This window comes from Tachypleus tridentatus, unplaced genomic scaffold, assembly GCF_004210375.1.
Source record: "Tachypleus tridentatus isolate NWPU-2018 unplaced genomic scaffold, ASM421037v1 Hic_cluster_2, whole genome shotgun sequence".
Lineage (NCBI taxonomy): Eukaryota > Metazoa > Arthropoda > Merostomata > Xiphosura > Limulidae > Tachypleus > Tachypleus tridentatus.
Window position 1 is genome coordinate 56443856 of NW_027467782.1, and position 72089 is coordinate 56515944.

Genomic DNA, 72089 nt, shown 5'->3' on the forward strand with positions numbered 1-72089 from the left:
TGATTTATAGCAATATACAAAACTATATAGTTTTAGTAACACCAGTTAACAGTATCTGAGTTACAGCATTATACAAAACTAAATAGTTTCAGTAACAACAGTTAACAGTATCTGAGTTACAGCATTATACAAAACTAAATAGTTTCAGTAACAACAGTTAACAGTATCTGACTTACAGCAATGTACAAAACTAAATAGTTTCAGTGACAACAGTTAACAGAGTCTGACTTACAGCAATATATAAAACTAAATAGTTTCAGTAACAGCAGTTAACAATATCTGATTTATAGCAATATACAAAACTATATAGTTTTAGTAACACCAGTTAACAGTATCTGAGTTACAGCATTATACAAAACTAAATAGTTTCAGTAACAACAGTTAACAGTATCTGAGTTACAGCATTATACAAAACTAAATAGTTTCAGTAACAACAGTTAACAGTATCTGACTTACAGCAATGTACAAAACTAAATAGTTTCAGTAACAACAGTTAACAGTATCTGACTTACAGCAATATATAAAACTAAATAGTTTCAGTAACAGCAGTTAACAATATCTGATTTATAGCAATATACAAAACTATATAGTTTTAGTAACACCAGTTAACAGTATCTGAGTTACAGCATTATACAAAACTAAATAGTTTCAGTAACAACAGTTAACAGTATCTGAGTTACAGCATTATACAAAACTAAATAGTTTCAGTAACAACAGTTAACAATATCTGATTTACAGCAATATACAAAACTATATAGTCAGTAACAACAGTTAACATTATCTGACCTACAGGAATATACAAAACTAAATAGTTTTAGTAACACCAGTTAACAGTATCTGAGTTTGAGCAATATACAAAACTAAATAGTTTAAGTAACACCAGTTTACAGTATCTGACTTACAGCAATATACAAAACTAAATAGTTTCAGTAACACCAGTTAACAATATCTGACTTACAGCAATATACAAAACTAAACAGTTTCAGTGACAACAGTTTCTAACCTTTAGAACTGTTAAACATATAATCCTCAATCATTTCTAAGGTAACTGTTGATAGAAGTAAATGAAGTATCCAAGATAATTTACCCTGTCATTGTAGAAGTCCCTCAAGATAAACATTCGCTTGTGTAATGTCTCTTTTCACGCAGAGTTTACCCTACAAGATATTTGAACTGAAAGGAATTTTAATGTATTAATACTTTAGGGATTACCGACTGACTGTGTGTTTATTTCTCTGTTAAAATGGTATGTGTGTGAACTTACAACACTAGATTCCGGGTTCCAATATCCGTGGTGGGCAGAGCACAGATAGCTTTATGTAGGTATATGGTCAGATTTCAACATACATACAAACAAAATAAATTTTTTCCAGTTTTATAATTTTTGGTCGTTGGATTTCGTGAGTGCATGAAATATATCTCCCACCCACAGTTAGTGGGATACTCTTGTCATAACACAAAGTGGCATATAACTTTCACTTGTATAACGGACTCATACGTCCAAAATGTTCTGAGCGCGATTTTTTTGTTGATTTTGTGTGGTGGTAACAAAACGCGAAATGTGATGATTCGGGTCCGTAGCCCGGCATGTTAACCACGCCCGAGCGAAGAAAATAACAGATGAACTCGTATAATGTATGTAAATATATGTATAGATAAAATCGTAATATCTGTATCAAGCTATTTGAAAATCACGCGCTGCTTACGAGCTCATTTCAAAGCTTGGTGGCCTGGCATGGCCAAGTGTGTTAAGGCGTTCGACTCGTAATCCGAGGGTCTAGGGTTCGAATCCCGGTCGCACCATACATGCTCGCCCTTTCAGCCGTGATAGCGTTATAATGCAACAGTCAATCCCACTATTCCTTGGTAAAAGAGTAGACCTAGAGTTGGCGGTGGGTGGTGATGACAAGCTGCCTTCCCTCTTGTCTTATACTGATAAATTAGGGACGGCTAGCGCAGATAGCCCTCGAGTAGCTTTGTGCGAAAATTCAAAACAAACTAACAAAGCTTGGTACTTAGAGGTAACCATAGCGTTATATCACCAGTACTTAGAGGTAACCATAGCGTTATATCACCAGTACTTAGAGGTAACCATGGTGTTATATCACCAGTAGTTAGAGGTAACCATGGCGTTATATCACCAGTACTTAGAGGTAACCATGGCATTATATCACTAGTACTTAGAGGTAACCATGGTGTTATATCACCACTCTGGAGAAACTAATTGCAAACTAAATTGGTTTCAACCATTAATTGAGTCAAAATGCTTTGGAGCAAAATATGTTTAGAGACTTCTTGTACCTTTGTACATTATGTACCAGTACCATGCTGGTACAGCGGTAAGTCTTCAGATTTACAACCCTAAAATAAGGTGTTCGATTCCCGATCTGGCTTTGCAATAAGAAAACTCGTTATGTACCATACAAATCGTAACTGAAGAAAAAATTTACTTTTCAGTTGGAAAAAGGAAACACATGGGAATACAATTCATCGTATCTACTTTGTTTTGTATTTTTAAATAAAATGTAAATTGAAACGAGAAAGAATAAGCCGGAAAAGTATCAGCGCGAGACTCACGTGATTAATTGCTCAACCTATGAGGAATCAACAACAGAAATTGATTAAAGATGAACGATAGATAGGTTTGAGTTTGGCTAATTGTTTGTCGGGGTATAAACGCGAGTGTAGCTTTGTTGTATAATATGTAAATTCTATAAAACAAGATAGAACGAAAAATGTGCTTCAAACTTCATATTTTGTCGATTTGTTATGTCGATGCTGAACGAATTATTACAATTACTTATTTAATCACGTTAAAAGGATTGATATGAGATAGCGAGATGTCCCAGACCGGCGACTTTTCTATAGTTCCAGACGAACCTTCTAAGTGGTATAATATACAAATGCTTGTTTAATTATGTTCATTGTAAATGAGTTAACGTCATGGACTGAAAAGGTCTCTCAAGAGAGAATTTTTTTTTATATTGTTGTTGGGTTTTTTTGTTTTTTTTTACGACAGTGATTCTTTCCCTCTCATAAATTTCGAACAAACAAAAAATCGCGTCATTAAGTTCTGAAAGTTAACTAACAACCAAAAACCCGGCATCAGAAAAACGGAAACAAAATTTTTTCACGTAATTTAGTGAAAAACAAGTCACATTTTTTCTCATTAGTGACACAAGTCACATCTCATTAACACTGGAAAGTCGGACGAGAAATTTAAAGGTCGCCTGTTTTAAGAAGGACATAAAAAACATCACTTTCCATCAAGACAAAAGGCTGGAAATAATCAACGCTCGTTCACCACGCCACTGCTCATGCGCAGTAAAACCAATGTCCTCTCGCGTCACAACAATCCAAGTTAGAAAAGGCACGTCGTTTTGTATCGGCGTTTCCATATCATACTATATGTTGTTGTTAAATAACTGGTAGGATAGGCAGGAATTGATGTCAGGGAGGGGCACGTAACATGGGGGTGTAATGGCTGCCATCAGGGGTGAGGGTATATTATTTTACGTCTTAATATCTTCTGTTCATACATTCACCTCTTTATATCATTCCGTTAAAAGCTACATTATTCGGACAATTAGACGAAGATATCTCACGTGTACCGCACCAATGCGCACGCGCACCATTTAACTTGGTGATGTTGGTTATAACTGAAAAGAGTGGTTAATATTTGTGGTTCTTACATAACCGAGGTTTAAACTAAATCCGCCTGTTGTGCTTCGTAATCTAACTAGACGAATATGAAACCGCGAAACGTTCGAATGATCGAAGCAAGAGGTTACATTTGTATTAAAGTTAACTGAAATAAATAAAAGCATAGAAGGACATAAATTCATTAATCTCACAGTCCATTTACAAATAATTTCTTTTCGTACATTGTTGTCTACAGAACGACGATTCTTCTCTCTTTTCCTTCACATAAATAAACATTCCAGTTTTGTTTTGTTTGTTTTTTGCTGCGTAAATATATGTTTCCTGGTTTATCTTCTCATCTTTATTTATTTATAAGTAAATACATATTTTAAAAATAATTTCCTAACTCCAAATATAAAACATGTTTTGTTTTTTTTAAATTTAAGATATATTTATTTGTTCTTTTAAATTTTGCGCAAAGCTACACGAAGACTATTTGCACTAGCCGTCCTACATAGCAGTGTAACTCTAGAGGGAAGGCAGCTAGTCATCACCACCCACCGCCAACTCTGGGGCTATTTTTTTACCAACGAATAGTGGGAATGATCGTGACTTTATAACGTCCCCACGGATGAACGGTGCGACCGGGATTCAAACCCGTGACTCTCGGATAACGAATCGAACGCCTTAACCCACCTGACCATGCCGGGCCTTGTTTTATAATGATTATATTATAGATTAAAACATGTGTTTCTAAATTTTTAATTCACCACATCATGTTGTTTGAACAACAACAAAAGGAATTTCCTCATTAATAAAATTATAAGAATAACAACATTATTTATTATACGGCCTCTAGTGGTTTACAGTATGATCGATTCCCACAGAACAAATAATTCATTGTGTAGTGGGAGGTTTTAAAATATTATATTTAAAAATTGTTAAATGTGTAAAGTAAACTTTTACTAATATTGTGTAGAACATTATGTAAAGTAAACTATTACTAATATTGTGTAGAACATTGTGTAAAGTAAACTATTACTAATATTGTGTAGAACATTGTGTAAAGTAAACTATTACTGATATTGTGTACAGCATTGTGTAAAGTAAACTATTACTAATATTGTGTAGAATATTGTGTAAAGTAAACTATTACTAATATTGTGTAGAACATTGTGTAAAGTAAACTATTACTAATATTGTGTAGAACATTGTGTAAAGTAAACTATTACTAATATTGTGTAGAACATTGTGTAAAGTAAACTATTAATAATATTGTGTAGAACATTGTGTAAAGTAAACTATTATTAATATTGTGTAGAACATTGTGTAAAGTAAACTATTACTAATATTGTGTAGAACATTGTGTAAAGTAAACTATTATTAATATTGTGTAGAACATTGTGTAAAGTAAACTATTACTATTATTGTGTAGAACATTGTGTAAAGTAAACTATTACTAATATTGTGTACAACATTGTGTAAAGTAAACTATTACTAATATTGTGTACAGCATTGTGTAAAGTAAACTATTACTAATATTGTGTAGAACATTGTGTAAAGTAAACTATTACTAATATTGTGTACAGCATTGTGTAAAGTAAACTATTACTAATATTGTGTAGAACATTGTGTAAAGTAAACTATTACTAATATTGGGTACAACATTGTGTAAAGTAAACTATTACTAATATTGTGTACAACATTGTGTAAAGTAAACTATTACTAATATTGTGTACAGCATTGTGTAAAGTATAATATTACTAATATTGTGTAGAACAATGTGTAAAGTAAACTATTACTAATATTGTGTAGAGCATTGTGTAAAGTAAACTATTATTAATATTGTGTAGAACATTGTGTAAAGTAAACTATTACTAATATTGTGTACAGCACTGTGTAAAGTAAACTATTACTAATATTGTGTAGAACATTGTGTAAAGTAAACTATTACTAATATTGTGTACAGCATTGTGTAAAGTATAATATTACTAATATTGTGTAGAACATTGTGTAAAGTAAACTATTACTAATATTGTGTAGAACATTGTGTAAAGTAAACTATTACTAATATTGTGTAGAACATTGTGTAAAGTAAACTATTACTAATATTGTGTAGAACATTGTGTAAAGTAAACTATTACTAATATTGTGTAGAACATTGTGTAAAGTAAACTATCACTGATATTGTGTACAGCATTGTGTAAAGTAAACTATTACTAATATTGTGTAGAACATTGTGTAAAGTAAACTATTACTAATATTGTGTAGAACATTGTGTAAAGTAAACTATTACTAATATTGTGTAGAACATTGTGTAAAGTAAACTATTAATAATATTGTGTAGAACATTGTGTAAAGTAAACTATTATTAATATTGTGTAGAACATTGTGTAAAGTAAACTATTACTATTATTGTGTAGAACATTGTATAAAGTAAACTATTACTAATATTGTGTACAGCATTGTGTAAAGTAAACTATTACTAATATTGTGTAGAACATTGTGTAAAGTAAACTATTACTAATATTGTGTACAACATTGTGTAAAGTAAACTATTACTAATATTGTGTACAGCATTGTGTAAAGTAAACTATTACTAATATTGTGTAGAACATTGTGTAAAGTAAACTATTACTAATATTGTGTACAGCATTGTGTAAAGAAAACTATTACTAATATTGTGTACAGCATTGTGTAAAGTAAACTATTACTAATATTGTGTACAACATTGTGTAAAGTAAACTATTACTAATATTGTGCACAGCATTGTGTAAAGTAAACTATTACTAATATTGTATACAACATTGTGTAAAGTAAACTATTACTAATATTGTGTACAGCATTGTGTAAAGTAAACTATCACTAATATTGTGTACAGCATTGTGTAAAGAAAACTATTACTAATACTGTGTACAGCATTGTGTAAAATAAACTATTACAAATATTGTGTACAACATTGTGTAAAGTAAACTATTACTAATATTGTGTACAACATTGTGTAAAGTAAACTATTACTAATATTGTGTACAACATTGTGTAAAGTAAACTATTACTAATATTGTGTACAGCATTGTGTTAAGTATAATATTACTAATATTGTGTAGAACATTGTGTAAAGTAAACTATTACTAATATTGTGTACAGCATTGTATAAAGTAAACTATTACTAATATTGTGTAGAACATTGTGTAAAGTAAACTATTACTAATATTGTGTACAGCATTGTGTAAAGTAAACTATTACTAATATTGTGTAGAACATTGTGTAAAGTAAACTATTACTAATATTGTGTAGAACATTGTGTAAAGTAAACAATTACTAATATTGTGTAGAACATTGTGTAAAGTAAACTATTACTAATATTGTGTAGAACATTGTGTAAAGTAAACTATTACTAATATTGTGTAGAACATTGTGTAAAGTAAACTATTACTAATATTGTGTAGAACATTGTGTAAAGAAAACTATTACTAATATTGTGTACAGCATTGTGTAAAGTAAACTATTACTAATATTGTGTAGAACATTGTGTAAAGTAAACTATTACTAATATTGTGTAGAACATTGTGTAAAGTAAACTATTACTAATATTGTGTACAGCATTGTGTAAAATAAACTATTACTAATATTGTGTAGAACATTGTGTAAAGTAAACTATTACTAATATTGTGTAGAACATTGTGTAAAGTAAACTATTACTAATATTGTGTAGAACATTGTGTAAAGTAAACTATTACTAATATTGTGTAGAACATTGTGTAAAGTAAACTATTAATAATATTGTGTAGAACATTGTGTAAAGTAAACTATTACTAATATTGTGTAGAACATTGTGTAAAGTAAACTATTACTAATATTGTGTAGAACATTGTGTAAAGAAAACTATTACTAATATTGTGTACAGCATTGTGTAAAGTAAACTATTACTAATATTGTGTAGAACATTGTGTAAAGTAAACTATCACTAATATTGTGTACAGCATTGTGTAAAGAAAACTATTACTAATATTGTGTGCAGCATTGTGTAAAGTAAACTATTACTAATATTGTGTAGAACATTGTGTAGAGTAAACTGTTACTAATATTGTGGAGAACATTGTGTAAAGTAAACTATTACTAATATTGTGTACAGCATTGTGTAAAGTAAACTATTACTAATATTGTGTAGAACATTGTGTAAAGTAAACTATTAATAATATTGTGTACAGCATTGTGTAAAGTAAACTATTACTAATATTGTGTAGAACATTGTGTAAAGTAAACTATTACTAATATTGTGTAGAACATTGTGTAAAGTAAACTATTACTAATATTGCGTACAGCATTGTGTAAAGTAAACTATTACTAATATTGTGTACAACATTGTGTAAAGTAAACTAATACTAATAATGTGTACAATATTGTGTAAAGTAAACTATTAATAATATTGTGTAGAACAATGTGTAAAGTAAACTATTACTAATATTGTGTACAGCATTGTGTAAAATAAACTATTAATAATATTGTGTAGAACAATGTGTAAAGTAAACTATTACTGATATTGTGTAGAACATTGTGTAAAGTAAACTATTACTAATATTGTGTACAGCATTGTGTAAAGTAAACTATTACTAATAATGTGTACAACATTGTGTAAAGTAAACTATTACTAATATTGTGTAGAACATTGTATAAAGTAAACTATTACTAAGATTGTGTACAGCATTGTGTAAAGTAAACTATTACTAATATTGTGTAGAACATTGTGTAAAGTAAACTATTACTAATATTGTGTAGAACGTTCTGTAAAGTAAACTATTACTAATATTGTGTAGAATATTGTGTAAAGTAAACTATTACTAATATTGTGTACAGCATTGTATAAAGTAAACTATTACTAATATTGTGTAGAACATTGTGTAAAGTAAACTATTACTAATATTGTGTACAGCATTGTGTAAAGTAAACTATTACTAATATTGTGTAGAACATTGTGTAAAGTAAACTATTACTAATATTGTGTAGAACATTGTGTAAAGTAAACAATTACTAATATTGTGTAGAACATTGTGTAAAGTAAACAATTACTAATATTGTGTAGAACATTGTGTAAAGTAAACTATTACTAATATTGTGTAGAACATTGTGTAAAGTAAACTATTACTAATATTGTGTAGAACATTGTGTAAAGTAAACTATTACTAATATTGTGTAGAACATTGTGTAAAGAAAACTATTACTAATATTGTGTACAGCATTGTGTAAAGTAAACTATTACTAATATTGTGTAGAACATTGTGTAAAGTAAACTATTACTAATATTGTGTAGAACATTGTGTAAAGTAAACTATTACTAATATTGTGTACAGCATTGTGTAAAATAAACTATTACTAATATTGTGTAGAACATTGTGTAAAGTAAACTATTACTAATATTGTGTAGAACATTGTGTAAAGTAAACTATTACTAATATTGTGTAGAACATTGTGTAAAGTAAACTATTACTAATATTGTGTAGAACATTGTGTAAAGTAAACTATTAATAATATTGTGTAGAACATTGTGTAAAGTAAACTATTACTAATATTGTGTAGAACATTGTGTAAAGTAAACTATTACTAATATTGTGTTGAACATTGTGTAAAGAAAACTATTACTAATATTGTGTACAGCATTGTGTAAAGTAAACTATTACTAATATTGTGTAGAACATTGTGTAAAGTAAACTATCACTAATATTGTGTACAGCATTGTGTAAAGAAAACTATTACTAATATTGTGTGCAGCATTGTGTAAAGTAAACTATTACTAATATTGTGTAGAACATTGTGTAGAGTAAACTGTTACTAATATTGTGGAGAACATTGTGTAAAGTAAACTATTACTAATATTGTGTACAGCATTGTGTAAAGTAAACTATTACTAATATTGTGTAGAACATTGTGTAAAGTAAACTATTAATAATATTGTGTACAGCATTGTGTAAAGTAAACTATTACTAATATTGTGTAGAACATTGTGTAAAGTGAACTATTACTAATATTGTGTAGAACATTGTGTAAAGTAAACTATTACTAATATTGCGTACAGCATTGTGTAAAGTAAACTATTACTAATATTGTGTACAACATTGTGTAAAGTAAACTATTACTAATAATGTGTACAATATTGTGTAAAGTAAACTATTAATAATATTGTGTAGAACAATGTGTAAAGTAAACTATTACTAATATTGTGTACAGCATTGTGTAAAATAAACTATTAATAATATTGTGTAGAACAATGTGTAAAGTAAACTATTACTGATATTGTGTAGAACATTGTGTAAAGTAAACTATTACTAATATTGTGTACAGCATTGTGTAAAGTAAACTATTACTAATAATGTGTACAACATTGTGTAAAGTAAACTATTACTAATATTGTGTAGAACATTGTATAAAGTAAACTATTACTAAGATTGTGTACAGCATTGTGTAAAGTAAACTATTACTAATATTGTGTAGAACATTGTGTAAAGTAAACTATTACTAATATTGTGTAGAACGTTCTGTAAAGTAAACTATTACTAATATTGTGTAGAATATTGTGTAAAGTAAACTATTACTAATATTGTGTACAGCATTGTGTAAAGTAAACTATTACTAATATTGTGTAGAACATTGTGTAAAGTAATCTATTACTAATATTGTGTAGAACATTGTGTAAAGTAAACTATTACTAATATTGTGTACAACATTGTGTAAAGTAAACTGTTACTAATTTTGTGTAGAACATTGTGTAAAGTAAACTATTAATAATATTGTGTAGAACATTGTGTAAAGTAAACTATTACTAATATTGTGTAGAACATTGTGTAAAGTAAACTATTAATAATATTGTGTAGAACATTGTGTGAAGTAAACTATTACTAATATTGTGTACAGCATTCTGTAAAGTAAAATATTACTAATATTGTGTAGAACATTGTGTAAAGTAAACTATTACTAATATTGTGTAGAACATTGTGTAAAGTAAACTATTACTAATATTGTGTAGAACATTGTATAAAGTAAACTATTAATAATATTATGTAGAACATTGTGTAAAGAAAACTATTACTAATATTGTGTACAGCATTGTGTAAAGTAAACTATTACTAATATTGTGTACAGCATTGTGTAAAGTAAACTATTACTAATATTGTGTACAGCATTGTGTAAAGTAAACTATTAATAATATTATGTACAACATTGTGTAAAGTAAACTATTACTGATATTGTGTAGAACATTGTGTAAAGTAAACTATTACTAATATTTTGTACAGCATTGTGTAAAGTAAACTATTTCTAATATTGTGTAGAACATTGTGTAAAGTAAACTATTACTAATATTGTGTAGAACATTGTGTAAAGTAAACTATTACTAATATTGTGTAGAACATTATAAAGTAAACTATTAATAATATTCTGTAGAAAGTTGTGTAAAGTAAACTATTACTAATATTGTGTACAGCATTGTTGAAGTAAACTATTAATAATATTCTGTAGAAAGTTGTGTAAAGTAAACTATTACTAATATTGTGTACAGCATTGTGTAAAGTAAACTATTACTAATATTGTGTAGAACATTGTGTAAAGTAAACTATTACTAATATTGTGTAGAACGTTGTGTAAAGTAAACTATTACAAATATTGTGTACAGCATTGTGTGAAGTAAACTATTACTAATATTGTGTACAGCATTGTGTAAAGTAAACTATTACTAAAATTGTGTAGAACATTGTGTAAAGTAAACTATTACTAATATTGTGTACAACATTGTGTAAAGTGAACTATTACTAATATTGTGTAGAACATTGTGTAAAGTAAACTATTAATAATATTGTGTAGAACATTGTGTAAAGTAAACTATTAATAATATTGTGTAGAACATTGTGTAAAGTAAACTATTACTAATATTGTGTACAACATTGTGTAAAGTAAACTATTACTAAGATTGTGTACAGCATTGTGTAAAGTAAACTATTACTAATATTGTGTAGAACATTGTGTAAAGTAAACTATTACTAATATTGTGTAGAACGTTCTGTAAAGTAAACTATTACTAATATTTTGTACAGCATTGTGTAAAGTAAACTATTACTAATATTGTGTAGAACATTGTGTAAAGTAAACTATTACTAATATTGTGTAGAACATTATGTAAAGTAAACTATTAATAATATTGTGTAGAACATTGTGTAATGTAGACTATTACTAATATTGTGTAGAATATTGTGTAAAGTAAACTATTACTAATATTGTGTAGAACGTTGTGTAAAGTAATCTATTAATAATATTGTGTAGAACATTGTGTAAAGTAAACTATTACTAATATTGTGTAGAACATTGTGTAAATTAAACTATTACTAATATTGTGTACAGCATTGTGTAAAGTAAACTATTACTAATATTATGTACAACATTGTGTAAAGTAAACTATTACTAATATTGTATACAACATTGTGTAAAGAAAACTGTTACTAATATTGTGTAGAACATTGTGTAAAGTAAACTATTACTAATATTGTATACAACATTGTGTAAAGTGAACTATTACTAATATTGTGTAGAACATTGTGTAAAGTAAACTATTACTAATATTGTGTAGAACATTGTGTAAAGTAAACTTTTACTAATATTGTGTTCAACATTGTGTAAAGTAAACTATTACTAATAGTGTGTAGAACATTGTATAAAGTAAACTATTACTAAGATTGTGTAGAACATTGTGTAAAGTAAACTATTACTAATATTGTGTACAGCATTGTGTAAAGTAAACTATTACTAATATTGTATACAACATTGTATAAAGTGAACTATTACTAATATTGTGTAGAACTTTGTGTAAAGTAAACTATTACTAATATTGTGTAGAACATTGTGTAAAGTAAACTATTAATAATATTGTAGAACATTGTGTAAAGTAAACTATTACTAATATTGTGTAAAACATTGTGTAAAGTAAACTATTAATAATATTGTGTAGAACATTGTGTAAAGTAAACTATTACTAATATTGTGTAGAACATTGTGTAAAGTAAACTATTACTAATATTGTGTAGAACATTGTGTAAAGTAAACTATTACTAATATTGTGTAGAACATTGTGTAAAGTAAACTATTAATAATATTGTGTAGAACATTGTGTAAAGTAAACTATTACTAATATTGTGTAGAACATTGTGTAAAGTAAACTATTAATAATATTGTGTAGAACATTGTGTAAGATAAACTATTACTAATATTGTGTAGAACATTGTGTAAAGTAAACTATTACTAATATTGTGTAAAGTAAACTATTACTAATATTGTGTAAAGTAAACTATTACTAATATTGTGTAAAGTAAACTACTACTTATATTATGTACAACATTGTGTAAAGTAAACTATTACTAATATTGTATACAACATTGTGTAAAAAAACTGTTACTAATATTGTGAAGAACATTGTGTAAAGTAAACTATTACTAATATTGTATACAACATTGTGTAAAGTAAACTATTACTAATATTGTGTAGAACATTGTGTAAAGTAAACTATTGATAATATTGTGTAGAACATTGTGTAAAGTAAACTATTACTAATATTGTGTACAGCACTGTGTAAAGTAAACTATTACTAATATTGTGTAGAACATTGTGTAAAGTAAACTATTACTAATATTGTGTAGAACATTGTGTAAAATAAACTATTACTAATATTGTGTACAGCATTGTGTAAAGTAAACTATTACTAATATTGTGTAGAACATTGTGTAAAGTAAACTATTACTAATATTGTGTACAGCATTGTGTAAAGAAAACTATTACTATTATTGTGTACAGCATTGTGTAAAGTAAACTATTACTAATATTGTGTAGAACATTGTGTAAAGTAAACTATTACTAATATTGTGTACAGCATTGTGTAAAGAAAACTATTAATAATATTGTGTGCAGCATTGTGTAAAGTCAACTATTACTAATATTGTGTACAGCATTGTGTAAAGTAAACTATTACTAATATTGTGTACAAAATATTGTAAAGTAAACTATTACTAATATTGTGTACAACATTGTGTGAAGTAAACTATTACTAATATTGTGTACAGCATTGTGAAAAGTATACTATTACTAATATTGTGTAGAACATTGTGTAAAGTAAACTATTACTAATATTGTGTACAGCATTGTGTAAAGTAAACTATTACTAATATTGTGTAGAACATTGTGTAAAGTAAACTATTACTAATATTGTGTACAGCATTGTGTAAAGTAAATTATTACTATTATTGTGTACAGCATTGTGTAAAGTAAACTATTACTAATATTGTTTACAACATTGTGTAAAGTAAACTATTACTAATATTTTGTACAGCATTGTGTAAAGTAAACTATTACTAATATTGTTTACAACATTGTGTAAAGTAAACTATTACTAATATTTTGTACAGCATTGTGTAAAGTAAACTATTACTAATATTGTGTAGAACATTGTGTAAAGTAAACTATTACTAATATTGTGTAGAACATTGTGTAAAGTAAACTATTACTAATATTGTGTAGAATATTGTGTAAAGTAAACTATTACTAATATTGTGTACAGCATTGTGTAAAGTAAACTATTTCTAATATTGTGTAGAACATTGTGTAATGTAAACTATTACTAATATTGTGTACAGCATTCTGTAAAGTAAAATATTGCTAATATTGTGTAGAACATTGTGTAAAGTAAACTATTACTAATATTGTGTAGAACATTGTGTAAAGTAAACTATTACTGATATTGTGTAGAACATTGTATAAAGTAAACTATTAATAATATTATGTAGAACATTGTGTAAAGAAAACTATTACTAATATTGTGTACAGCATTGTGTAAAGTAAACTATTACTAATATTGTGTACAGCATTGTGTAAAGTAAACTATTACTAATATTGTGTACAGCATTGTGTAAAGTAAACTATTAATAATATTATGTACAACATTGTGTAAAGTAAACTATTACTTATATTGTGTAGAACATTGTGTAAATTAAACTATTACTAATATTTTGTACAGCATTGTGTAAAGTAAACTATTTCTAATATTGTGTAGAACATTGTGTAAAGTAAACTATTACTAATATTGTGTAGAACATTGTGTAAAGTAAACTATTACTAATATTGTGTAGAACATTGTATAAAGTAAACTATTAATAATATTCTGTAGAAAGTTGTGTAAAGTAAACTATTACTAATATTGTGTAGAACATTGTGTAAAGTAAACTATTACTAATATTGTGTAGAACGTTCTGTAAAGTAAACTATTACTAATATTGTGTAGAATATTGTGTAAAGTAAACTATTACTAATATTGTGTACAGCATTGTGTAAAGTAAACTATTACTAATATTGTGTAGAACATTGTGTAAAGTAAACTATTACTAATATTGTGTAGAACATTGTGTAAAGTAAACTATTACTAATATTGTGTACAACATTGTATAAAGTAAACTATTACTAATATTGTGTAGAACATTGTGTAAAGTAAACTATTACTAATATTGTGTAGAACATTGTGTAAAGTAAACTATTACTAATATTGTGTAGAACATTGTGTAAAGTAAACTATTACTAATATTGTGTAGAACATTGTGTAAAGTAAACTATTACTAATATTGTGTACAACATTGTGTAAAGTAAACTATTACTAATAGTGTGTAGAACATTGTATAAAGTAAACTATTACTAATATTGTGTACAGTATTGTGTAAAGTAAACTATTACTAATATTGTTTACAACATTGTGTAAAGTAAATTATTACTAATATTTTGTACAGCATTGTGTAAAGTAAACTATTACTTATATTGTGTAGAACATTGTGTAAAGTAAACTATTACTAATATTGTGTAAAACACTGTGTAAAGTAAACTATTACAAATATTGTGTATAGCATTGTGTAAAGTAAACTATTACTAATATTGTGTAGAACATTGTGTAAAGTAAACTATTACTAATATTGTGTAGAACATTGTGTAAAGTAAACTATTACTAATATTGTGAAGAACATTGTTTAAGGTAAACTATTACTAATATTGTGTAGAACATTGTGTAAAGTAAACTATTACTAATATTGTGTAGAACATTGTGTAAAGTAAACTATTACTAATATTGTGTACAGCATTGTGTAAAGTAAACTATTACTAATATTGTGTAGAACGTTGTGTAAAGTAAACTATTAATAATATTGTATAGAACATTGTGTAAAGTAAACTATTTCTAATATTGTGTAGAACATTTTGTAAATTAAACTATTACTAATATTGTGTACAGCATTGTGTAAAGTAAACTATTACTAATATTATGTACAACATTGTGTAAAGTAAACTATTACTAATATTGTATACAACATTCTGTAAAGAAAACTGTTACTAATATTGTGTAGAACATTGTGTAAAGTAAACTATTACTAATATTGTGTACAACATTGTGTAAAGTAAACTATTACTAATAGTGTGTAGAACATTGTATAAAGTAAACTATTACTAAGATTGTGTAGAACATTGTGTAAAGTAAACTATTACTAATATTGTGTACAGCATTGTGTAAAGTAAACTATTACTAATATTGTATACAACATTGTGTAAAGTGAACTATTACTAATATTGTGTAGAACATTGTGTAAAGTAAACTATTACTAATATTGTGTAGAACATTGTGTAAAGTAAACTATTAATAATATTGTGTAGAACATTGTGTAAAGTAAACTATTACTAATATTGTGTAGAACATTGTGTAAAGTAAACGATTACTAATATTATGTACAACATTGTGTATAGTAAACTATTACTAATATTGTGTAGAACATTGTGTAAAGTAAACTATTACTAATATTGTGTAGAACATTGTGTAAAGTAAACTATTACTAATATTGTGTAGAACATTGTGTAAAGTAAACTATTACTAATATTGTGTAGAACATTGTGTAAAGTAAACTATTAATAATATTGTGTACAGCATTGTGTAAAGTAAACTATTACTAATATTGTGTAGAACATTGTGTAAAGTAAACTATTACTAATATTGTGTACATTATTGTGTAAAGTGAACTATTACTAATATTGTGTACAACATTGTGTAAAGTAAACTATTACTAATATTGTGTAGAACATTGTGTAAAGTAAACTATTACTAATATTGTGTACAGCATTGTGTAAAGTAAACTATTACTAATATTGTGTAGAACATTGTGTAAAGTAAACTATTACTAATATTGTGTACAACATTGTGTAAAGTGAACTATTACTAATATTGTGTAGAGCATTGTGTAAAGTAAACTATTACTAATATTGTGTAGAACATTGTGTAAAGTAAACTATTACTAATATTGTGTAGAACATTGTGTGAAGTAAACTATTACTAATATTGTGTACAGCATTGTGTAAAGTAAACTATTACTAATATTGTGTACAACATTGTGTAAAGTAAACTATTAATAATATTGTGTAGAACATTGTGTAAAGTAAACTATTACTAATATTGTGTAGAATATTGTGTAAAGTAAACTATTACTAATATTGTGTACAGCATTGTGTAAAGTAAACTATTTCTAATATTGTGTAGAACATTGTGTAAAGTAAACTATTACTAATATTGTGTACAGCATTGTGTAAAGTAAACTATTACTAATATTGTGTAGAACATTGTGTAAAGTAAACTATTACTAATATTGTGTACAGCATTGTGTAAAGAAAACTATTACTAATATTGTGTACAGCATTGTGTAAAGTAAACTATTACTAATATTGTGTAGAACATTGTGTAAAGTAAACTATCACTAATATTGTGTACAGCATTGTGTAAAGAAAACTATTAATAATATTGTGTGCAGCATTGTGTAAAGTCAACTATTACTAATATAGTGTACAACATTGTGTAAAGTAAACTATTACTAATATTGTGTACAACATATTGTAAAGTAAACTATTACTAATATTGTGTACAACATTGTGTAAAGTAAACTATTACTAATATTGTGTACAGCATTGTGTAAAGTAAACTATTACTAATATTGTGTAGAACATTGTGTAAAGTAAACTATTACTAATATTGTGTACAACATTGTGTAAAGTAAACTATTACTAATATTGTGTACAGCATTGTGTAAAGTAAACTATTACTAATATTGTGTAGAACATTGTGTAAAGTAAACTATTAATAATATTGTGTACAGCATTGTGTAAAGTAAACTATTACTAATATTGTGTACAACATTTTGTAAAGTGAACTATTACTAATATTGTGTAGAACATTGTGTAAAGTAAACTATTACAAATATTGTGTAGAACATTGTGTAAAGTAAACTATTAATAATATTGTGTAGAACATTGTGTAAAGTAAACTATTACTAATATTGTGTACAACATTGTGTAATGTAAACTATTACTAATATTGTGTAGAAAAATGTGTAAAGTAAACTATTACTAATATTGTGTATAGCATTGTGTAAAGTAAACTATTACTAATATTGTCCAGAACATTGTGTAAAGTGAAGTGTTACTAATATTGTGTAGAACATTGTGTAAAGTAAACTATTACTAATATTGTGAAGAACATTGTTTAAGGTAAACTATTACTAATATTGTGTAGAACATTGTGTAAAGTAAACTATTACTAATATTGTGTAGAACATTGTGTAAAGTAAACTATTACTAATATTGTGTAGAACATTGTGTAAAGTAAACTATTAATAATATTGTGTAGAACATTGTGTAAAATAAACTATTACTAATATTGTGTACAGCATTGTGTAAAGTAAACTATTTCTAATATTGTGTAGAACATTGTGTAAAGTAAACTGTTACTAATATTGTGTACAGCATTCTGTAAAGTAAAATATTACTAATATTGTGTACAGCATTGTGTAAAGTAAACTATTACTAATATTGTGTACAGCATTGTGTAAAGTAAACTATTAATAATATTATGTACAACATTGTGTAAAGTAAACTATTACTAATATTGTGTACAGCATTGTGTAAAGTAAACTATTACTAATATTGTGTACAGCATTGTGTAAAGTAAACTATTAATAATATTATGTACAACATTGTGTAAAGTAAACTATTACTGATATTGTGTAGAACATTGTGTAAAGTAAACTATTACTAATATTTTGTACAGCATTGTGTAAAGTAAACTATTTCTAATATTGTGTAGAACATTGTGTAAAGTAAACTATTACTAATATTGTGTAGAACATTGTGTAAAGTAAACTATTACTAATATTGTGTAGAACATTGTATAAAGTAAACTATTAATAATATTCTGTAGAAAGTTGTGTAAAGTAAACTATTACTAATATTGTGTACAGCATTGTGTAAAGTAAACTATTAATAATATTCTGTAGAAAGTTGTGTAAAGTAAACTATTACTAATATTGTGTACAGCATTGTGTAAAGTAAACTATTACTAATATTGTGTAGAACATTGTGTAAAGTAAACTATTACTAATATTGTGTAGAACGTTGTGTAAAGTAAACTATTACAAATATTGTGTACAGCATTGTGTGAAGTAAACTATTACTAATATTGTGTACAGCATTGTGTAAAGTAAACTATTACTAATATTGTGTAGAACATTGTGTAAAGTAAACTATTACTAATATTGTGTACAACATTGTGTAAAGTGAACTATTACTAATATTGTGTAGAACATTGTGTAAAGTAAACTATTAATAATATTGTGTAGAACATTGTGTAAAGTAAACTATTAATAATATTGTGTAGAACATTGTGTAAAGTAAACTATTACTAATATTGTGTACAACATTGTGTAAAGTAAACGATTACTAATATTGTGTACAGCATTGTGTAAAGTAAACTATTACTAATATTGTGTAGAACATTGTGTAAAGTAAACTATTACTAATATTGTGTAGAACATTGTGTGAAGTAAACTATTACTAATATTGTGTAGAACATTGTGTAAAGTAAACTATTACTAATATTGTGTACAGCATTGTGTAAAGTAAACTATTACTAATATTGTGTAGAACATGGTGTAAAGAAAACTATTACTAATATTGTGTAGAACATTGTGTAAAGTAAACTATTACTAATATTGTGTACAGCATTGTGTAAAATAAACTATTACTAATATTGTGTAGAACATTGTGCAAAGTAAACTATTACTAATATTGTGTAGAACATTGTGTAAAGTAAACTATTACTAATATTGTGTAGAACATTGTGTAAAGTAAACTATTAATAATATTGTGTACAGCATTGTGTAAAGTAAAATATTACTAATATTGTGTACAACATTGTGTAAAGTAAACTATTACTAATAATGTGTACAATATTGTGTAAAGTAAACTATTAATAATATTGTGTAGAACAATGTGTAAAGTAAACTATTACTAATATTGTGTAGAACATTGTGTAAAGTAAACTATTACTAATATTGTGTACAGCATTGTGTAAAATAAATTATTAATAATATTGTGTAGAACAATGTGTAAAGTAAACTATTACTGATATTTATATGCAAAAACGGCTCGTTTGGGTTGAGAAAACACTTTACATAGAAGAGCGAACAACGTTTCGACCTTCTTCGGTTATCGTCAGGTTCACAAAGAAAGAGGTAACTGAGCGGAAGCTGACCACATGTTTGAAAGGGGTTGTGTAACTGTGTGTCGAAATGTAGAGGGCGGTATTAGATGTTTGAATATATAATTTTATTTATTATATTAATATAGGTATAAAGGCGTTCCTTTATATTGGTTTATTTTGGGTTTAAGTTGTTGTATAAGTAAGGCTTCTTTAATTTTACGTTTGTTTATGTTTGTTTCTTTATTTAGTATTTGAGTGTTTTCTATGGTTATGTTGTGTTTATTTGACTTGCAGTGTTCGAAAACGTGTGAAGGTGACTTTTTATGTTCTTTGAATCTGGTTTCCATTTTTCTACTTGTTTCTCCAATATAGAAGTCGTGGCAGTTATCACATTGTATTTTATAAATAATGTTGGTGTGGTGTTTGTCAGTGTAGTTTTTACATAGTATAGACCTCAGTTTTGTGCCGGGTTTTTGAATAAATTTGGTATTAATTGGAATGTCATATTTTGTTACTAATTTTTGCCAAATGTTGGTTATTTGTTTGCTGATGTCGGGAATATATGGTATACAGCAGTATATGGTTTCGTGGTTTTTTGATTCGTGAGCTGTATTTACTTTAGTTGGTTGATTTTGCTTTCTGTCTAGGTGTGTGCGTATAATGTTTTCTACGGTTTGTGGAGGAAACTTATTGATGTTGGTGAAGTATTGTTTTATTTTGTCTAATTCATCGTTAATTTTATCTGGTGAGCATAGTTTTATGGCTGTGTTTATTTGGTTTCTTAGTATGTTGAGTTATTTGTTTTGTTTCATGTGCTGAGTCCCAAGGAATGTATAGTCCAGTATGGGTGATTTTTCGGTGGATTTCTGTTTGAAATTGTGTATCAGTTCTTGTAATTTTGAGGTTAAGAAATGATATTTGATTGTTTTCTTCCTGTTTACATGTGAAGTTGATGTTAGGATGTATAGAGTTAATGTGATTGAAAAAATTAAGTATGTGTTCTGTAGATTTGAATCCCGCAACCGTGTCATCTACATATCTATACCAGTATAGTGGTGGATGTAATGCTGTGTTAATTGCTTGTGTTTCAACTTGTGTCATAAAAATATTGGCTAGAACTGGTGATACTGGGTTGCCCATGCTTAGGCCGTTTGTTTGTATATAGTTTTGGTTGTTGAACATGAAGTTTGTCTTTATCGTGGTGAATTCTATGAGGGTTGCTAACTGGTTACTGGGAATTTCTATAGTTGGGTTAGGGTCTCGGATATAGAGTTCTAAGGCTATCTTGCAGGCTTCAGTGGTTGGAACTTCTGTAAAGAGGGATATAACATCGAAACTGGCCATTAAGGCTTTATGATTAAGTTGATTTAGATTAGACTTGAAATTAAAAGAGTCTTTGATAAATGAGCTGGCTGATGTTACATATTTGGAGAATGCCCATGCTATGTATTTACCAAGGTTGTAATTAAACGATTCATATGTGGACATTATTGGTCGTAATGGACAATCTGGTTTATGAGGTTTGGGGATGCCGTATATTTGTGGTGTGGGTGAGTCGGTTTTACGTAGGTAGGAATAAAGTGTTTGTGAAATTGTGTTGGCTTTTTTTTTTCATTTGTAGTAGTAATTTGTTCAGTTGCGTCTCGTGTGTCTTTGTTGGATTTGTGTGTATAGGTTTAAATTTGTTCGTGTCTGATAGGGATGTTATTCATTTTTTGGATGTATTCATTCGTGTTCATTATGACTATAGCGTTACCTTTATCTGCTTTTAGAATTTTTATGTTTTTGTCTTGTTACAGACACACGAGACGCAACTGAACAAATTACTACTACAAATGAAAAAAGCCAACACAATTTCACAAACACTTTATTCCTACCTACGTAAAACCGACTCACGCACACCACAAATATACGGCATCCCCAAACCTCATAAACCAGATTGTCCATTACGACCAATAATGTCCACATATGAATCGTTTAATTACAACCTTGGTAAATACATAGCATGGGCATTCTCCAAATATGTAACATCAGCCAGCTCATTCATCAAAGACTCTTTTAATTTCAAGTCTAATCTAAATCAACTTAATCATAAAGCCTTAATGGCCAGTTTCGATGTTATATCCCCTCTTTACAGAAGTTCCAACCACTGAAGCCTGCAAGATAGCCTTAGAACTCTATATCCGAGACCCTAACCCAACTATAGAAATTCCCAGTAACCAGTTAGCAACCCTCATAGAATTCACCACGATAAAGACAAACTTCATGTTCAACAACCAAAACTATATACAAACAAACGGCCTAAGCATGGGCAACCCAGTATCACCAGTTCTAGCCAATATTTTATGACACAAGTTGAAACACAAGCAATTAACACAGCATTACATCCACCACTATACTGGTATAGATATGTAGATGACACGGTTGTGGATTCAAATCTACAGAACACATACTTAATTTTTTTCAATCACATTAACTCTATACATCCTAACATCAACTTCACATGTAAACAGGAAGAAAACAATCAAATATCATTTCTTAACCTCAAAATTACAAGAACTGATACACAATTTCAAACAGAAATCCACCGAAAAATCACCCATACTGGACTATACATTCCTTGGGACTCAGCACATGAAACAAAACAAAACTCAACATACTAAGAAACCAAATAAACACAGCCATAAAACTATGCTCACCAGATAAAATTAACGATGAATTAGACAAAATAAAACAATACTTCACTAACATCAATAAGTTTCCTCCACAAACCGTAGAAAACATTATACGCACACACCTAGACAGAAAGCAAAATCAACCAACTAAAGTAAATACAGCTCACGAATCAAAAAAACCACGAAACCATATACTGCTGTATACCATATATTCCCGACATCAGCAAACAAATAACCAACATTTGGCAAAATTAGTAACAAAATATGACATTCCAACTAATACCAAATTTATTCAAAAAACCCGGCACAAAACTAAGGTCTATACTATGTAAAACTACACTGACAAACACCACACCAACATTATTTATAAAATACAATGTGATAACTGCCACAACTTCTATATTGAGAAACAAGTAGAAAATGGAAACCAGATTCAAAGAACATAAAAAAGTCACCTTCACACGTTTTCGAACACTGCAAGTCAAATAAACACAACATAACCATAGAAAACACTCAAATACTAAATAAAGAAACAAACATAAACAAACGTAAAATTAAAGAAGCCTTACTTATACAACAACTTAAACCCAAAATAAACCAATATAAAGGAACGCCTTTATACCTATATTAATATAATAAATAAAATTATATATTCAAACATCTAATACCGCCCTCTACATTTCGACACACAGTTACACAACCCCTTTCAAACATGTGGTCAGCTTCCGGTCAGTTACCTCTTTCTTTGTGAACCTGACGATGACCGAAGAAGGTCGAAACGTTGTTCGCTCTTCTATGTAAAGTGTTTTCTCAGCCCAAACGAGCCGTTTTTGCATATAAATTTCTCAACAAGTGGGTTTCTCGTCATCACTGATTATTACTGATATTGTGTAGAACATTGTGTAAAGTAAACTATTACTAATATTGTGTACAGCATTGTGTAAAGTAAAGTATTACTAATAATGTGTACAACATTGTGTAAAGTAAACTATTACTAATATTGTGTAGAACATTGTATAAAGTAAACTATTACTAAGATTGTGTACAGCATTGTGTAAAGTAAACTATTACTAATATTGTGTAGAACATTGTGTAAAGTAAACTATTACTAATATTGTGTAGAACGTTCTGTAAAGTAAACTATTACTAATATTTTGTACAGCATTGTGTAAAGTAAACTATTACTAATATTGTGAAGAACATTGTGTAAAGTAAACTATTAATAATATTGTGTAGAACATTGTGTAAAGTAAACTATTACTAATATTGTGTAGAACATTGTGTAAAGTAAACTATTAATAATATTGTGTAGAACATTGTGTAAGATAAACTATTACTAATATTGTGTAGAACATTGTGTAAAGTAAACTATTACTAATATTGTGTAAAGTAAACTATTACTAATATTGTGTAAAGTAAACTATTACTAATATTGTGTAAAGTAAACTATTACTAATATTGTGTAAAGTAAACTATTACTAATACTGTGTAAAGTAAACTACTACTTATATTATGTACAACATTGTGTAAAGTAAACTATTACTAATATTGTATACAACATTGTGTAAAAAAAACTGTTACTAATATTGTGAAGAACATTGTGTAAAGTAAACTATTACTAATATTGTATACAACATTGTGTAAAGTAAACTATTACTAATATTGTGTAGAACATTGTGTAAAGTAAACTATTGATAATATTGTGTAGAACATTGTGTAAAGTAAACTATTACTAATATTGTGTACAGCATTGTGTAAAGTAAACTATTACTAATATTGTGTAGAACATTGTGTAAAGTAAACTATTACTAATATTGTGTAGAACATTGTGTAAAATAAACTATTACTAATATTGTGTACAGCATTGTGTAAAGTAAACTATTACTAATATTGTGTAGAACATTGTGTAAAGTAAACTATTACTAATATTGTGTACAGCATTGTGTAAAGAAAACTATTACTATTATTGTGTACAGCATTGTGTAAAGTAAACTATTACTAATATTGTGTAGAACATTGTGTAAAGTAAACTATCACTAATATTGTGTACAGCATTGTGTAAAGAAAACTATTAATAATATTGTGTGCAGCATTGTGTAAAGTCAACTATTACTAATATTGTGTACAGCATTGTGTAAAGTAAACTATCACTAATATTGTGTACAAAATATTGTAAAGTAAACTATTACTAATATTGTGTACAACATTGTGTGAAGTAAACTATTACTAATATTGTGTACAGCATTGTGAAAAGTATACTATTACTAATATTGTGTAGAACATTGTGTAAAGTAAACTATTACTAATATTGTGTACAGCATTGTGTAAAGTAAACTATTACTAATATTGTGTAGAACATTGTGTAAAGTAAACTATTACTAATATTGTGTACAGCATTGTGTAAAGTAAATTATTACTATTATTGTGTACAGCATTGTGTAAAGTAAACTATTACTAATATTGTTTACAACATTGTGTAAAGTAAACTATTACTAATATTTTGTACAGCATTGTGTAAAGTAAACTATTACTAATATTGTTTACAACATTGTGTAAAGTAAACTATTACTAATATTTTGTACAGCATTGTGTAAAGTAAACTATTACTAATATTGTGTAGAACATTGTATAAAGTAAACTATTACTAATATTGTGTAGAACATTGTGTAAAGTAAACTATTAATAATATTGTGTAGAACATTGTGTAAAGTAAACTATTACTAATATTGTGTAGAACATTGTGTAAAGTAAACTATTACTAATATTGTGTAGAACATTGTGTAAAGTAAACTATTACTAATATTGTGTAGAACATTGTGTAAAGTAAACTATTAATAATATTGTGTAGAACATTGTGTAAAGTAAACTATTACTAATATTGTGTAGAACATTGTGTAAAGTAAACTATTAATAATATTGTGTAGAACATTGTGTAAGATAAACTATTACTAATATTGTGTAGAACATTGTGTAAAGTAAACTATTACTAATATTGTGTAAAGTAAACTATTACTAATATTGTGTAAAGTAAACTACTACTTATATTATGTACAACATTGTGTAAAGTAAACTATTACTAATATTGTATACAACATTGTGTAAAAAAAACTGTTACTAATATTGTGAAGAACATTGTGTAAAGTAAACTATTACTAATATTGTATACAACATTGTGTAAAGTAAACTATTACTAATATTGTGTAGAACATTGTGTAAAGTAAACTATTGATAATATTGTGTAGAACATTGTGTAAAGTAAACTATTACTAATATTGTGTACAGCATTGTGTAAAGTAAACTATTACTAATATTGTGTAGAACATTGTGTAAAGTAAACTATTACTAATATTGTGTACAGCATTGTGTAAAGTAAACTATTACTAATATTGTGTAGAACATTGTGTAAAGTAAACTATTACTAATATTGTGTACAGCATTGTGTAAAGTAAATTATTACTATTATTGTGTACAGCATTGTGTAAAGTAAACTATTACTAATATTGTTTACAACATTGTGTAAAGTAAACTATTACTAATATTTTGTACAGCATTGTGTAAAGTAAACTATTACTAATATTGTTTACAACATTGTGTAAAGTAAACTATTACTAATATTTTGTACAGCATTGTGTAAAGTAAACTATTACTAATATTGTGTAGAACATTGTGTAAAGTAAACTATTACTAATATTGTGTAGAACATTGTGTAAAGTAAACTATTACTAATATTGTGTACAGCATTGTGTAAAGTAAACTATTTCTAATATTGTGTGGAACATTGTGTAATGTAAACTATTACTAATATTGTGTACAGCATTGTGTAAAGTAAAATATTGCTAATATTGTGTAGAACATTGTGTAAAGTAAACTATTACTAATATTGTGTAGAACATTGTGTAAAGTAAACTATTACTGATATTGTGTAGAACATTGTATAAAGTAAACTATTAATAATATTATGTAGAACATTGTGTAAAGAAAACTATTACTAATATTGTGTACAGCATTGTGTAAAGTAAACTATTACTAATATTGTGTACAGCATTGTGTAAAGTAAACTATTACTAATATTGTGTACAGCATTGTGTAAAGTAAACTATTAATAATATTATGTACAACATTGTGTAAAGTAAACTATTACTTATATTGTGTAGAACATTGTGTAAAGTAAACTATTACTAATATTTTGTACAGCATTGTGTAAAGTAAACTATTTCTAATATTGTGTAGAACATTGTGTAAAGTAAACTATTACTAATATTGTGTAGAACATTGTGTAAAGTAAACTATTACTAATATTGTGTATAACATTGTATAAAGTAAACTATTAATAATATTCTGTAGAAAGTTGTGTAAAGTAAACTATTACTAATATTGTGTAGAACATTGTGTAAAGTAAACTATTACTAATATTGTGTAGAACGTTTTGTAAAGTAAACTATTACTAATATTGTGTAGAATATTGTGTAAAGTAAACTATTACTAATATTGTGTACAGCATTGTGTAAAGTAAACTATTACTAATATTGTGTAGAACATTGTGTAAAGTAAACTATTACTAATATTGTGTAGAACATTGTGTAAAGTAAACTATTACTAATATTGTGTACAACATTGTATAAAAGTAAACTATTACTAATATTGTGTAGAACATTGTGTAAAGTAAACTATTACTAATATTGTGTAGAACATTGTGTAAAGTAAACTATTACTAATATTGTGTAGAACATTGTGTAAAGTAAACTATTACTAATATTGTGTAGAACATTGTGTAAAGTAAACTATTACTAATATTGTGTAGAACATTGTGTAAAGTAAACTATTACTAATATTGTGTACAACATTGTATAAAGTAAACTATTACTAATATTGTGTAGAACATTGTGTAAAAGTAAACTATTACTAATATTGTGTAGAACATTGTGTAAAGTAAACTATTACTAATATTGTGTAGAACATTGTGTAAAGTAAACTATTACTAATATTGTGTAGAACATTGTGTAAAGTAAACTATTACTAATATTGTGTACAACATTGTGTAAAGTAAACTATTACTAATAGTGTGTAGAACATTGTATAAAGTAAACTATTACTAATATTGTGTACAGTATTGTGTAAAGTAAACTATTACTAATATTGTTTACAACATTGTGTAAAGTAAATTATTACTAATATTTTGTACAGCATTGTGTAAAGTAAACTATTACTTATATTGTGTAGAACATTGTGTAAAGTAAACTATTACTAATATTGTGTAAAACACTGTGTAAAGTAAACTATTACAAATATTGTGTATAGCATTGTGTAAAGTAAACTATTACTAATATTGTGTAGAACATTGTGTAAAGTGAGGTATTACTAATATTGTGTAGAACATTGTGTAAAGTAAACTATTACTAATATTGTGTAGCACATTGTGTAAAGTAAACTATTACTAATATTGTGAAGAACATTGTTTAAGGTAAACTATTACTAATATTGTGTAGAACATTGTGTAAAGTAAACTATTACTAATATTGTGTAGAACATTGTGTAAAGTAAACTATTACTAATATTGTGTACAGCATTGTGTAAAGTAAACTATTACTAATATTGTGTAGAACGTTCTGTAAAGTAAACTATTAATAATATTGTATAGAACATTGTGTAAAGTAAACTATTTCTAATATTGTGTAGAACATTTTGTAAATTAAACTATTACTAATATTGTGTACAGCATTGTGTAAAGTAAACTATTACTAATATTATGTACAACATTGTGTAAAGTAAACTATTACTAATATTGTATACAACATTCTGTAAAGAAAACTGTTACTAATATTGTGTAGAACATTGTGTAAAGTAAACTATTACTAATATTGTGTACAACATTGTGTAAAGTAAACTATTACTAATATTTGTGTAGAACATTGTATAAAGTAAACTATTACTAAGATTGTGTAGAACATTGTGTAAAGTAAACTATTACTAATATTGTGTACAGCATTGTGTAAAGTAAACTATTACTAATATTGTATACAACATTGTGTAAAGTAAACTATTACTAATATTGTGTAGAACATTGTGTAAAGTAAACTATTACTAATATTGTGTAGAACATTGTGTAAAGTAAACTATTACTAATATTGTGTAGAACATTGTGTAAAGTAAACTATTACTAATATTGTGTAGAACATTGTGTAAAGTAAACGATTACTAATATTATGTACAACATTGTGTATAGTAAACTATTACTAATATTGTGTAGAACATTGTGTAAAGTAAACTATTACTAATATTGTGTAGAACATTGTGTAAAGTAAACTATTACTAATATTGTGTAGAACATTGTGTAAAGTAAACTATTACTAATATTGTGTAGAACATTGTGTAAAGTAAACTATTAATAATATTGTGTACAGCATTGTGTAAAGTAAACTATTACTAATATTGTGTAGAACATTGTGTAAAGTAAACTATTACTAATATTGTGTACATTATTGTGTAAAGTGAACTATTACTAATATTGTGTACAACATTGTGTAAAGTGAACTATTACTAATATTGTGTAGAACATTGTGTAAAGTAAACTATTACTAATATTGTGTAGAACATTGTGTAAAGTAAACTATTAATAATATTGTGTAGAACATTGTGTAAAGTAAACTATTACTAATATTGTGTAGAACATTGTGTAAAGTAAACTATTACTAATATTGTGTAGAACATTGTGTAAAGTAAACTATTACTAATATTGTGAAGAACATTGTTTAAGGTAAACTATTACTAATATTGTGTAGAACATTGTGTAAAGTAAACTATTACTAATATTGTGTAGAACATTGTGTAAAGTAAACTATTAATAATATTGTGTAGAACATTGTGTAAAATAAACTATTACTAATATTGTGTACAGCATTGTGTAAAGTAAACTATTTCTAATATTGTGTAGAACATTGTGTAAAGTAAACTATTACTAATATTGTGTACATTATTGTGTAAAGTGAACTATTACTAATATTGTGTACAACATTGTGTAAAGTAAACTATTACTAATATTGTGTACAACATTGTGTAAAGTAAACTATTACTAATATTGTGTACAGCATTGTGTAAAGTAAACTATTACTAATATTGTGTAGAACATTGTGTAAAGTAAACTATTACTAATATTGTGTACAACATTGTGTAAAGTGAACTATTACTAATATTGTGTAGAGCATTGTGTAAAGTAAACTATTACTAATATTGTGTAGAACATTGTGTAAAGTAAACTATTACTAATATTGTGTAGAACATTGTGTGAAGTAAACTATTACTAATATTGTGTACAGCATTGTGTAAAGTAAACTATTACTAATATTGTGTACAACATTGTGTAAAGTAAACTATTAATAATATTGTGTAGAACATTGTGTAAAGTAAACTATTACTAATATTGTGTAGAATATTGTGTAAAGTAAACTATTACTAATATAGTGTACAGCATTGTGTAAAGTAAACTATTTCTAATATTGTGTAGAACATTGTGTAAAGTAAACTATTACTAATATTGTGTACAGCATTGTGTAAAGTAAACTATTACTAATATTGTGTAGAACATTGTGTAAAGTAAACTATTACTAATATTGTGTACAGCATTGTGTAAAGAAAACTATTACTAATATTGTGTACAGCATTGTGTAAAGTAAACTATTACTAATATTGTGTAGAACATTGTGTAAAGTAAACTATCACTAATATTGTGTACAGCATTGTGTAAAGAAAACTATTAATAATATTGTGTGCAGCATTGTGTAAAGTCAACTATTACTAATATAGTGTACAACATTGTGTAAAGTAAACTATTACTAATATTGTGTACAACATATTGTAAAGTAAACTATTACTAATATTGTGTACAACATTGTGTAAAGTAAACTATTACTAATATTGTGTACAGCATTGTGTAAAGTAAACTATTACTAATATTGTGTAGAACATTGTGTAAAGTAAACTATTACTAATATTGTGTACAACATTGTGTAAAGTAAACTATTACTAATATTGTGTACAGCATTGTGTAAAGTAAACTATTACTAATATTGTGTAGAACATTGTGTAAAGTAAACTATTAATAATATTGTGTACAGCATTGTGTAAAGTAAACTATTACTAATATTGTGTAGAACATTGTGTAAAGTAAACTATTACTAATATTGTGTACAACATTTTGTAAAGTGAACTATTACTAATATTGTGTAGAACATTGTGTAAAGTAAACTATTACAAATATTGTGTAGAACATTGTGTAAAGTAAACTATTAATAATATTGTGTAGAACATTGTGTAAAGTAAACTATTACTAATATTGTGTACAACATTGTGTAATGTAAACTATTACTAATATTGTGTAGAAAAATGTGTAAAGTAAACTATTACTAATATTGTGTATAGCATTGTGTAAAGTAAACTATTACTAATATTGTCCAGAACATTGTGTAAAGTGAAGTGTTACTAATATTGTGTAGAACATTGTGTAAAGTAAACTATTACTAATATTGTGTAGAACATTGTGTAAAGTAAACTATTACTAATATTGTGAAGAACATTGTTTAAGGTAAACTATTACTAATATTGTGTAGAACATTGTGTAAAGTAAACTATTACTAATATTGTGTAGAACATTGTGTAAAGTAAACTATTAATAATATTGTGTAGAACATTGTGTAAAATAAACTATTACTAATATTGTGTACAGCATTGTGTAAAGTAAACTATTTCTAATATTGTGTAGAACATTGTGTAAAGTAAACTATTACTAATATTGTGTACAGCATTCTGTAAAGTAAAATATTACTAATATTGTGTACAGCATTGTGTAAAGTAAACTATTACTAATATTGTGTACAGCATTGTGTAAAGTAAACTATTAATAATATTATGTACAACATTGTGTAAAGTAAACTATTACTGATATTGTGTAGAACATTGTGTAAAGTAAACTATTACTAATATTTTGTACAGCATTGTGTAAAGTAAACTATTACTAATATTATGTAGAACATTGTGTAAAGTAAACTATTAATAATATTGTGTACAGCATTGTGTAAAGTAAACTATTACTAATATTGTGTAGAACATTGTGTAAAGTAAACTATTACTAATATTGTGTACAACATTTTGTAAAGTGAACTATTACTAATATTGTGTAGAACATTGTGTAAAGTAAACTATTACTAATATTGTGTAGAACATTGTGTAAAGTAAACTATTAATAATATTGTGTAGAACATTGTGTAAAGTAACCTATTACTAATATTGTGTACAACATTGTGTAAAGTAAACTATTACTAATATTGTGTAGAAAAATGTGTAAAGTAAACTATTACTAATATTGTGAACAACATTGTGTAAAGTAAACTATTACTAATATTGTGTACAGCATTGTGTAAAGTAAACTATTACTAATATTGTGTAGAACATTGTGTAAAGTAAACTATTACTTATATTGTGTAGAACATTGTGTAAAGTAAACTATTACTAATATTGTGTACAGCATTGTGTAAAGTAAACTATTACTAATATTGTGTAGAACATTGTGTAAAGTAAACTATTACTAATATTGTGTACATTATTGTGTAAAGTGAACTATTACTAATATTGTGTACAACATTGTGTAAAGTAAACTATTACTAATATTGTGTACAACATTGTGTAAAGTAAACTATTACTAATATTGTGTACAGCATTGTGTAAAGTAAACTATTACTAATATTGTGTAGAACATTGTGTAAAGTAAACTATTACTAATATTGTGTACAGCATTGTGTAAAGTAAACTATTACTAATATTGTGTAGAACATTGTGTAAAGTAAACTATTACTAATATTGTGTACAACATTTTGTAAAGTGAACTATTACTAATATTGTGTAGAACATTGTGTAAAGTAAACTATTACTAATATTGTGTAGAACATTGTGTAAAGTAAACTATTACTAATATTGTGTACAACATTGTGTAAAGTGAACTATTACTAATATTGTGTAGAGCATTGTGTAAAGTAAACTATTACTAATATTGTGTAGAACATTGTGTAAAGTAAACTATTACTAATATTGTGTAGAACATTGTGTAAAGTAAACTATTACTAATATTGTGTACAGCATTGTGTAAAGTAAACTATTACTAATATTGTGTACAACATTGTGTAAAGTAAACTATTAATAATATTGTGTAGAACATTGTGTAAAGTAAACTATTACTAATATTGTGTAGAATATTGTGTAAAGTAAACTATTACTAATATAGTGTACAGCATTGTGTAAAGTAAACTATTTCTAATATTGTGTAGAACATTGTGTAAAGTAAACTATTACTAATATTGTGTACAGCATTGTGTAAAGTAAACTATTACTAATATTGTGTAGAACATTGTGTAAAGTAAACTATTACTAATATTGTGTACAGCATTGTGTAAAGAAAACTATTACTAATATTGTGTACAGCATTGTGTAAAGTAAACTATTACTAATATTGTGTAGAACATTGTGTAAAGTAAACTATTACTAATATTGTGTACAGCATTGTGTAAAGAAAACTATTAATAATATTGTGTGCAGCATTGTGTAAAGTCAACTATTACTAATATAGTGTACAACATTGTGTAAAGTAAACTATTACTAATATTGTGTACAACATATTGTAAAGTAAACTATTACTAATATTGTGTACAACATTGTGTAAAGTAAACTATTACTAATATTGTGTACAGCATTGTGTAAAGTAAACTATTACTAATATTGTGTAGAACATTGTGTAAAGTAAACTATTACTAATATTGTGTACAACATTGTGTAAAGTAAACTATTACTAATATTGTGTACAGCATTGTGTAAAGTAAACTATTACTAATATTGTGTAGAACATTGTGTAAAGTAAACTATTAATAATATTGTGTACAGCATTGTGTAAAGTAAACTATTACTAATATTGTGTAGAACATTGTGTAAAGTAAACTATTACTAATATTGTGTACAACATTTTGTAAAGTGAACTATTACTAATATTGTGTAGAACATTGTGTAAAGTAAACTATTACTAATATTGTGTAGAACATTGTGTAAAGTAAACTATTAATAATATTGTGTAGAACATTGTGTAAAGTAAACTATTACTAATATTGTGTACAACATTGTGTAATGTAAACTATTACTAATATTGTGTAGAAAAATGTGTAAAGTAAACTATTACTAATATTGTGTAGAAAAATGTGTAAAGTAAACTATTACTAATATTGTGTATAGCATTGTGTAAAGTAAACTATTACTAATATTGTCCAGAACATTGTGTAAAGTAAACTATTACTAATATTGTGTAGAACATTGTGTAAAGTAAACTATTACTAATATTGTGTAGAACATTGTGTAAAGTAAACTATTACTAATATTGTGAAGAACATTGTTTAAAGTAAACTATTACTAATATTGTGTAGAACATTGTGTAAAGTAAACTATTACTAATATTGTGTAGAACATTGTGTAAAGTAAACTATTACTAATATTGTGTAGAACATTGTGTAAAGTAAACTATTAATAATATTGTGTAGAACATTGTGTAAAATAAACTATTACTAATATTGTGTACAGCATTGTGTAAAGTAAACTATTTCTAATATTGTGTAGAACATTGTGTAAAGTAAACTATTACTAATATTGTGTACAGCATTGTGTAAAGTAAAATATTACTAATATTGTGTACAGCATTGTGTAAAGTAAACTATTACTAATATTGTGTACAGCATTGTGTAAAGTAAACTATTAATAATATTATGTACAACATTGTGTAAAGTAAACTATTACTAATATTGTGTAGAACATTGTGTAAAGTAAACTATTACTAATATTTTGTACAGCATTGTGTAAAGTAAACTATTACTAATATTATGTAGAACATTGTGTAAAGTAAACTATTAATAATATTGTGTACAGCATTGTGTAAAGTAAACTATTACTAATATTGTGTAGAACATTGTGTAAAGTAAACTATTACTAATATTGTGTACAACATTTTGTAAAGTGAACTATTACTAATATTGTGTAGAACATTGTGTAAAGTAAACTATTACTAATATTGTGTAGAACATTGTGTAAAGTAAACTATTACTAATATTGTGTAGAACATTGTGTAAAGTAAACTATTACTAATATTGTGTACAACATTGTGTAAAGTAAACTATTACTAATATTGTGTAGAAAAATGTGTAAAGTAAACTATTACTAATATGGTGAACAACATTGTGTAAAGTAAACTATTACTAATATTGTGTACAGCATTGTGTAAAGTAAACTATTACTAATATTGTGTAGAACATTGTGTAAAGTAAACTATTACTAATATTGTGTAGAACATTGTGTAAAGTAAACTATTACTAATATTGTGTACAACATTGTGTAAAGAAAACTATTACTAATATTGTGTAGAACATTGTGTAAAGTAAACTATTACTAATATTGTGTAGAACATTGTGTAAAGTAAACTATTACTAATATTGTGTACAGCATTGTGTAAAGTTAACTATTACTAATATTGTGTAGGACATTGTGTAAAGTAAACTATTACTAATATTGTGTACAGCATTGTGTAAAGTAAACTATTACTAATATTGTGTAGAACATTGTTTAAAGTAAACTATTAATAATATTGTGTACAGCATTGTGTAAAGTTAACTATTACTAATATTGTGTAGAACGTTGTGTAAAGTAAACTATTACTAATATTGTGTAGAACATTGTGTAAAGTGAACTATTACTAATATTGTGTAGAACATTGTGTAAAGTAAACTATTACTAATATTGTGTAGAACATTGTGTAAAGTAAACTATTACTAATATTGTGTAGAACATTGTGTAAAGTAAACTATTACTAATATTGTGTACAGCATTGTGTAAAGTAAACTATTACTAATATTGTGTACAGCATTGTGTAAAGTAAACTATTACTAATATTATGTACAACATTGTGTAAAGTAAACTATTATTAATGTTGTATACATTATTGTGTAAAGAAAACTGTTACTAATATTGTGTAGAACATTGTGTAAAGTAAACTATTACTAATATTGTATACAACATTGTGTAAAGTAAACTATTACTAATATTGTGTAGAACATTGTGTAAAGTAAACTATTACTAATATTGTGTAGAAGGTTGTGTAAAGTAAACTATTACTAATATTGTGTACAGCATTGTGTAAAGTAAACTATTACTAATATTGTGTACAGCATTGTGTAAAGTAAACTATTACTAATATTGTGTACAGCATTGTGTAAAGTAAACTATTACTAATATTGTGTAGAACATTGTGTAAAGTAAACTATTACTAATATTGTGTAGAACATTGTGTAAAGTAAACTATTACTAATATTGTGTAGAACATTGTGTAAAGTAAACTATTACTAATATTGTGTAGAACATTGTGTAAAGTAAACTATTACTAATATTGTGTAGAACATTGTGTAAAGTAAACTATTAATAATATTGTGTACAGCATTGTGTAAAGTAAACTATTACTAATATTGTGTAGAACATTGTGTAAAGTAAACTATTACTAATATTGTGTACATTATTGTGTAAAGTGAACTATTACTAATACTGTGTAGAACATTGTGTAAAGTAAACTATTACTAATATTGTGTAGAACATTGTGTAAAGTAAACTATTACTAATATTGTGTAGAACATTGTGTAAAGTAAACTATTAATAATATTGTGTACAACATTGTGTAAAGTAAACTATTACTAATAGTGTGTAGAACATTGTATAAAGTAAACTATTACTAATATTGTGTAGAACATTGTGTAAAGTAAACTATTATTAATATTGTGTACAGCATTGTGTAAAGTAAACTATTACTAATATTGTATACAACATTGTGTAAAGTGAACTATTACTAATATTGTGTAGAACATTGTGTAAAGTAAACTATTACTAATATTGTGTAGAACATTGTGTAAAGTAAACTATTACTAATATTGTGTAGAACATTGTGTAAAGTAAACTATTACTAATATTTTGTACAGCATTGTGTAAAGAAAACTATTACTAATATTGTGTGCAGCATTGTGTAAAGTAAACTATTACTAACATTGTGTAGAAAATTGTGTAAAGTAAACTATTACTAATATTGTGTAGAACATTGTGTAAAGTAAACTATTACTAATATTGTGTAGAACATTGTGTAAAGTAAACTATTACTAATATTGTGTAGAACATTGTGTAAAGTAAACTATTACTAATATTGTGTAGAACATTGTGTAAAGTAAACTATTAATAATATTGTATAGAACATTGTGTAAAGTAAACTATTTCTAATATTGTGTAGAACATTTTGTAAATTAAACTATTACTAATATTGTATACAACATTGTGTAAAGAAAACTGTTACTAATATTGTGTAGAACATTGTGTAAAGTAAACTATTACTAATATTGTGTCGAACATTGTGTAAAGTAAACTATTACTAATATTGTGTAGAACATTGTGTAAAGTAAACTATTACTAATATTGTGTAGAACATTGTGTAAAGTAAACTATTACTAATATTGTGTAGAACATTGTGTAAAGTAAACTATTACTAATATTGTGTACAGCATTGTGTAAAATAAACTATTACTAATATTGTGTAGAACATTGTGTAAAGTAAACTATTACTAATATTGTGTACTGGATTATGTAAAGTAAACTATTACTAATATTGTGTAGAACAATGTGTAAAGTAAACTATTAATAATATTGTGTACAGCATTGTGTAAAGTAAACTATTACTAATATTGTGTAGAACATTGTTTAAAGTAAACTATTACTAATATTGTGTACAACATTGTGTAAAGTGAACTATTACTAATATTGTATACAACATTGTGTAAAGAAAACTATTACTAATATTGTGTAGAAATTGTGTAAAGTAAACTATTACTAATATTGTATACAACACATGTGTAAAGTAAACTATTACTAATATTGTGTAGAACATTGTGTAAAGTAAACTATTACTAATATTGTATACAACATTGTGTAAAGAAAACTGTTACTAATATTGTGTAGAACATTGTGTAAAGTAAACTATTACTAATATTGTGTAGAACATTGTGTAAAGTAAACTATTACTAATATTTTGTACAGCATTGTGTAAAGTAAACTATTACTAATATTGTGTAGAACATTGTGTAAAGTAAACTATTACTAATATTGTGTAGAACATTGTGTAAAGTAAACTATTACTAATATTGTGTAGAACATTGTGTAAAGTAAACTATTACTAATATTGTGTAGAACATTGTGTAAAGTAAACTATTACTAATATTGTGTAGAACATTGTGTAAAGTAAACTATTACTAATATTGTGTAGAACATTGTGTAAAGTAAACTATTACTAATATTGTGTAGAACATTGTGTAAAGTAAACTATTACTAATATTGTGAAGAACATTGTTTAAGGTAAACTATTACTAATATTGTGTAGAACATTGTGTAAAGTAAACTATTACTAATATTGTGTAGAACATTGTGTAAAGTAAACTATTAATAATATTGTGTAGAACATTGTGTAAAATAAACTATTACTAATATTGTGTACAGCATTGTGTAAAGTAAACTATTTCTAATATTGTGTAGAACATTGTGTAAAGTAAACTATTACTAATATTGTGTACATTATTGTGTAAAGTGAACTATTACTAATATTGTGTACAACATTGTGTAAAGTAAACTATTACTAATATTGTGTACAACATTGTGTAAAGTAAACTATTACTAATATTGTGTACAGCATTGTGTAAAGTAAACTATTACTAATATTGTGTAGAACATTGTGTAAAGTAAACTATTACTAATATTGTGTACAACATTGTGTAAAGTGAACTATTACTAATATTGTGTAGAGCATTGTGTAAAGTAAACTATTACTAATATTGTGTAGAACATTGTGTAAAGTAAACTATTACTAATATTGTGTAGAACATTGTGTAAAGTAAACTATTACTAATATTGTGTACAGCATTGTGTAAAGTAAACTATTACTAATATTGTGTACAACATTGTGTAAAGTAAACTATTAATAATATTGTGTAGAACATTGTGTAAAGTAAACTATTACTAATATTGTGTAGAACATTGTGTAAAGTAAACTATTACTAATATAGTGTACAGCATTGTGTAAAGTAAACTATTACTAATATTGTGTAGTAAAGTAAACTATTACATTGTGTATTGTGTAAAGTAAACTATTACTAATATTGTGTAGAACATTGTGTAAAGTAAACTATTACTAATATTGTGTACAGCATTGTGTAAAGAAAACTATTACTAATATTGTGTACAGCATTGTGTAAAGTAAACTATTACTAATATTGTGTAGAACATTGTGTAAAGTAAACTATTACTAATATTGTGTACAGCATTGTGTAAAGAAAACTATTAATAATATTGTGTGCAGCATTGTGTAAAGTCAACTATTACTAATATAGTGTACAACATTGTGTAAAGTAAACTATTACTAATATTGTGTACAACATATTGTAAAGTAAACTATTACTAATATTGTGTACAACATTGTGTAAAGTAAACTATTACTAATATTGTGTACAGCATTGTGTAAAGTAATACTATTACTAATATTGTGTAGAACATTGTGTAAAGTAAACTATTACTAATATTGTGTACAACATTGTGTAAAGTAAACTATTACTAATATTGTGTACAGCATTGTGTAAAGTAAACTATTACTAATATTGTGTAGAACATTGTGTAAAGTAAACTATTAATAATATTGTGTACAGCATTGTGTAAAGTAAACTATTACTAATATTGTGTAGAACATTGTGTAAAGTAAACTATTACTAATATTGTGTACAACATTTTGTAAAGTGAACTATTACTAATATTGTGTAGAACATTGTGTAAAGTAAACTATTACAAATATTGTGTAGAACATTGTGTAAAGTAAACTATTAATAATATTGTGTAGAACATTGTGTAAAGTAAACTATTACTAATATTGTGTACAACATTGTGTAATGTAAACTATTACTAATATTGTGTAGAAAAATGTGTAAAGTAAACTATTACTAATATTGTGTATAGCATTGTGTAAAGTAAACTATTACTAATATTGTCCAGAACATTGTGTAAAGTGAAGTGTTACTAATATTGTGTAGAACATTGTGTAAAGTAAACTATTACTAATATTGTGTAGAACATTGTGTAAAGTAAACTATTACTAATATTGTGAAGAACATTGTTTAAGGTAAACTATTACTAATATTGTGTAGAACATTGTGTAAAGTAAACTATTACTAATATTGTGTAGAACATTGTGTAAAGTAAACTATTAATAATATTGTGTAGAACATTGTGTAAAATAAACTATTACTAATATTGTGTACAGCATTGTGTAAAGTAAACTATTTCTAATATTGTGTAGAACATTGTGTAAAGTAAACTATTACTAATATTGTGTACAGCATTCTGTAAAGTAAAATATTACTAATATTGTGTACAGCATTGTGTAAAGTAAACTATTACTAATATTGTGTACAGCATTGTGTAAAGTAAACTATTAATAATATTATGTACAACATTGTGTAAAGTAAACTATTACTGATATTGTGTAGAACATTGTGTAAAGTAAACTATTACTAATATTTTGTACAGCATTGTGTAAAGTAAACTATTACTAATATTATGTAGAACATTGTGTAAAGTAAACTATTAATAATATTGTGTACAGCATTGTGTAAAGTAAACTATTACTAATATTGTGTAGAACATTGTGTAAAGTAAACTATTACTAATATTGTGTACAACATTTTGTAAAGTGAACTATTACTAATATTGTGTAGAACATTGTGTAAAGTAAACTATTACAAATATTGTGTAGAACATTGTGTAAAGTAAACTATTAATAATATTGTGTAGAACATTGTGTAAAGTAACCTATTACTAATATTGTGTACAACATTGTGTAAAGTAAACTATTACTAATATTGTGTAGAAAAATGTGTAAAGTAAACTATTACTAATATGGTGAACAACATTGTGTAAAGTAAACTATTACTAATATTGTGTACAGCATTGTGTAAAGTAAACTATTACTAATATTGTGTAGAACATTGTGTAAAGTAAACTATTACTTATATTGTGTAGAACATTGTGTAAAGTAAACTATTAGTAATATTGTGTACAGCATTGTGTAAAGTAAACTATTACTAATATTGTGTAGAACATTGTGTAAAGTAAACTATTACTAATATTGTGTACATTATTGTGTAAAGTGAACTATTACTAATATTGTGTACAACATTGTGTAAAGTAAACTATTACTAATATTGTGTACAACATTGTGTAAAGTAAACTATTACTAATATTGTGTACAGCATTGTGTAAAGTAAACTATTACTAATATTGTGTAGAACATTGTGTAAAGTAAACTATTACTAATATTGTGTACAGCATTGTGTAAAGTAAACTATTACTAATATTGTGTAGAACATTGTGTAAAGTAAACTATTACTAATATTGTGTACAACATTTTGTAAAGTGAACTATTACTAATATTGTGTAGAACATTGTGTAAAGTAAACTATTACTAATATTGTGTAGAACATTGTGTAAAGTAAACTATTACTAATATTGTGTACAACATTGTGTAAAGTGAACTATTACTAATATTGTGTAGAGCATTGTGTAAAGTAAACTATTACTAATATTGTGTAGAACATTGTGTAAAGTAAACTATTACTAATATTGTGTAGAACATTGTGTGAAGTAAACTATTACTAATATTGTGTACAGCATTGTGTAAAGTAAACTATTACTAATATTGTGTACAACATTGTGTAAAGTAAACTATTAATAATATTGTGTAGAACATTGTGTAAAGTAAACTATTACTAATATTGTGTAGAATATTGTGTAAAGTAAACTATTACTAATATAGTGTACAGCATTGTGTAAAGTAAACTATTTCTAATATTGTGTAGAACATTGTGTAAAGTAAACTATTACTAATATTGTGTACAGCATTGTGTAAAGTAAACTATTACTAATATTGTGTAGAACATTGTGTAAAGTAAACTATTACTAATATTGTGTACAGCATTGTGTAAAGAAAACTATTACTAATATTGTGTACAGCATTGTGTAAAGTAAACTATTACTAATATTGTGTAGAACATTGTGTAAAGTAAACTATCACTAATATTGTGTACAGCATTGTGTAAAGAAAACTATTAATAATATTGTGTGCAGCATTGTGTAAAGTCAACTATTACTAATATAGTGTACAACATTGTGTAAAGTAAACTATTACTAATATTGTGTACAACATATTGTAAAGTAAACTATTACTAATATTGTGTACAACATTGTGTAAAGTAAACTATTACTAATATTGTGTACAGCATTGTGTAAAGTATACTATTACTAATATTGTGTAGAACATTGTGTAAAGTAAACTATTACTAATATTGTGTACAACATTGTGTAAAGTAAACTATTACTAATATTGTGTACAGCATTGTGTAAAGTAAACTATTACTAATATTGTGTAGAACATTGTGTAAAGTAAACTATTAATAATATTGTGTACAGCATTGTGTAAAGTAAACTATTACTAATATTGTGTAGAACATTGTGTAAAGTAAACTATTACTAATATTGTGTACAACATTTTGTAAAGTGAACTATTACTAATATTGTGTAGAACATTGTGTAAAGTAAACTATTACAAATATTGTGTAGAACATTGTGTAAAGTAAACTATTAATAATATTGTGTAGAACATTGTGTAAAGTAAACTATTACTAATATTGTGTACAACATTGTGTAATGTAAACTATTACTAATATTGTGTAGAAAAATGTGTAAAGTAAACTATTACTAATATTGTGTAGAAAAATGTGTAAAGTAAACTATTACTAATATTGTGTATAGCATTGTGTAAAGTAAACTATTACTAATATTGTCCAGAACATTGTGTAAAGTGAAGTGTTACTAATATTGTGTAGAACATTGTGTAAAGTAAACTATTACTAATATTGTGTAGAACATTGTGTAAAGTAAACTATTACTAATATTGTGAAGAACATTGTTTAAGGTAAACTATTACTAATATTGTGTAGAACATTGTGTAAAGTAAACTATTACTAATATTGTGTAGAACATTGTGTAAAGTAAACTATTACTAATATTGTGTAGAACATTGTGTAAAGTAAACTATTAATAATATTGTGTAGAACATTGTGTAAAATAAACTATTACTAATATTGTGTACAGCATTGTGTAAAGTAAACTATTTCTAATATTGTGTAGAACATTGTGTAAAGTAAACTATTACTAATATTGTGTACAGCATTCTGTAAAGTAAAATATTACTAATATTGTGTACAGCATTGTGTAAAGTAAACTATTACTAATATTGTGTACAGCATTGTGTAAAGTAAACTATTAATAATATTATGTACAACATTGTGTAAAGTAAACTATTACTGATATTGTGTAGAACATTGTGTAAAGTAAACTATTACTAATATTTTGTACAGCATTGTGTAAAGTAAACTATTACTAATATTATGTAGAACATTGTGTAAAGTAAACTATTAATAATATTGTGTACAGCATTGTGTAAAGTAAACTATTACTAATATTGTGTAGAACATTGTGTAAAGTAAACTATTACTAATATTGTGTACAACATTTTGTAAAGTGAACTATTACTAATATTGTGTAGAACATTGTGTAAAGTAAACTATTACAAATATTGTGTAGAACATTGTGTAAAGTAAACTATTAATAATATTGTGTAGAACATTGTGTAAAGTAACCTATTACTAATATTGTGTACAACATTGTGTAAAGTAAACTATTACTAATATTGTGTAGAAAAATGTGTAAAGTAAACTATTACTAATATGGTGAACAACATTGTGTAAAGTAAACTATTACTAATATTGTGTACAGCATTGTGTAAAGTAAACTATTACTAATATTGTGTAGAACATTGTGTAAAGTAAACTATTACTTATATTGTGTAGAACATTGTGTAAAGTAAACTATTAGTAATATTGTGTACAACATTGTGTAAAGAAAACTGTTATTAATATTGTGTAGAACATTGTGTAAAGTAAACTATTACTAATATTGTGTAGAACATTGTGTAAAGTAAACTATTACTAATATTGTGTACAGCATTGTGTAAAGTTAACTATTACTAATATTGTGTAGGACATTGTGTAAAGTAAACTATTACTAATATTGTGTACAGCATTGTGTAAAGTAAACTATTACTAATATTGTGTAGAACATTGTTTAAAGTAAACTATTAATAATATTGTGTACAGCATTGTGTAAAGTTAACTATTACTAATATTGTGTAGAACGTTGTGTAAAGTAAACTATTACTAATATTGTGTAGAACATTGTGTAAAGTGAACTATTACTAATATTGTGTAGATCATTGTGTAAAGTAAACTATTACTAATATTGTGTAGAACATTGTGTAAAGTAAACTATTACTAATATTGTGTAGAACATTGTGTAAAGTAAACTATTACTAATATTGTGTACAGCATTGTGTAAAGTAAACTATTACTAATGTTGTGTACAACATTGTGTAAAGTAAACTATTACTAATATTATGTACAACATTGTGTAAAGTAAACTATTATTAATGTTGTATACATTATTGTGTAAAGAAAACTGTTACTAATATTGTGTAGAACATTGTGTAAAGTAAACTATTACTAATATTGTATACAACATTGTGTAAAGTAAACTATTACTAATATTGTGTAGAACATTGTGTAAAGTAATCTATTACTAATATTGTGTAGAAGGTTGTGTAAAGTAAACTATTACTAATATTGTGTACAGCATTGTGTAAAGTAAACTATTACTAATATTGTGTACAGCATTGTGTAAAGTAAACTATTACTAATATTGTGTACAGCATTGTGTAAAGTAAACTGTTACTAATATTGTGTAGAACATTGTGTAAAGTAAACTATTACTAATATTGTGTAGAACATTGTGTAAAGTAAACTATTACTAATACTGTGTAGAACATTGTGTAAAGTAAACTATTACTAATATTGTGTAGAACATTGTGTAAAGTAAACTATTACTAATATTGTGTAGAACATTGTGTAAAGTAAACTATTAATAATATTGTGTACAGCATTGTGTAAAGTAAACTATTACTAATATTGTGTAGAACATTGTGTAAAGTAAACTATTACTAATATTGTGTACATTATTGTGTAAAGTGAACTATTACTAATACTGTGTAGAACATTGTGTAAAGTAAACTATTACTAATATTGTGTAGAACATTGTGTAAAGTAAACTATTACTAATATTGTGTAGAACATTGTGTAAAGTAAACTATTAATAATATTGTGTACAACATTGTGTAAAGTAAACTATTACTAATAGTGTGTAGAACATTGTATAAAGTAAACTATTACTAAGATTGTGTAGAACATTGTGTAAAGTAAACTATTATTAATATTGTGTACAGCATTGTGTAAAGTAAACTATTACTAATATTGTATACAACATTGTGTAAAGTGAACTATTACTAATATTGTGTAGAACATTGTGTAAAGTAAACTATTACTAATATTGTGTAGAACATTGTGTAAAGTAAACTATTACTAATATTGTGTAGAACATTGTGTAAAGTAAACTATTACTAATATTTTGTACAGCATTGTGTAAAGAAAACTATTACTAATATTGTGTGCAGCATTGTGTAAAGTAAACTATTACTAACATTGTGTAGAAAATTGTGTAGAGTAAACTGTTACTAATATTGTGTAGAACATTGTGTAAAGTAAACTATTACTAATATTGTGTAGAACATTGTGTAAAGTAAACTATTAATAATATTGTGTAGAACATTGTGTAAAGTAAACTATTACTAATATTGTGTAGAACATTGTGTAAAGTAAACTATTACTAATATTGTGTAAAGTAAACTATTACTAATATTATGTACAACATTGTGTAAAGTAAACTATTACTAATATTGTATACAACATTGTGTAAAGAAAACTGTTACTAATATTGTGTAGAACATTGTGTAAAGTAAACTATTACTAATATTGTGTCGAACATTGTGTAAAGTAAACTATTACTAATATTGTGTAGAACATTGTGTAAAGTAAACTATTACTAATATTGTGTAGAACATTGTGTAAAGTAAACTATTACTAATATTGTGTAGAACATTGTGTAAAGTAAACTATCACTAATATTGTGTACAGCATTGTGTAAAATAAACTATTACTAATATTGTGTAGAACATTGTGTAAAGTAAACTATTACTAATATTGTGTACTGGATTATGTAAAGTAAACTATTACTAATATTGTGTAGAACAATGTGTAAAGTAAACTATTAATAATATTGTGTACAGCATTGTGTAAAGTAAACTATTACTAATATTGTGTAGAACATTGTTTAAAGTAAACTATTACTAATATTGTGTACAACATTGTGTAAAGTGAACTATTACTAATATTGTATACAACATTGTGTAAAGAAAACTGTTACTAATATTGTGTAGAAATTGTGTAAAGTAAACTATTACTAATATTGTATACAACAATGTGTAAAGTAAACTATTACTAATATTGTGTAGAACATTGTGTAAAGTAAACTATTACTAATATTGTATACAACATTGTGTAAAGAAAACTGTTACTAATATTGTGTAGAACATTGTGTAAAGTAAACTATTACTAATATTGTGTAGAACATTGTGTAAAGTAAACTATTACTAATATTTTGTACAGCATTGTGTAAAGTAAACTATTACTAATATTGTGTAGAACATTGTGTAAAGTAAACTATTACTAATATTGTGTAGAACATTGTGTAAAGTAAACTATTACTAATATTGTGTAGAACATTGTGTAAAGTAAACTATTACTTATATTGTGTAGAACATTGTGTAAAGTAAACTATTACTAATATTGTGTAGAACATTGTGTAAAGTAAACTATAACTTATATTGTGTAGAACATTGTGTAAAGTAAACTATTACTAATATTGTGTAGAACATTGTGTAAAGTAAACTATTACTTATATTGTGTAGAACATTATGTTCTATAATGCTATATACTAATATACAGTTCTATGATACTATATACTTACATACATTTCTATGATATTATATACTAATATACAGTTCTAATGTTCTACATACCAATATAGAGTTCTAATGTACTATATACTAATCTACAGTTCTATGATACTATATACTAATATACAGTTCTATAATGCTATATACTAATCTGCAGTTCTATGATACTATATACTCATATACAGTTCTATGATACTATATACCTACATACAGTTCTAATGTACTATATACTAATCTACAGTTCTATGATACTATATACTAATATACAGTTCTATGATACTATATACTAATATACAGTTCTATGATACCATATGCTAATATATAGTTCTATGATACTATATACTTACATACAGTTCTATGATACTATATACTAATATGCAGTTCTATATAATATATACTAATATATAGTCTTAATGTACTATGTACTAATCTACAGTTCTATGATACTATGTATTTATATAGAGTTGTACAGGTACTAGAGACTAACATATACGGTTCTATAGATGCTACAAAATGATATTCTATATATGCTCCTCACTGACATATATCTTATAACATATACTGAGTATTAACATACAAAGTTCAACAGATTATAAATATATCATATAGTTCTAGGTACTAAGAACTTTCAGGTAATATTTTGTTATCATACATACTTTGTTATCTTTCTGTTTATATTATTCTAATATCAACCCACACTCCTCTCCTTGAACGCTGAAAACTAGTGTTTGATTAAGAGAAGTTAGTGAGTTGGTTACATTTCATAGACCATATGGCTGGCTGTGCATAATAGAGCCCAGAATTCTCTTTCCATGTAACGGGCACCAGGTGGCAGACACTAGCTGGTGCAATGGTTCGTGTTCTAAAAGACGTAATCGATTATGTGAAGATACTTGGCTTTTCTGGAAACGAGAAGTGGTGTCTCTCCTGTCCATTGAGGATGCTGGGTATCAATCTCTTTTATCTTCATCAAAGTTGCATGAAAATCCTCGAAGTGTGTTTTAACTGCGAAATTTGTATTCAGAAAGAATCAAAACACAACGAGTTTTGATGGCAAAAAACAAGAGATTACTGTACCCGCCTTCTTAGAATATGAACTCCTGTTATTAGTATATTTTAATCGTGTATCCAATTAAGCAAGTGGGGAAGACAGATACAGATAATGTAAAGCCAGTGGTCTGGCCTACTTTACATGCTTTCAATGCTCGTTTTTAGCTGTCTCATCTCGCTCGGCTTCTAACAGCACTCCTGTGTTGGAAAGTTAATAAAGAAAGGAAACATTCCATAGGCCATATCTTAGATTTAATCTATATTTAAAGCCGAAAGGAAGCGCTGTCGTATAATAGGGTTTTTCTTTCGGCGTGTCTGCTTTAAAACATGAATTTCATTGGCTTGATTCACTTCAAAGCTGTTTCTCTTCACAAGTAACGATCACTTAAGAACAGATAAATAGAAAGCATTTTCATTTAAAGAAGCAAAGTTGTTGTTTTTTATTGGATGATTATGTTATGGTATCTTTGGTAACACAAGTATTCTTCGGTGTGTCACGGGGTAACAGAGTTAATTCCTATGCAGGTAATTAAACGAGGCCTAGCCCAGAACGATATTGACTTTGTAATTATTCAAAGAAGATTAATAACAAAAATAGTCTTAGCGGTCCATATGACAAAAAACAAAACCAAAGACGAAAAGGGAAGCGAGGTAATTACGGCTTCGACTAAGTGTCTAAAAGGTTAGCTGAAACTGCTCCTGTCTAGGAGAGAAAGGAAGACGATTTCAAGTAGAAGTCGATAATTTAGCTGACATGTCATCAAAACGAATGTTATTGAATAAAATATGTATTGTAATAAAAAAAGAGAAATTTGTGTTTGATAAACCAGAGTTTTCCCAGAGTTGTTTTGTTTACGACACATTATTTCGGTTTCTAAAGGTCACAGAAAGTGTGATGGACGTGAAGGTAACTTTACATTTTTTTTTTAATTTCGCGCAAAGCTACACGAGGGCTATCTGCGTTAGCCGTCCCTAATTTAGCAGTGTAAGACTAGAGGGAAGGCAGCTAGCCATCACCACCCACCGCCAACTCTTGGGTTACTCTTTTACCAACGAATAGTGGGATTGATCGAAACTTTATAACGCCCCCACGGCTGAAAGGGCGAGCATGTTTGGTGCGACCCTAAGAGTACGAGTCGAACGCCTTAACCCACCTGGCCATGTCGGGCTGTAACTTTATATTAATAGCCTTTGTCAATACACACACACACACACACAAATATAGTATTTTGACCCTATTAAACAGATCCTGTGATAAATAATAGAGTGGAGTTTTATTTGGTGGTCTAACACTAACTAAACACAAGGGGTTAAATTAAGTACAGCCCACAAAACTAAAGTCAATACAAACCTTTACTGTGTAACCATTTTGACAGATTAATCACGTATATTAATCAACTCGATGCTGTAGTTTGGACTTTCAAACTTAATATAAGTTTGTTCTTTTTTAAATATTTCCATTAACGTAAGAGAAGAGGCTACAATAGCTTCTACCCTGATTGTTTTTCGCAACGTTAGGGTTAATTATTCACCTTAAGTAATGCCCGTCGTCTCAAATGTAAATTTGAATAATGAAATTTTGAAATTAACTCCGTTAGTTTAAACTGCACATTATAAGAAAATAACGATTTGATTAAAGCTTAAGTCCAACCAGCACACCAAGTGATGTAAATAAGGGGAGAGTTTACACCTTTAATTTAAGGTATAAATGTAGAACAGATAAAATTTCACATTTCTTTCGTTTGTGTGTGTGCAAAGGTGTAAATCTATAAAAGAAATGGATATTTTAGGTGTTCTAAAAAGAAAAACAACAAACAAAAAATGTATGTAAAATCGTTTAAATTAAGTTTATTATAATTATACAGTTTCATAAACATAACTTGTACATTTACAGTTAGGCTTAGCATAATGAAGTCTAACCACTTAAATTAAGATAATTATAATTATACATTTTCATTAGCATAATTCGTGCATTTACAGTTAGGCTTAGCATAATAAAGTCTAACCACTTAAATTAAGATAATTTAGTTATAATTATACAGTTTCATAAACATAACTTGTACATTTACAAGTAGGCTAAGCAGACTGAAGTCGAACCACTTAAATTAAGATAATTTGATTATAATTATACAGTTTCATAAACATAACTTGTACATTTACAAGTAGGCTTAGCAGAATGAAGTCTAACCACTTAAATTAAGATAATTTAATTATAATTATGCAGTTTCATAAACATAACTTGTACATTTACAAGTAGGCTTAGCAGAATGAAGTCTAACCACTTAAATTAAGATAATTTAATTATAATTATACAGTTTCATAAACATAACTTGTACATTTACAAGTAGGCTTAGCAGACTGAAGTCGAACCACTTAAATTAAGATAATTTGATTATAATTATACAGTTTCATAAACATAACTTGTACATTTACAAGTAGGCTTAGCATAATAAAGTCGAACCACTTAAATTAAGATAATTTGATTATAATTATACAGTTTCATAAACATAACTTGTACATTTACAAGTAGGCTTAGCAGAATCAAGTCTAACCACTTAAATTAAGATAATTTAATTATAATTATACAGTTTCATAAACATAACTTGTACATTTACAGTTAGGCTTAGCAGAATGAAGTCTTACTACTTATAACTCTTAGAGTTAACGGTAAGAAATCACCTTTTCCTACGAAGCTTTCAGGTTGTGGCTCCTGTATCATTACCTCATACCCACCACCCCAAAAAAAAAATAAAAGAAAAAAGAATCACACCTTCTGTTGTAAAGGTGCACAAAACCGGTTTAAATGGATAAATGATAATTTGGGTTGTAAAAGTCGTTATTTCAAATTTACCTAATTAATACTCTGATGTGATCACATAACTGCAATAATCGAGTTAGTGTTTGTGTTTTCTTATTGTAAAGCCATATCGGGCTATCTGCTGAGTCCCTCGATGGGAATCGAACCCCTAATTTTAGCATTGTAAATCCATAGACTTGTCGCTGTATTAGCGGGGTACTAGAAAAATGATTTTATCTAAGAATAAAATATCGACAGTTTCTTTTTAAAGCAAATTATCTGATTGGTCAGAATTAGAAACCAGCCTAGTAGCTAATGTAGCGAACTCATTGTGTAGATTTTGATCTAATATCACAGTAATCCAGCTAACTCCTTTTACAGTCTTGGAACCAGCAGGACCAAACTTCGCAGACATGTATATATATTACTTATTTTCTGTGTCGTAACCAACAACACGGTTATCTACTCTATCGAATGCTGGTCACACTTCATTATCATAACTCGTGAACTGGGTAATAACGGAGTACAAAAACACAAACTTGCTTTTGTACTTGTGATCCGAATAACTAATTACAAAAAGTAACAATTTATAGCGAGCTTGGCAGGAAACGCGTGAATTCTAAAAGGTAAATATCCATCTTGTAAGCTTAAGCCTTTGTTACTGTTGTCACTGATGAAATAAAGATGAGGATTCTTTCTAATAAACAGTGGTTGACCCTGTAATACGATTGTTGTATCATCCACCATTATTTATCAGGCTATCATTTTGAACGCATTTTTCTGCGTGTTTAAATCTCTTTAGGTCGACAAACAGTTGTTTGCTGGGATTGGCTAAACGGCGAATTACAAACCTATTTGTGCTACAAGCGTAAAACTTAAATATACATTTAATATTGTACTGTTCGATTTTGAAAGTTCGCACGTGGCTAAAGTGTAGCAAAAGAATAATGACGTATCTCAGGACGGCTGGTATTAGTATCAAAATTTTACCAAAATAAAGTGTTTATACCAACACCAATCGTCCTGAGATACATTTGTACTTCAAGTTGGTTTCTCGTAATCACAAAGAACAAGGATGTTTTAAACCATTGTAAATTTATTTTAAGTTATGTATTTGAAAGCAAATTACCTGATTGGTCAGGATTAGAAACTAGCCAAGTAACTAGTGTAGCGAACTCACTGTACAGATTTTCGTTCAGTCGTATTTATTACTTCTCCGGCTAACTTCTCTCACAGTCCTGGAACTAGCAGGGCCAAAGTTGGCAGACATGTTTTATTAGAAATATAACAGATCGGTAGAATATAAAACAGTAAGAAAAATAAGTGAGCTCTCTGAAAGTTGAAAATATGTTAATTTAAATTAAAGTTGGGCACAATAAACACTGTACAAACCTAAGTTATTGGTTTACAGAAGTATTGTTTGTCGTGTATTTTAACTGTAAAACCAAGTTCATCATACCTTTTCAGAGAAACTCTCTCTCTATCAAAGCCCTATTGCTCTCTCAAAAACGATCCAGCGGATAAAATATTCCATTCCCAATAAAGGTTTTAGAAGGATCACGTTGCTAAGCAACGCACGTGCTATCCATCAGAACGTATTTTGCACAACGGAACGAAGAAAGTGGCGTAAGCCGGTAAACCGGCGGATTCCGGACTCAGTGGTTTCTCGGCGGTGCGTGCTCACTTCTTGAAGCGCTTGACGGGGACGGAAACTGTCCAACAGAGGAATCAAAAGGTTTTATTTTTGTTATTTCGTTACAAAGAGAGAGAAAGCTTTCGAGTCCACATAGAAATCTCACTTATTTCTTCTTGTTGCTCCGTCCAACCACTTTTGTTAACACCGAAGTCCTTCCGAATCGAAACGTTTGGAAAGGTGATCTAATGTCTTCTCTATGGAAGCTTCAGTGTCATTCTAAAGTACTATTTTTTTATTGAGTTACCCAAGTCAGTACGATAAAACACGTCAACACGGCGGATAAAAGAAACATCCTGTCTTCTTCGAAGTAAGATTTTCAAGACCATATTTGTTTGTCGTGGTGTTCTATAGTATTGTTTGACGGTCTGCTTTGAAACGTATTACTTGTACGTAATTAAGTTAGTCTCACTTAGAAGTAAAGTTTTTGTTTTGTTTCGCCTGTAAAAAAATCACTTCTTCTTTTCATTATTTTAATAACGTGGTTTAGATTTACTACTTTCTTCAGACTTCGGTTTTCCTTACAGAGATTACAATCATTTTTTTCCCATTACGTAGTGTTTGGATTGAACGAGATATCTCACATGAATCATGTTGAAAAAGCCCAACGATTCATGTTAAAGTAGTCATGAATCATGTTGAAATAGTCCTTGAACCATATTAAACTAGTCATGAATCACGTTGAGCTACTAACGAATCATGTTGAAATAGTCATGAATCACGTTCCGCTTCTTATGAATCATGTTGAAATAGTCAATGAATCATGTTGATGTAGTCATGAATCATGTTCAGGTAGTTTATAAATCATGTTGAAACAACTCGTCATTGATACATGTTAAACGTCTTTAAAAAACATTATTACTATTTTCTACCTACTACTTTGTTATAATGGTTTCTACCACATTCCGGAGATAAAAGACAACGTTCAGCAGCAAACATTCTTCAGAAAACAGACCACGTGATATTTAAGGACCAATCTGGTGCGGTTTGTAAGAAGTATTACCAAAATAGCACTCATTTGTCCATGCTTTTAAATAGAGAACCCATTATATAACATAAGGTGAATTAAACGAAATTTGTGTTACTTGTGATGGCGATAAACCCATTTGAAGTAAAAATGTGACTCAAGACGGCTGGTATGGGAACTAAAACTTTAATTAAAATAAGGTACAACGCTTTGACCTTCTGAGGTCATCTTCAGGTTAAACTGAACGCATTCCAAAGCAGATGATAATTAATAGATCTGATTCTCTCTACTGTTTGTTTTTGAAGATAATATGAATCATACAATGTTAAACTACTAATAAGTCAATAATATTTTTGTTTTCTATGTGATTGTATAATGCCACTAGTTTAAAAATTGTAGATCATTTGTTTAGGATGTCCTCCAGTTCCAATGTGATTGTATAATGTCACTAGTCCAAAAGTTATGGATCATTTGTTCAGGATGTTCTCCAGTTTCAATGTGATTGTATAATGTCACTAGTCCAAAAATTGTGGTTCATTTGTTCAGGATGTCCTCCAGTTTCTGTGTGATTGTATAATATCACTAGTCCAAAAGTTGTGGATCATTTGTTCAGGATGTCCTCCAGTTTCAATGTGATTGTATAATGTCACTAGTCCAAAAATTGTGAATCATTTTTTCAGGATGCCCTCCATTTCCAATGTGATTGTATAATGTCACTAGTCCAAAATTGTGAATCATTTGTTCAGGATGTCCTCCAGTTTCTGTGTGATTGTATAATGTCACTAGTCCAAAAGTTGTGGATCATTTGTTCAGGATGTTTTCCACTTTCTGTGTGATTGTATAATGTCACTAGTCCAAAAATTGTGGTTCATTTGTTCAGGATGCCCTCCACTTTCTGTGTGATTGTATAATATCACTAGTCCAAAAGTTGTGGATCATTTGTTTAGGATGTCCTCCAGTTTCAATGTGATTGTATAATGTCACTAGTCCAAAAATTGTGAATCATTTTTTCAGGATGCCCTCCATTTCCAATGTGATTGTATAATGTCACTAGTCCAAAATTGTGAATCATTTGTTCAGGATGTCCTCCAGTTTCTGTGTGATTGTATAATGTCACTAGTCCAAAAGTTGTGGATCATTTGTTCAGGATGTCCTCCAATTTCTGTGTGATTGTATAATGTCACTAGTCCAAAAGTTGTGGATCATTTGTTCAGGATGCCCTCCAGTTTCTGTGTGATTGTATAATATCACTAGTTCAAAAGTTGTGGATCATTTGTCCAGAATGTTCTCCAGTTTCAATGTACTTGTATAATGTCACTAGTCCAAAAGTTGTGGGTTACTTGTTCAGGATGTCCTCCAGTTTCAATGTGCCCTCCAGTTTCTGTGTGATTGTATAATACCACTAGTCCAAAAGTTGTGGATCATTTGTTCAGAATGTCCTCCAGTTTCAATGTGATTGTATAATGTCACTAGTCCAAAATTGTGGATTATTACTGCTTGTTTGTGGTCAATCCAACTTACTGCTTGTTGCGATGGTGATTCGTTTTTAGCTGAAAACTATACAATAAGCAATCCACGCTCTGTTCATCGCGAGGTACCGAACCCCGGACTTTAATGTTACTTACATAAACGTTATGTAGAACCCTGCTGAGAAAAGTCATTTTTATAACATACAAGCACCATCTTGCGTCACATATATGAGTCCCGTTGGTAATGAGCTGTAGAAAAAACAAGTCGATAACTCGAGGGCTAATAAGACGGTAACGTAACAACCAATATCTACGACCAACACAAACGCCAACAATAATAATAATAGTGAAACGTAGGATTAGGCCCTCTATTCTCGATCTCGAGTTTCTAAGGTTCATTATTAATATTATTTTTACTGTATTTTTTTTCAATGTCTTGTCAGACGCTATGTCTTACTATTTATATTCAATGCTGTTTAACCGTACATTAAAAAGTCATAAGGATGTCAGAGAATCGTTTCTCGTCTATGACGTATTTCGAAAAACTCAGTCTCTCCTTCTTATTTTGTTATGCTGTATGTCCTGTTTCATTCTAAACAGAATTTAAATTTTATTTCAGAAAATCCGTTTAGGTTTCATTAATAAATTGTATTTTTTTTTTATTTTTAATACATATTCACCTGATGTCTATTTTTAAGAAAAAACATCATTATTAATCTAAGTTTTGCCAAAAATGAAAAACGATTTTAAACTTTTAACTAGTTAAAAAAAAGAAGATATTTTCTTTCATTTGCGGATAATACAAGATATCTAAGGTATAGTTACACCGGCTGGAAAAAAACATATTCAAAATATATATTCTCCGAAGTTTTGGCAGATGGCGCTTACTTCCAAGAGTTATTTATTTTTCACATTTCAAATGTTAACGTTTTTACTTTAGAGCGCCCCCTGGTGATAACTTATTTGATCTCATCAATTTAGAGACTTATAAGATCGTAATCGGTTGCTTTAAAAAATCCACTTTTCCAGTTATGAAAAATAATTTTTATTTTCTCGTGTACATGTTTATTGTAAAGAGAAACCGTATTCAAAATTACCATTTCTTGAAAACGATCTCGCTAAACGTACTCCGAAAATCATACGTGTGTTTTCAGGAGAGTTTGGCAGAACGTTGTACAATTAACCAAAGTAACAATGATTTCTTTATCCCCTTTTCAACAACACGAGATTTTTCATTTGAATAAAATGACTGCCAGTGTGAGGAATATGGCCGTGATCAAAGGATACTGTTCAGAACAGTTTGTTTGTTTATTTCTTGTTAAGCGCCCAGTTTTCCAATGGGTTTACCTGTGCTATTCTCAATTCAGGTATCTAAATACGATTTTTAGCGTTATAAGTAGGCCATTGAAAGGGGAAGTGTCCAGAAAAGATGTTTAGGGTTACGTTTGATACGCTGATGGAAAATGGCGGACATGAACTGGACACTTTCTCTGGCAGGTTTATGAAAACATCTCTGTAGTTAAAGATAATCATTATAAGTTAAAGATTAGTTCCTATAAAGCAACTAAAGTTTAAAATATAACCATTTTTAAAAGTAGATTTTTCTGTGTAGTCATTTTAAAGACACACCAGGCTGTAACTGTTGAAGAACCACTACTGTTAGAAACCTTGTACAATCAGAGACTACGTTTAGAATCTTGGTTCTTGGACACAGTTAAAGTAGCTCCACGTCCATTTAATCCATAATAAACGTGGGTTTACAGGTTCAGATGTAAGAACATATGACACCATGTGAACGGACCCAAGGAATCTTCCCAAACTGGTAAAATACATTGCAGTCTAAGCCTAACGAGAGAGAAACAAATAGTGTAGAATTTGTCTTATTAACCAAAGTCTCAATCAGTTTCTAACAGTAACAAGACTGTGGTGAAAACACTTTAGTCTAAGCATTTCAGTTTACTGATAGGACAGTGCTAGCTATACAGACTTGCAACGCTAACATCCGACATTCGATTTTCTTCGACGGACACAGCAGGAAGTCCAATGTGGCTTTCTTATAAAAATATCCTTATCTCTTCATCTTCCAACGTTCAGTGATAAATGTAATCACACAGTTTAGTTTTTGTTTAACTATTCTAATATCTGAAGCCTTTTTAAGAAGTTGTATTTGCTTAACATGAAAACCAGAACCAATGCTCTGAATACTGGCTCAGACTAAATGATAGAAGTAGATATCTTCACCGATTACTGTTTTAGTTCATGGAATACCTATCAAGGCGACCTTAATTCAGGTGTATCTGATACGTTACTTTTCTGTAATATTTAGTTCTTATGTCATTAATGTATGTTTTATACAGAGATACAATCAACATTAGCTCAGCCCACAGTGGCACAGCGGCATGTCTGCAGACTCACACTGCTAAAATCCAGGTTTCAATGTGCAGTTTTGTGCTTAATTCCAAACAAACATAAACTCAGCCCATGTTTAAATTGTAGCTCTGTTTATAATCAACACAATATTACGCCATATTTAGAAATCTCTTTTGTTTATAATCAACACACTATCGGTGCACATGTAAAATCTCTTCTGTTTATAATCAACATAATATTACGCCATATTTAGAAATCTCTTCTGTTTATAATCAACATAATATTATGCTATATTTAGAAATCTCTTCTGTTTATAATCAACATAATATTACGCTATATTTAGAAATCTCTTCTGTTTATAATCAACACACTATCAGTGCACATGTAGAAATTTCTTCTGTTTATAATCATCGTAATATCAGCCCATATTTAAACATCTTTTCTGTTTATAATCAACATAATATCAGCACATGTTTAGACATCTGTTTATAATCAACATAGTATTAATCTATATTTTAGCCCAACCTACCTTTAACCTATTGTGTATTGTGTTTTCGTCTATGGCCCGTAACTATGAATGTACATTAACTTACGATTTGAAGATCACGTAACATCGATTATTTTAATTTATTTTTTTTCAATTTTTAACAGACAATATCTTTAAAATACAAAACAAAATAAAGGTGAAACCCAATTTATCACATGTGACTGACCGGTTTCGAATAATACCACCTCTAAAGTATTGTGAGAAACTCATTAGCAGTCACTATAGACAAGGGTAAATCTAAAAGACAGTATTGTTATTTACCTTTCACACTTTTTTACACAACACTAAAGGTAGCAACTCCTTTATATGATTCTTCTTTTGTTATTGATGAAATAAAAAAAATTCTACAAATATAAATGGAAGAAGAAACCAAACCAAACAAGGGTTACGTTATTATCTCGGGATTGAAAGGCAAGGCGTCCGTAAACCTGTTCACCCTAAACGTATTTCTATTTGTCTGTAAAATTGGTAAAATAAAGGCACGTGCTTACGGCAGGATGTCTCATAACATTGATTCTACATGTGTAAAAGTAGCTTTACACAGGCCCAGAGACCCACAAAACCGCTGGTTTCTCACATCTACATTCTTTTGTGGGAGTCGTTACTGTAGCTAGGACTATCTAAAGGTTTTGTAAACGTCTCAAATTCTTTTTAACTGCTTGTATTAAAAGGGCGAGACAAGCATACAGAGAGCAGAGAAACTATGCTGAGAAAATTAAGAAAGGAATAGAGTATTCTTCAAAAGATTCCTTCGACAAAGCCATCACTAAATGGATAAAACCAGAAAGAATAAAGCCGTATACTGTAATTTGGTCATTTCTAATAGTCTTCAGAAGAGAGGAGCTCTTAAAGTAACAACAACATCTGTGATTAGAACTGGTTCTTAGCTAATGACACTCACCTGTAACGACATGGCTTAGTTACAGGCTCGCATCCTCATGAAATCTGTTTGGTATGACTACAATTAGCTATCAGTTTACTACTAGAGTTACGTTAACGGTTCATAGTTTTTACAGGGACTGGAGCTTAGAACCTTGTTTATTTCACAGAATAAAGTTTAGAATCTGGTTTGTTCTAGAAAATAAAACATTGAATTGTTTATTTTATAGAATAAGGTTTAGAATCTGGTTTGTTCTAGAGAATAGAACATTGAATTATTTAATCTATAGAATCTGGTTTGTTCTAGAGAATAGAATATTGAATTGTTTATTTTATAGAATAAGGTTTAGAATCTGGTTTGTTCTAGAGAATAGAACATTGAATTGTTTATTTTATAGAATAAGGTTTAGAATCTGGTTTGTTCTAGAGAATAGAACATTGAATTGTTTGTTTTCTAGAATAAAGTTTAAAATCTGATTTGTTCTAGAGAATAGAGCATTGAATTGTTTATTCTGTAGAATACGGTTTAGAATTTGGTTTGTTCTGGACGTAAACCTTTTTGTTCTGCAAAATAGAGCTTGGACTTGTACTTTTTCTGAAAAATAAAGTTTAGACTTGTTTGTTTTAGAAAAGATACCATAGACATATTTGTTCTAGAGAACTTAGACTTTCGTTCATTCTGAAGAATAGAGCATAGACTAGAAAATATAGCATAGAAATCTGATATTTCTAGAAACTAGAGTCTCTTTATATTGGTTTTTCAGAGAGTAGAGCCCACCATTTTGTTTGTTATAAAGTTTAGAGCCATGTTTGCTGACTACAGCTCAGACTCTTGTTTATTATAACATTAACTTTATTCTAAATGTAACTTAGGATCCTGTGTTTACAGGAAATCAGAAATTGTTGTTACCTGTTGAAAGTAGAGCTTGAAACCTGAAATTCTAAACTTTTGTCACGTAAAGTATGTAATAATAAAGTAACCTTGAGTTCAACAAATGGCCCGCCATGGCCAAGCGTGTTAAGGCGTTCGACTTCTAATCCGAGGGTCGCGGGTTCGAATCCCAGTCACACCAAACATGCTCGCCCCTTTTAGCGGTGGGGGCGTTATAATGTTACGGTCAATATTCGTTAGTAAAGAGTAGCCCATGAGTTAGCGGTGGGTGGTGATGACTAGCTGCCTTCCCTCTAGTTTTACACTACTAAATTAGGGACGGCTAGCGCAGATAGCCCTCGAGGAGCTTTGCGCGAAATTCAAAACAAATCAAACCTTTAGTTCAACAAAAATATAGATCTGGTAGTTCCTTACTGCTGGATTTCATATAAGCACTGTTTATCTAAAAGAGAAGTAATATATAAGATTAATTAATGTAAGGTTTCTAAAACATAGGATTCACGAGTTCGCTTACTTTCTTACCCATACGTTAATCTGAACGGTTTCTTCCATTAAAACCATAAATGTTTGAACTTTATTTGGCCTCTGGTTCTTTTTATTTTAAGACACTAGTGACTTGAAAGTTTAATTTAATCTATTGAGAAAAAAAATTCAAGATATTCTGTAAGAATTCGATTTTCATAATTTTGTGATCATCTTATTAAATAACTTTACACCCCCATATCTGGTTTTGCAATATCATTTGGCAGAGACTTGGACGGAGTCATATTACCTCTTAGTTTAGGGGGGGGGGGTGAAGTGCGTTAAGGAGGTAACTAAATTTTATATTAATTATTTATATTCTGACTGTTTGAAAGGTTTGAGAAATCGCAAATACAAAGTGTAAGAGAAATATTTTGAGATAGCAGCTTGTGAATTGTGCTATAAACAAGAGGTTTCAGAAGAACGAAATATTCAGCTGAGTCAGAGTTTATTGAAAAACCTTCAGCACCGAGTAGTGCGATAGGAAAATATTATTGTATAAAAATAAGTGACTGTTAACTGCCCCGAAAAGATAAAATAAACAAAATGAAATAAAACGGGAATAAAAAAAACGGAGTTAGGAACTATTGGTAAAAATCGATTTCAAAATAGAAGGTAAAATGTGTAAGAAAGAAGTGTAGAATTACATTTCTCACTTAGATCAAAACAAAATGGAATATGTAAAGTCAGAATTTTCAATTGAAGCTCCAGATATATTTCGTGGTAAAAACTGGTGAATGTTGGAGAAGGTAGAGACAGAGGTAAATAAAGATTGGAGCTTGTTTATTTGTTTGGAAATTTCGCACAAAACTAATCGAGGGCTATCTGTGCTAGCCGTCCCTAATATAGCAGTGTAAGACGAGAGGGAAGGCAGCTAGTCATCACCACCCACCGCCAACTCTTGGGCTACTCTTTACCAACGAATAGTGGGATTGACCGTAACATTATACACCCCCACGGCTGGGAGGGCGAGCATGTTTAGCGCGACACGGGAGATTGGAGCAGGAAATAAAATATTTTAAGAACTCTTGGAGTCCACAATAAATGTTCATATATATGCCTTCCCTCCTCTCCAAACATGAACCATTAATTAGAGCTGGGACGAGTGGCATAATTGCCGCTTGCAATGGTAGATGGTAACGTGAGAACCATCATTTATTTGTATATAGACTTTTAAACGATAATAAGAAACCTTGCCATGATTCTGTGAACTCCGGTGTGATCTAAAGTGAACAATTAAATTTCACCAGGAATATAGATTTTCGATGACGTGGGAGCTCTCATTAACATAAGTTTTACAAAGACGGACTGCAGTGATTAGATATACATCCTTTCTCCACCAGCATCTCTCATCACTCCAAGTAATGAACTGCCTTCATATTTCTCTTGTGAAGGAAAATCGATAGACATTTATAAGGGGAATCGTAGCTTTTAAAATATTTTAATATTTTGTGAGAAAAATATTCACACCTTCCACAAATTCAGATCCATGAAGATCGTACTTAAGTTAGAGTTATAATTCTGGAAGTAAGGCATTATTTAGAGTTGTTAATCTAATGCAAAAAAAAACAAAAACTCCAGTAAGCAAGTGAACAGTTGAAATAATAACGATATAAGTGGATGAACAATATTTATGTGCTTTTCTATGTATTGTTAAAAGCCATACAAGATAGATTAAGGGATAATCTCCAAAGCAAAGGTCCTCAGTTCTGTCTACGTCTTACAGTATTTTAATTACTTCGTTATATTGTAATTACATAACATTCAACGTTATATGTTTCTCTCACCTAATACTTTCATTAAACTTCACAAACAGCTTGGTCCAAGATAAGGATACAGACAAATGTATAAAAACGTAAAATTTGTCTTATTAATCCATGTAGGATACACTGAACGGTGAGGGTTAACCATCCAACAGATTTAACTCCTATTAGCGATCACTCAGTGGTGAGGATTAGCCATCCACTAGATTTAACTCCTATTACCATCCATTTAGTGGTGAGGATTAGCCATCCATCAGATTTAACTTCTATTACCATCCACTCAGTGGTGAGGATAAGCCATCCATCAGATTTAACTCCTAATAGCGTTCACTCAGTTGTGAGAAATAGCCACCCACTAAACTTAATTCCTAATAGCATTCACTCAGTGATAAGGATTAGCCATCCACTAGATTTAACTCCTATTAGCGAACAATCAGTGGTGAGGATTAGCCATTCTTCAGATTTAACTGCTATTACCATCCACTCAGTGATGAGGATCAGCCATTTATCAGATTTAACTCCTATTAGCGATCACTCAGTGGTGAGGATTAGCCATCCACTAGATTTAACTCCTAATACCGTTCACTCAGTTGTGAGAATTAGCAACCCACTAAATTTAACTCCTAATAGCATTCACTCAGTTGTGAGGATTAGCCATCCACTATATGTAACTCCTATCAGCGATCACTCAGTGGTGTGGATTAGCCGTTCATCAGAGTTAACTCCTATTATCATTCACTCATTGGTGAGGATAGCCATCCACTAGATTTAACTCCTATTACCATCCACTTGGTAGTGAGGATTAGCCATCCATCAGATTTAACTGCTATTACCATCCACTCAGTGATGAGGATCAGCCATCCATCAGATTTAACTCCTAATACCGTTCACTCAGTTGTGAGAATTAGCCACCCACTAAATTTAACTCCTAGTAGCATTCACTCAGTGGTAAGGATTAGCCATCCACTAGATTTAACTCCTATTAGCGATCAGTCAGTGGTGAGGATTAGCCATCCATGAGAGTTAACTCTTATTACCGATCACTCAGTGCTAAGGATTAGCCATTCTTCAGATTTAACTCCTATTAGTGTTCACTTAGTTGTGAGGATTAGCCCTTCATCAAATTTAACTGCTATGAGCGTTCACTCAGTTGTGAGAATTAGCAATTCATCATATATAACTCCTATTAGAGATCACTCATTGTTGAGAATTAGCCATCCATGATATTTAACTCCCATTAGGGATCACTCAGTGGTGAGGATTAGCCATCCATGATATTTAACTCCTATTAGGGATCACTCAGTGGTGAGGATTAGCCCTTCATCAGATTTAACTCTTATTAGAGATTACTCAGAGGTGAGGATTAGCCATCCATCAGATTTAACTCCTATTATTGTTCACTCAGTGGGGAGGATTAGCCATCCACCAGATTTAACTCCTATTATCATTCACTCAGTGGTGACGATTAGCAATTCATCAGATTTAACTCCTATTACCATCCACTCAGTGGTGAGGATTAGCCATCCTTGAGAGTTAACACCTATTAGAGATCACTCATTGTTGTGAATTAGCCATCCATGAGATTTAACTCTTATTACAGATCACTCAGAGGTGAGGATTAGCCATCTATCAGATTTAACTCCTATTATCATTCATTCAGTGATGAGGATCAGCCATCCATCAGATTTAACTCCTATAATCATTCACTCAGTGGTGAGGATTAGCCATCCACTAGATTTAACTCTTATCAGCGATCACTCAGTGGTGTGGATTAGTCGTTCATCAGATTTAACTGCTATTACCATCCACTCAGTGGTGAGGATTAGCCATTTATCAGATTTAACTCCTATTATCATCCACTTAGTGGTGAGGATTAGCCATCCATCAGATTTAACTCCTATTATCATTCACTCAGTGGTGAGGATTAGCCATCCACTAGATTTAACTCCTATCAGCGATCACTCAGTGGTGTGGATTAGCCGTTCATCAGATTTAACTCCTATTATCATCCACTTAGTGGTGTGGATTAGCCATCCACTAAATTTAACTCCTAATACCGTTCACTCAGTTGTGAGAATTAGCCACCCACTAAATTTAACTCCCAATAGCATTCACTTAGTGGTAAGGATTAGCCATCCACTAGATTTAACTCAGATTTAACACTTATTAGAGATCATACATTGGTGAGGATTAGCTCTTCATCAACTTTAACTCCTATTAGCGTTCACTTAGTTGTGAGAATTAGCAATTCATCAGATTTAACTCCTATTAGAGATCACTCATTGTTGAGAATTAACCATCCATGATATTTAACTCCTATTAGGGATCACTCAGAGGTGAGGATTAGCCATCTATCAGATTTAGCTCCTATTATCATTCATTCAGTGATGAGGATCAGCCATCCATCAGATTTAACTGCTATTAGCGTTCACTCAGTTGTGTGGGTTAGCCATCCACTAAATTTAACTCCTAATAGCGTTCACTCAGTTGTGAGGATTAGTCATCCATGAGAGTTAACTCTTATTACCGATCACTCAGTGCTGAGGATTAGCCATTCTTCAGATTTAACTCCTATTAGTGTTCACTTAGTTGTGAGGATTAGCCCTTCATCAAATTTAACTGCTATGAGCGTTCACTCAGTTGTGAGAATTAGCAATTCATCATATTTAACTCCTATTAGAGATCACTCATTGTTGAGAATTAGCCATCCATGATATTTAACTCCCATTAGGGATCACTCAGTGGTGAGGATTAGCCATCCATGATATTTAACTCCTATTAGGGATCACTCAGTGGTGAGGATTAGCCCTTCATCAGATTTAACTCTTACTAGAGATTACTCAGAGGTGAGGATTAGCCATCCATCAGATTTAACTCCTATTATTGTTCACTCAGTGGGGAGGATTAGCCATCCACCAGATTTAACTCCTATTATCATTCACTCAGTGGTGACGATTAGCAATTCATCAGATTTAACTCCTATTACCATCCACTCATTGTTGAGAATTAGCCATCAACTAGATTTTACTCTTACCAGCCTGAGGTGACAAAGGTGGTTTTTATTTATTTTTTAATATTTCTTCAACAAGGGATCAGAAATTCCAAGGTTGGAGCCAGTAATATGTCACTGAAAATGTTCAGATCTGTTTCACGTTGATTTAGGTGTCTCGTCTGTTTGGATATATACTTGTTGTTTAACCCATGTGTTACATAATGGCTATTCACTTTGGAAATACCAGATGTCATATAATTCACAAGTGTCACACGTAAAAAGAAACGAAACCTAAACCCAAGGTTTGTAAAGTTATTTCTTGTCATACTTTTAGACGTTTTCCACCAATTAAAGTCTCTATGGTGTGAAGAGAATTAGAAACTGTTTAAGTCGGTAAAACTTTGAAATGTTGGTATTGATTTGTGTTTTCTTTATGTCTTAAATATAATGTCAGTTTCATGGCACTAGTGAAAACTAGCCAGTTAGTATCTTACCGGTCAGTAGCATTTCTTAACACAGTGTTAGCTGATACATAATCTCTAATTGTCGGTTTTTAAGTAATGCTTAATTTCAACAAAGAGAAAGTTTTTCTCGTGTTAAACGTAGTAAAATAACAATCGCCAGGTTTTTATTCCAAAATTATAGTTCTATTTAAAAGAATTATTGAACACTTTTGTAATTGTCCATTACACAAAATTAAATACTGTATACTCCTGTGTATGTAATTATATACTATTATATACTATATACTCCTGTGTATGTAATTATATACTATTATATACTATATACTCCTGCGTGTGTTATTATATACTATATACTCCTGTGTATGTAATTATATACTATTATATACTATATACTCCTGCGTGTGTTATTATATACTATATACTCCTGTGTGTGTTATTATATACTATATACTCCTGTGTGTGTTATTATATACTATATACTCGTGTGTGTGTAATTATATACTATATACTCCTGTGTGTGTTATTATATACTATATACTCTTGCATGTGTAATTATATGCTATATACTCCTGTGTGTGTTATTATATACTATATACTCCTGTGTATGTAATTATATACTATTATATACTATATGCTTCCTGTATGTGTTATATATATATATATACCCTGTGTATGTAATTATATACTATTATATACTATATACTCCTGTGTGTGTTATTATATACTATATACTCCTGTGTGTGTTATTATATATTATATACTCCTGTGTGTGTTATTATATACTATATACTCCTGCGTGTGTTATTATATACTATATACTCTTGCATGTGTAATTATATGCTATATACTCCTGTGTGTGTTATTATATACTATATACTCCTGTGTGTGTTATTATATACTATATACTCTTGTGTGTGTAATTATATACTATATACTCCTGTGTGTGTTATTATATACTATATACTCCTGTGTGTGTGTTATTATATATTATATACTCCTTGCGTGTGTAATTATATGCTATATACTCCTGTGTGTGTTATTATATACTCCTGCGTGTATTATATACTATATACCCTGATTGTGTGTTATTATATACTATATACTCTTGCATGTGTAATTATATGCTATATACTCCTGTGTGTGTTATTATATACTATATACTCCTGTGTGTGTAATTATATGCTATATACTCCTGTGTGTGTTATTATATACTATATACTCCTGTGTGTGTAATTATATGTTATATACTCCTGTGTGTGTTATTATATACTATATACTCCTGCGTGTGTTATTATATACTATATACTCTTGCATGTGTAATTATATGCTATATACTCCTGTGTGTGTTATTATATACTATATACTCCTGTGTGTAATTATATGCTATATACTCCTGCGTGTGTTATTATATACTATATACTCCTGTGTGTGTTATTATATACTATATACTCCTGTGTGTGTAATTATATACTATATACTCCTGTGTGTGTTATTATATACTATATACTCCTGCGTGTGTTATTATATACTATATATACCTTGCATGTGTAATTATATGCTATATACCCTGTGTGTGTTATTTATATACTATATATACCTGTTGTGTGTTATTATATACTATATACTCCTGCGTGTGTTATTATATACTATATACTCTTGCATGTGTAATTATATGCTATATACCCCTGTGTGTGTTATTATATACTATATACTCCTGTGTGTGTAATTATATACTATATACTCCTGTGTGTGTTATTATATACTATATACTCCTGTGTGTGTAATTATATGTTATATACTCCTGCGTGTGTTATTATATACTATATACTCCTGCGTGTGTTATTATATACTATATACTTTGCATGTGTAATTATATGCTATATACTCCTGTGTGTGTTATTATATACTATATACTCCTGTGTGTGTAATTATATGCTATATACTCCTGCGTGTGTTATTATATACTATATACTCCTGTGTGTGTTATTATATACTATATACTCCTGTGTGTGTAATTATATACTATATACTCTTGCATGTGTAATTATATACTATATACTCTTGCATGTGTAATTATATACTCTATACTCCTGTGTCTGTAATTATATACTATATACTCTTGCATGTGTAATTATATGCTATATACTCCTATGTGTGTAATTATATACTATATACTCCTGTGTGTGTTATTATATACTATATACTCTTGCATGTGTTATTATATACTATATACTCCTGTGTGTGTAATTATATACTATATACTCCTGTGTGTGTAATTATATGCTATATATGCTCTGTGTGTGTTATTATATACTATATACCCTGTGTGTGTTATTATATACTATATACTCCTGTGTGTGTTATTATATACTATATACTCCTGTGTGTGTAATTATATACTATATACTCCTGTGTGTGTTATTATATACTATATACTCCCTGCATTTATTGATATTATTATGTACTATATACTCTTGCGTGTGTGATTATATGCTATATACTCCTGTGTGTGTTATATATACTATATACTCCTGTGTGTGTAATATTATATACTATATATATATCTTGCATGTGTAATTATATAATATATACTCACTGTGTGTGTTATTATTATATACTATATACTCCTGCGTGTGTTATTATATACTATATACTCTTGCATGTGTTATTATATACTCTATACTCCTGTGTCTGTAATTATATACTATATACTCTTGCATGTGTAATTATATGCTATATACTCCTGTGTGTGTTATTATATACTATATACACTTTGTGTATAATAATTATATGTTATATGCTATATCCTGTGTGTGTTATAATATACTATATATGCTCCTGTGTGTAATTATATACTATATACTCCTGTGTGTGTTATTATATACTATATACTCCTGTGTGTGTTATTATATACTATATACTCCTGCGTGTGTTATTATATACTATATACTCTTGCATGTGTAATTATATGCTATATACTCCTGTGTGTGTTATTATATACTATATACTCCTGCGTGTGTTATTATATACTATATACTCTTGCATGTGTAATTATATACTATATACTCCTGTGTGTGTTATTATATACTCTGTACTCCTGCGTGTGTTATTATATACTATATACTCCTGTGTGTGTTATTATATACTATATACTCCTGTGTGTGTAATTATATACTATATACTCCTGTGTGATGTTATTATATATTATATACTCCCTGCGTGTGTTATTATATACTATATACTCTTGCATGTGTAATTATATGCTATATACTCCTGTGTGTGTTATTATATACTATATACTCCTGTGTGTGTTATTATATACTATATACTCCTGTGTGTGTTATTATATACTATATACTCCTGTGTGTGTTATTATATACTATATACTCCTGCGTGTGTTATTATATACTATATACTCTTGCATGTGTTATTATATACTCTATACTCCTGTGTCTGTAATTATATACTATATACTCTTGCATGTGTAATTATATGCTATATACTCCTGTGTGTGTTATTATATACTATATACACTTGCATGTGTAATTATATGCTATATACTCCTGTGTGTGTAATTATATTCTATATACTCTTGCATGTGTAATTATATGCTATATACTCCTGTGTGTGTTATAATATACTATATACTCCTGTGTGTGTAATTATATACTATATACTCCTGTGTGTGTTATTATATACTATATACTCCTGTGTGTGTTATTATATACTATATACTCCTGCGTGTGTTATTATATACTATATACTCTTGCATGTGTAATTATATGCTATATACTCCTGTGTGTGTTATTATATACTATATACTCCTGCGTGTGTTATTATATACTATATACTCTTGCATGTGTAATTATATACTATATACTCCTGTGTGTGTTATTATATACTCTGTACTCCTGTGTGTGTTATTATATACTATTTACTGTTGCATGTGTAATTATATGCTATATACTCGTGTGTTTGTTATTATATACTATATACTCCTGCGTGTGTTATTATATACTATATACTCCTGTGTGTGTAATTATATACTATTATATACTCTATACTCCTGTGTTTGTAATTATATACTCTATACTTCTGTGTGTGAAATTATATACTATATACTCCTGTGTGTGAAATTATATACTATATGCTCCTGTGTGTGTAATTATATACTATATACTCCTGTCTGTGTAATTATATACTGTTATATAGTATATACTCCTGTGTGTGTAATTATATATTATATACACCTGTGTGTGTGTAATTATATACTATTATATACTATATACTCCTGTGTGTGTAATTATATAATATTATATACTATATACTCCTGTGTCTGTAATTATATACTATATACTCCTGTGTGTGTAATTATATACTATATACTCCTGTGTGTGTAATTATATACTATTATATACTATATACTCCTGTGTGTGTAATTATATACTATTATATACTATAAACTCCTGTGTGTGTAATTATATACTATATACTCCTGTGTGTTTAATTATATACTATATACTCCTGCGTGTGTTATTATATACTATATACTCCTGAATGTGTAATTATATACTATCCTATACTATATACTCATGCGTGTGTTATTATATACTATATACTCCTGTGTGTGTAATTATATACTGTTATATAGTATATACTCCTGTGTGTGTATTTATATACTATTATATACTATATACTCCTGCGTGTGTTATTATATACTATATACTCCTGTGTGTGTAATTATATAATATTATATACTATATACTCCTGTGTGTGTAATTATATACTATTATATACTATAAACTCCTGTGTGTGTAATTATATACTATTATATACTCTATACTCCTGTGTCTGTAATTATATACTATTATATACTCTATACTCCTGTGTCTGTAATTATATACTATATACTCCTGTGTGTGTAATTATATACTATTATATACTATATACTCCTGTGTGTGTAATTGTATAATATTATATACTATATACTCCTGTGTGTGTAATTATATACTATTATATAGTATATACTCCTGTGTGTGTAATTATATACTATTATATACTATATACTCCTGTGTGTGTAATTGTATAATATTATATACTATATACTCCTGTGTGTGTAATTATATACTATTATATACTATATACTCCTGTGTGTGTAATTATACACTATATACTCCTGTGTGTGTAATTATATACTATTATATACTATATACTCCTGTGTGTGTAATTGTATAATATTATATACTATATACTCCTGTGTGTGTAATTATATACTATTATATACTATATACTCCTGTGTCTGTAATTATATACTATATACTCCTGCGTGTGTTATTATATACTATATACTCCTGTGTGTGTAATTGTATACTATCCTATACCATATACTACTGTGTGTGTAATTGTATACTATTATATACTATATACTCCTGCGTGTGTTATTATATACTATATACTCCTGTGTGTGTAATTATATACTGTATACTCCTGTGTGTGTAATTATATACTATTATATACAAATTACTCCTGCGTATGTAAATATATATTATTATATACTGTATACTGTATTCTCCTGCGTTTGTTATTATGTACTATCTTTTATCATACGACAGTGTTTTGCATTAAAAATAGTTTTGGACACTATAACAAACTTGGGATATTTTGGGTGAAAGTCACGAAGGGCTATTCTTTATTTCTATATCTAGGATGACCTGAACAGACATAATCTAGGTTCTTGTGTTTCGGTTTCATTTCTTTTAGACGGACTATAAGGCTAGCTTTTTTCTATTCGTCGTTTGAAATGTTAGGACACACCCTAAAATTTGTGTTTTTATTTTGTCTTTTGATTCGTCTGAAGATATCGTCAAACTGGATATTTCACTTTGTGCTTTAGATCGTATGTGTATTCTCTAAAGGTGGACATTTTTTGTCTTTCACACCATGATGACATACTATCCTAAGTCCAGTTCCTTCTCCCTTTGTTTCTCGATTCATCTCGACATACCCTAACGATAAGTCTTTTTGTTTTATCTTTTGCATCTTCTAAACGTACCCTAACGATACATCTGTTTGTTTTGTCTTTTAAACATATTCTAAGATTTATTTTTGTCCCTCGATTCATCTGGACATACCCTGAGTCTAATTCTTTTGTTTCGTCTCTCGGATCATTTTGTAAACTGAAGGTCATTTAGAGACACTCTGGTTCAGTCGTTGAATGGATGAATTCCTCTGCAGTTTGAGTTAATGTCAGTCCATATCTTTAGTGAAGTAACAAACAGCTGTAGAGGAACAGACAATAAACACACATCATGTTTTCCAATGTGACACACTTACATCTACTTAACCAAAGTACAAATAACGCCATTTTTATTATACAAGATATCCGGAAGACATGAGCTTACAACCCTAAAATTTGGGTTTCTGTGCTTGTAATGAGAAAATCGCCTATAAACCAAAGAAGCAAACAAATCGAAGATATTTGTCTGACAGAAATGTAAACATTTCTAACATACAAATACAAGGTAAACGAGCTAAACCTCATTGCGCACTTTAATATTGGGAGCTGGGATATATTTCCGTTACCAAACACTGGTTATGATAGTTATAGTGAAAATTACCTAAT